This window comes from Euleptes europaea, chromosome 2 (assembly GCF_029931775.1).
Source record: "Euleptes europaea isolate rEulEur1 chromosome 2, rEulEur1.hap1, whole genome shotgun sequence".
In the NCBI taxonomy this organism is placed as follows: Eukaryota; Metazoa; Chordata; class Lepidosauria; order Squamata; family Sphaerodactylidae; genus Euleptes; species Euleptes europaea.
In genome coordinates this window covers 136,916,564-136,988,339 of record NC_079313.1, presented here as the reverse complement: position 1 = coordinate 136,988,339, position 71,776 = coordinate 136,916,564, and the positions used below count along the sequence as shown (strand labels likewise).

Here is a 71,776-nt window from a genome sequence, read left to right as displayed (position 1 = left end):
GGCCAAGGAAAATGGCAGTTATTAACGCTCACATCACTTCACGGCAGCAAGCCACCAAGTAAAATCAATTTTATTTAACAGGGCAAGGCGAAGGCGACATAATTACTGCTGCGACGCCAAACGAAGGACAAGGTGAGTGGTTGCACATTGACTCTAATGATGCCATGCTTTTTGGATCACAATTCAAGTTACAGAGAGAAAAGCACTGAACATTAACAGTTTAGTACGGCGGTTGCAGTCACCTTTGGATAAAATGTTTGATTAAAAAAAAGAAAAAAAACCCAAAGGTCAGAGTGAATGTTCAGTTGCAACTGGAGCAGTGCAACATTATTAATTAAAATCTGTTACTTGCTTTTCACAGTAACACTTGCACACACCCTGCGTGTCATGACTGAGATGCTCAGGAACACAGGTTGGCATGAATCACAAATGAATGAAATCGTTGATGGCATCAAAATTTCTGCCGGAAATCTTTCACTAATGGATTTATTTTATATTACAACAACTGCAGTAAACGAAGGTCAGAGTGAATGTTCAGTTGCAACTGGAGCAGTGCAACATTATTAATTAAAATCTGTTACTTGCTTTTCACAGAAATACTTGCACACACCCTGCGTGTCATGACTGAGATGCTCAGGAACACAGGTTGGCATGAATCACGAATGAAATCGTTGATGGCATCAAAATTTCTGCCGGAAATCTTTCACTAATGGATTTATTTTATATTACAGCAAACGATTTGTGTGTTATTGCTGAGAGTCTCAGGAACACAGGTGGGCATCATGTCATAATGAAATCAGTCTCTGTTGACTGATGGTTGCCTTCCACCGTTCCAACGGAAGATTAATTTGCTACGTTGAGTGTTAAGTAGATGGGGGAGTATTGATAACCTGTTATGCTAAGGCTTCAATAAATGCGCACCTCACTCTCAGTTTTTCCTTTCCACAGTTGAGGGTATCCAAAATCTGCAGGCACGCATGGAAGCACTGTTTTCAAGCTCCTGAGTTGGATTCTTTTTCAGATCAGCATTACTACTGAAGAGTTAAATGTTTTTCATTGCATGTTATATATGGTTTTTTTCCTGGTATTGAACAACTGTGGCTTCTTGTTATTCTGTTAATTCAATGTTACCATCATTGTGGTGGATAACAGCACAGTTCACCTTTCTATTGCACTTCTTACTTTTTCAGATAAAACACTACATTGAACATCTGAAAACCATTTTAATTGGTGCATGCAAACAAGTGATTGTCTCTATGATACAGGAAATAAGCAATGCTAAGATGTGCTCTAACGGTCGTCCTAAGATCTATGGTTATGTTGAAAACGGAGCCTTGGATACCTACCGTGAAGGCTCCTTCTCTCCTGAGGCGAAGGGCGTCTTGAGCAATGGGTTATTTTCCTTGATCCATCCGGGGAAGGCAGGACAAAAAAATCGAACTTCCTGTCTTCCTGGCGGGAAAATAGCCTGGAGCAGCCCAGTTCCCGACTAGCCTAGCTCATTGGAAAGTAATTATAACCGAAGACTGATAACATAAACAACCAGTACAGAAACATAACTAATTGGAACAGTATATACGGGATAGGAAAGGTAAGAAAAAAACCCCCACCATCCCTCAAAGAGAAAAACTTAAGCCAGTAACTAGAATCTGAACATTCTTTAATGTCGGTCTAGTGAAGCTTTATCCTATTTGACTGTGAACTACCTTTAATGCCTGATACTTCTAATGCCCGATATATTTTTGGGTGGGCAAGACGCCCTTCGCCTCAGGAGAGAAGGAGCCTTCACGGTAGGTATCCAAGGCTCCGTTCTCCTCTGAGGCTCCAGGCGTCTTGAGCAATGGGACCTTCAAGAGCTCCCAAACGGGTGGGAAATAAACTGCTTAAACCACCTGCTGTAACACCCTTCGTCCGAAGGATGCTTGTGCAGAAGACCATGTATTGATCTTGTAGTGCTTAATAAAGGTGGAAACTGTGGACCAGGTTGCTGCTTTGCAAATTTCTTCTAGTGGGGCCTGTTTGTTAAATGCAGCCGTGGTTGCCGCACTACGCAGGGAGTGAGCGGTTATGCCCTCTGGGACTGGCGTGCCAGTGGCTTTATAGGCTTCGACGATACAGAGTCTGAGAGTATAACTGATTGCCGCTGCTGACATGCGCTTACCTTTATTTGGGTTGGAAATACCTATAAACAGGTAATCAGATTCCCTGAATTCTTGTGTTCTATGGATAAATATTTTAAGCGCTCTCCTAAGATCTAAGGAGTGCCAGGCGCGTTCTTTTGCGCAGGAGGGCTTTGGGCAAAAAGAAGGCAAATTAATTTCTTGCGAAGAATGAAAGGGAGAATTTACTTTTGGGCGAAAAGTTGGATCTGGCCTTAAGACCACTTTGTCTCTGTGGAAAACACAAAGACCTTCCCTGATAGACAACGCCCTAATTTCCGAAATCCTTCTAGCGGAGGTGATGGCTACTAAAAACAGAACCTTCATGCGCAGGAACTTTAAGGGTACTGAATCTAAGGGTTCGAATGGGGCACAAGTCAGTGCGTTAAGAACCAGATTAAGGCTCCATGAGGGAAACCTGTGAGAGATCGGTGGTTGGATTTGTGACACTCCTTTTAGGAAGGCTACTATATGTTTGTGTCTGGATGTGGAACACCCCTCTAAGTTGGGGATTACCGTGGCAATTGCAGCTATTTGCCTCCTTAAGGTAGAAGCTGATAATTTAAGCCTTACTCCCTCCTGGAGGAACTCAAGGACCCCTTGCACGCCTGGGTTCAATGGGTCGATCTTTTTTCTCCATGCCCAGCGTACGTAAGCTTTCCAAGACGCATTGTATATGCGCTGGGTGCTTGGACGCCTCGCTTCCATAATGGTTTCTGTGACTTCTTGTGAGAAACCCTTATCTAAAAGCATTCCCCGCTCAATAGCCATGCGGTTAAGCAAAACCACTCGGGGTCTGGGTGAACTAGTGGCCCCTGTCGGAGAGTTCCCCATTGGGATGGAATTTTCCATGGTTCCTGTATTGACATTTGCAAGAGGGTTGCAAACCACGGTCTGCGTGGCCAAAAGGGGGCAATGAATATGACCTTGGCTCTTTCTTTTTGAATCTTTCTTAGCGTCTTTGGAATTATTGGTAGTGGGGGAAAGGCGTACATCAGTCCCGTTGGCCATGGACTGGTGAGTGCATCCGTTCCTTCCGCCATCTGGTGGAAGTAACGGGAGAAAAATCTTGGTACTCTTTTGTTTTCGCCTGAAGCAAATAAGTCTACTAACGGTACGCCGAATTTGGAAGTAACGAGCTGAAAGGCATCTGCTTCTAGGGACCACTCTCCCTCGTCTACAGTCTGACGGCTGAGCCAGTCCGCTTGGACGTTGAGGGCTCCCTTTATGTGTTCCGCTCTGATCGAGTGTATGTGTGATTGAGCCCAGGTGAACAGTGCCACTGCTTCCTGGTGTAGGGAGGATGATCTTGTCCCTCCCTGCTTGTTGATGTGTGCCTTTGTAGTGGTGTTGTCGGTCCTCACGAGGACATGATGACCTCGGAGAGACTCGGAGAATTCTAGCAGGGCTAGTCTGACCGCCCTTAGTTCCAGAATGTTTATGTGTAGTTTTGACTCGTGTGATGACCAACGTCCCTGGGCTATGCGTCTGTTGAATGTGGCTCCCCATCCCTCTAGACTGGCATCCGTGAACACCTGTAATGGTTCGTCGTGAATGTAATGACTGGGTCTCTGCAGATTTGTCTTGCGTGTCCACCAAACCAGACCCTGTTTGGTTTTGTGGGTAAGGGGAATCAATTTGTCCCTTTTTCTGGCTATATCCTTCTGAAAGGGCCTTAACAACCATTGCAGAGGCCTTGAATGGAAACGTGCCCATGGTACCACTGCTATGCACGAGATCATCAATCCCAGGAGTTTCGCCAGTCGCATTAGGCGAGCTGACTTTGATTTGATAAGAGCTGAGGTCAAGGTGGTAATCTTGGAAATTCGCTCTGATGGGAGAGATAAGGTGTTTGTCTGAGAGTCTATTCTGACCCCCAAGTGAATCAGAGATTGGGATGGTGTGATGGAACTCTTTCTTAAATTGATCAAGTACCCATGCTGTTGGAGAGATTGTATTACTATAGATGTATGTTGGATAGACAGGGTTCTGGATTGGGAACAGATCAGGATGTCGTCCAGATACGGATGTATCTGGATTCCATCCTGCCTGATGGCCACTACGATGGTGACGAGGATTTTCGTGAAGACCCTCGGGGCGGAAGCCAAACCGAAAGGCAGGGCTCTGAATTGAAAATGGGATTGTCCGATTGCAAATCTCAGAAAGCGTCTGTGGTGCGGATGGATAGGCACATGCAGATACGCTTCTGTTAAGTCTACCGCAGTCATAAATGTGTTTGGACGTAGGGATTCCACAATAGAACGGAGCGTTTCCATTCTGAAGTGTTTGCGAATTATCTTTTTGTTTACATATTTGAGGTCCAAAATAGCTCTCCAGTCCCCATTTTTCTTCGGGACGGTGAAAAATATAGAGTAGACTCCCTGATGTCTCTCCTGCATGGGTACTTGTTCTATGGCCTTGATCTGTTGGAGATGGTGAATGGCCCTGAGTGTCCGGTCTCTTTTCTCCCTTTTGATGGAGATCGGGGAATAAATGAATCGGTCCCGTGGTTTGCTTGAGAATTCCAGAAGATAACCATCGGTTATTATCCTGGAAACCCAGTTGTTGGGATTGGAGGCCAACCAGACCTGTCTGAAAAACTGAAGCCTCCCCCCTATGTCCATGGATTGGGCGTCACTGGGTGTTGGTTTTGGGAAACTTGTCCCCTTTGTCAGTTCTGTTAGATTGAGGTCTTTGGAACCGTCCACCTCTGCGGAATGACCGGAAATTCGTGGTCCATGATCCTCTCTTATATTCTGCCCTGCCCCTATTGAAGGGGCGAAAGGAACGAAAGGGCTGGTAACTAGCAGGCCTCTGCTCTTTACGCAACTGTCTGGGCATGACATGTTTTTTATCTTTTGTCTCAATTAGGATTTTTTTCTAATTTTTCTCCAAATAGTTTTCCCCCTTGAATAGGATAAGCCATAAGTGTGGTTTTAGCCCTAAAATCTGCTGGCCACGCTCTTAACCATAGGGCCCTTCTGACGGCGGTGATTGAGGCCATGGAGCGGGCAGAGAAGGAAATAGAGTCTAATGAGGCATCCGCCATTAGACTGACTGCGCTTAGGACCCTCTCTAGGCCGCCGATAACCCTGATGTTATCATCAGGAACCAGTTGGATCAATTTCTTGACCCAAAGAAAGGAGGCTCTCGCAAAAATAGACATGGTTGCGTTGGGCTGAATGGCCAAGGCAGCAGCCTCATGGGCTTTTCTGGTCAGGGAATCAGACTTTCTGTCAAGCTGATCCCTCAATGTACCCATACCATCTTCTGGCACCAGCCCCGGGTTCTGCAGATCGGCTACTGGTGCGTCTACAAGGGGTACTTTAAGTAAAGACATGGCATGTGGTGCCAAGGAATATAATTTCTTAATTGCCGGAGGCACCTGTTTTGTGGCTGAAGGATTATCCCATTCCTCCCTGACCGTTCTGGAGAATAGGTCAGGAAAGGGTACCAAATTGTGAGGGGCTTTCTTACGTGGAAAACATTCCTTAACCCCCTGTTTTAATTTAGGCCCCTTTTCCTCAGGAGAGGGGTCCTCTTCATTTAATTCTAAGGCTAAGATTGCCTTAGCCAGTAAGGATTGGTAGTCGTCCCCATTGAAAAGCCTATTAGTCTGTTCATCTGAGTGAGAGGACTCCTCATCGGAATCAAACTCGCCCTCTTCTAACTCTGGATCCGACTCAGTGGATAAGATAGAGTCCAATTGTGTAGATTGGGTTTCAGGGCCCCTAGATTTTAATGCCACTGCTTTGGAGCAGGAGGTTGAGTCTGAGTATGGTTCATCTGGGTAAGGTTCATCTGGGTAAGGTTCAACCTGGGTAAGGTTCATCTGACTAGGGCCTGGAAGTCCCCCTGGAAAGTCTCTGTAAGACTGAGCAGAGGGATTAGGAGGAGAGCCCATGGGGGGAGGGAGAGGGGGGGGAACAGCCCATGGAAAGGGGGGGAAATCCTGCATTGGTAAGCTTGGAAGGCTTGCCACTGTCTTTGTAATGCATAATTAATCATATCATCAGCTTCTTGCTGAGTAAAATGGCGAATTCCCGCCTCTTCAAGAGGGGGGGGGTACGTTACCAACTCCAGCCCTGGAGGGATCATCCACTGGAACAGGGGAGACAGCCGCTGGAGGAGTCGCGGGTGCTCTCAGAGGCGCAGATACGGGGGAAGAATGAAGCTTCTTTCCCCCTTTCACCTTGTGGCTGGTAGGTTTTGAAGAACCGGCAGGCTTGGGGCCGCGTTTCTTCTTCCCGGGACCGTATCTGGCTGGCGCGGACTTTCGCGCCTTTTTCGGCGCTGCTTGTAGTGGCTCGGGCTCCGCGCTTCCCAGCGCGTCCTCCGCTTCAATCCCTAAGGGCTCGCTATTGCGGCCGTTGGGAGAATCGTGAGGAGCTTTGCCTGATTGTACCAGACCTAGCTGGTAATCTTCCACAGACAATAGGTCGTCTTCCCGGGGCTTAATGGCGTCGGCCATCTTGGATCGCTCCCCCGATCCCCTCAGCTTACAAAAAACCCCAGAGAGAGGTAGAAAACACACACGGGGAAGGTTGGGAGGGTAAGAGAGGAGGATTAGAAAGATAGGAATAAAGTTTTAGACAGGAAGGAAGCGAATTAAAATAGTAAACTACGCTGACTAAGCAGAGAGGTAGGTCAGAGACCTACTTTCCCCATACGAAGGCAGGAGGAAACTGAGCTGCTCCAGGCTATTTTCCCGCCAGGAAGACAGGAAGTTCGATTTTTTGTCCTGCCTTCCCCGGATGGATCAAGGAAAATAACCCATTGCTCAAGACGCCTGGAGCCTCAGAGGAGAACAATATTTTGAGTACCGGTTTCAACACCAAGGAAAACACATTTAGAATAAAAACGCAAAATCTTTTGGCTATCGCAAACATAGAAGAACAGGCAACAAAAACAAGCAGAGATGTCTGTTAGTTAAACTTGTTTTCCCATGCAGGAGACCCCCACCCTTTCCCATGAGCGCCTCTGAATGAGTGTATTTTCATTTTTCAGACTCTGCCTACCTGCCCGTCTGTTTTAGTAATTGACAAAACGGTTTTTGTTTGGTCATTGTTGATAATCAAATGAGTAATGTAATGACTTCAGTTACTAAAACAAAAACCAACTCTCCATAATAACCAAAGAAAGACTAACATTAATATAACAAGAGGAGTATTCAAGTAACAGCAAACCATTTTTTATTTAACATAATTCAATATTAGCTGCGTAAGGAATGTATGTGGTTTTCAATTAAATCACTGAAGGTAACATGATTTGAGACACATCAATTTAATAATGCAAGTGTACCATGGTAATGGTTAGAGATGAACATCTGCTCTCATCAATTACTATTAGGAAAGCGGTAAACATCAGCCACGGTGGGAGCACAAACCTGATCACTTGATGATGGTTCTTTGTTAATTGCTGCCCAGGTCAAACTTCGGGAATGGTCTACGAGAGGTGTTCCCAAGGTGTACGATTACTAAAGGTGGAGTTGTCATTGAAGCTTGGAAGGCATCTCTATTGTGGAGTGGTGTGGTAACGTTGCTGAGTGGGCACATGGTGACGCATAATGTCCTTCAACTTTTAAAGAAGGATTTTTTTATCCAGTACAAATGTGTATTAAATGATGGTTGAGCAATGTGGCTCGATACTTAGGGTTTTTTCCTTAGAAGGTGACGCTACCCAGCATGCTAGGTGAGTCAATTATTAGCAGCGCGGGTTGCAATGTCGATGGGGATGCATAGACGGGTACTGCGCCATCTCTGCAATCACAGCAAGTGAAACATTTGTATTTATTTCCTGTTTTAACGGGGTAATGCAAAGTCACTATAGGATGGCTGACAATCAGACCAACCTCACATATGCACAGAAGGCTCAGCAATTATTCAAGTAGTGTAATGTGGCTAATTCTCACTTCATTAGAAAGATCTATACCAGCTGTATTATTAATGTGAATCATTAATAAAATGTAGAAGCAGCCGTTGTTTTATCGGGAGTTACCTGCACTCCATGGATTGTTGGTGGGGGGCTGCACATAATACAGGTCAACACTTACTCAATTTTCCAACGCATCATCGCGTCTATCATTTGCATTGTCATCCCTGTCTTTCCCATCCTTTGTTACGTGATTTTCCTCAGAAAATATGACTCAGTCAATTGCAAAACGTGCTGTAGTAAGCACGAGCGTGATAGAGACTCTGTTGTTTATACTGCTATGAAAGATTATGGGAGTTTGACCCTAGAAAGTCACCCACCAAAGCCAATACATGTAATTTAAATAAATAAGCGTGCACTCTTTTCTCAGCCTTGATTACATTCAAAATAACAGACCCTATAAAAAGGCAAGGGGGACAAGCGAGAAAGCTAAATTCAAGCTTTGTGTTAAGTATTGTCAAGTCACTTCCAACTCATGGTGACCCTATGAATGTCCTCTAAAACGTCCTATCCTTAACAGCCTTGCTCAGATCTTGCTCAGAGATCCGTGGCTTCCCCTATAGAGTCAATCCATCTCATGTTGGGTCTCCCTCTTTTCCTGCTGCCTTCAACTTTTCCTAGCATGACTGTCTTTTCTGGTGACTCTTGTCTTCTCAGCATGTGACCAAAGTACAATAGCATCAGTTTAGTCAATTTAGCTTCTAGGGACAGTTAAGGCTTGACTTGATCTATAACCCACTTATTTGTCTTTTTGGAGGTCCACAGTATCCATAACACTCTCCTCCAACACCCCATTTCAAAGGAATCTACTTTCTTCCTATCAGCTTTCTTCATTGTCCAACTTTCACACCCATACATAACAGGGAATACAATGGCATGAATTAACTTGATCTTGGTCGCCCAGTGACACATCCTTACACTTAAGGATCTTTTCTAGCTCCTTCGTGGCTGCCCTTCTCAGTCAGGCAGTGCAATCGGGGAGGGGGTGCAGCTGTGCCACAGCTGGGGATGGCCCAGCCGAGCTGCCCCCAAGCATCTTGCTGAGCTGTGGCCAGAAACTCGACAGAGATGTTCCCCCAATCCCTGTGGAACCGCTGTATGCAGCTCAATGAGCTGCGCCTACATTTTCACCAGCATTAGTTTGCGCCAGCAACTGTGGGTGTTCCGAAAGGGCTCAGGGAGCTAACACCAGTCCGGCCTCTGGGCATGTTTCTTTTGACTATGGCACAAGTCCCTGCGCTGGCGGTGCACCAATGTGTGTGGCTATGCCAGCAACCACAGGTGGCATTTACACTGGCACCAGGGTCACACCACCTCCTCAGTGCTTTTGCCCCTCCCCCCCTTGTGGATTGCACTGCCAATCTCCTTCTGATTTCCTGGTTGCAGATACCATGAAGAATAATTACTGATAATTTATCTAATACATTGCATGTGAAAATGCTTTAAGTGCCAAATCTTCACGGAGGAAAAGTTTCTTTGGTAGGCATCCAGGAAGTAGGAAGTCATTCATATGCCTACAAAATATGAAAACGACTAATATTACACAATCCAACTTTTTAATCAGAGTGACATCATAAAACTAGTTGGAGGCTGAACTACTAATGTCATGTAAGTCTGTTCTTGTTCTGAGGATTCCAGATTACAGACACTACAGTCAGATAAAAGGTTTACATGAACTAAAACCCTGTTTTCCGTAGCTGTGTTGGTGGCATGCTTATTTTTTTCCTATCAGGCTATACATGTACTCAGCTTCTCACATAGTAACATAGCAACACAAAAGTCTCTGCCCCAAGGATCTCACAAACTAAATTGTAAATGCCAAAGAGTCACTTACCATCGCTATCTTGTCAATAACCAAAATGCGTCTGTTTCAACTAGTACTTGTTATCTCCCAGTCCAAATTCTCACCATGGTTTAAACAGTTTAAAAGGGACCATGTCGGAACTTCATACCTAGTCAGTATCCCCTTCCATAACCTCAGAATAGCTTTTACCTCCCTCCGGTTTCAAACCATGCCTACGACTTGGATAGCTGGATGTTACTCCCGAACACCATGGGCCTCTTGCCTATGTATTTGTGGAGCCGCTCCAGAGAACCTAATTCATTACACTTTATTCTGTCCTTTTTACACAGAGCCCAGATCTAAATTTCTCGGAGCATTCTTAAAGGGCCTAAATCATTTTCCAGATCCAGCGAAGCTGCTCTTTCTCCTATCAGATAATTCACAGTGGGTAGCCGTGTTAGTCTGTCTGCTGTGGCTATGGCTCATGAAAGCTCATACCCTACCAGAAAATATTTTTGTTAGTCTTTAAGGTGCTACTGGACTCTTGCCCTTTTCTATTTCTATTTTCTATTTCTCCTATCAGACACCAATCCTGATGTTTCCTACAAAGTTTCACTATTTGCTTTAGCAGCCGAGAAAATCCGAGCTAAAGTTTTTTAATCAGGGAACTTAACAAACTTAATTACTAGCTTCTTGGGGATCAGACTGTTTTAAAGTTATTTCAGTGTTATTTTATGTTATTTTAATGATTTTAATGATCATACAAAATGATTTGTATGATAGATTGTGATGGCCTTTGGCCACAAACAATAAACTTTATCACTACTAGTACTTGTCTTTTTGTATCTTCTGCTTGATTTATTCCAAAATAGTTGCATGCCAAAAACAACAGAGTCCTAGGGTTATGTTAAAGACTAGAAAAATTAATTGTGAGTATGATGTAAGCTTTTGTGAAATAGGGCACTCCCTGAGGCCTCTGTTTGATAAGAGTATTCATTAGTTTCAAGTTTATGTTCCATCTCCCAATATGGGGCATCAAAGATACCAATGGGAACAGCTACCTGTTGCACATTTACTCTGCAAAAGGAACCACCATGGCTTGGATTCCGCTCAGATTTTTGTGTGAGCTATGCCTGTGTATGCGTGGGCAATTGGCAATTTTTGCCAGTTACTCCCATAGCAGCCCAAAATACCCCCTGAAACATTGCTCCTTGGGGTAGGTGGATCCCAAGAAGAGCTTGTGTGGGATTAGAGGTCTCCAGTGAGAAGAGAAGTTTAATAAAAATCAGTCCCCTCATTGTGCCCAAGGAAATCTAGGAGCGATCCGAGCCCATTGTTATTTTTTAAAATGCATTTTTATTCATTATCATATTTTCATCCCGCCCTTCCTGACTAAAGCCAGGCTCAGAGCAGCTGACAGCATAAAATTACAATTAAAATAATAAATACCGTATGAATAATTAAAACCTGAAAAAGTAACAAACAATAATGGCACCCGGATTAAAACTGGCTCTCAGCCAGTTTTATACACCAGATTTCTGCAGTTCCTACCAGGGCATCCAGCATCATCTCTCTGTGCTTCTCCATTATTCCAGCTACTGTCAAGTTCACGGACTCCCTCCTTCTCATTCCTCTCTAGCTTCCCACTGTTCTCCATCTCCTGCTTAGCACAGCAGGTCATTTTTCTTCCTCCCTCCGTCCCTGGCAAATACGTCACTGTCTGGGTGATATTTCTTTCTGCATCTCATACTGTGCTGACTTCCCTTTGACTTTTCTGATTTCCTCAAGTGGCTTTTCAACTCTGCAATATGCATATTCAAATATTGTGACTGGTAAAAGGAATAAATAACTCCATTGAGGCCTGTAATAACCAGCTTCCAAACAATGTGGTACTTGGGGTTCTGAAATAAATGTCTATATTCTGAAGGGCCTCTGATATTCTGATACCCTTTAAGAATAACTGTCTTTCCCCCAGCATCTTACAGTCAAACTTCTTCTGATATCTGCACATAAGTACATTTCCCACAACTAGGCATGCACATTAGAACACGTCTCGAGCTGGGATACAAATACTTTACAAAATCATTACCTATTAAAGGAAAGAGGGAAATAATGAAAGGTGGATTTCCCTCTTCCTTAATTTGCTCATGTCTCTAGCTAGGATACAAATCATTTACACAATAATTATCTGTTAAGGAAAGGAAGAAAAGATATATTCCCTCTTCTTTAATTTGCCCTTAGAAATTTCCTCTTCTTACAAATCAGGTAAGAACATAAGAAAAGCCATGTTGGATCAGACCAAGGTCCATCAAGCCCAGCAGTCTATTCACACAGCAGCCAACCAGGTGCCTCTAGGAAACTCAAATAAGACGACTGCAGCAGCATTATCCTGCTTGTTAGCCATGAAAATAGCTTGTTGTTAGCCAAGAAAATAGAGAGTTGCAGCGTTAGTCTGCAGTAGAACAGCTAGATTTGAGTCCAGTAGCACCTTAGAGACCAACAAGATTTTCAGAGTTTGAGCTTTCGAGAGTCAAAGCTCCCTTCATACTGATGAAGAGAGCTTTGACTCTTGAAACCTCATACCTCAAAATCTTGTTGATCTCTAAAAGATGCTACTGGACTCGAATCTGTTAGCCATGACCTTCTTCCATCCCTTTTTCTGTTCAGATAAAGCTTTTGGGTTTTTTTCTGAGAGCTTTTCTCTGTATACTTACCTGGTGATTATTCACAATTGCGGTGTCAGAGGCTTGTGACTTGATTCCAACCTTGGAATGGGACTCAAGTCATGTAACTAATCATACACTTACCAGTAATTTCAGGAGGACTCTTCAAAGCATCCAAGTGAATGAAGGATTTACCTGTTTGTAGATAAAAACCTTCTTGCTTCTAAGTAAGAAACAACATAATCCAGTGGGGGAAAAACACCAAAACTTTCTCCTGCCAAGTAAGCAAGTTATGGTTTGTAGAAACAATGGAAATAGGGCCTAGGGAGAAAGACAGGATTCCTGCTGACCTGAAAGCCTTCCCCTAGTAAGGGATTGTGGTTAAAGTACATCTCATTTTTAATGGGCTGAGGGCTCACCAGACATCTTGATTTCACTTTCTGAACCCAAATCTGAAGGACCATTTCCTCCCATATGCTCCTGCACGCCAGCTAAAGTTATGAGGCAATTATCTGCCGGCTAACTCACCACTTAGGGTGGCTTATCTGGCATCGCCCAGAGCCCGGGCCTTTTTCATTGTGGCCCTGGCTCTGTGGAATGGGCTCCCTGAAGAGGTGAGGGGGACCCCCTCCTTGGAGATCCTCAGGAGGTGATGTAAAGCCTGCCAATTTGCCGGTGTTTTTGAGGTGGTTTGAATGGCAGGCATCTTTTAAGATGGGGGCAGTGGGGAGAGGTTTGGGGTTTGCTATTTTATTTTTGGTTTTAGGCTAAAATGTTTTTAACCGTTATTGTAAGCCGTCTTGAACTATGAGGAAAGGCAGGATATAAACGTTTTGATAAATAAATAAAATTGTGGGGAACTGTAGATATTATCCTCTTAGTTTGCCATCTTTAGTTACACTTAAAGCTACTCCCCTGGGTTTGTATCATACTTGCCCTTGGCTCAGTCAGTAACTTAGAATCATGATTTTGGAAAATGTTATGAGCTGATACAAAAAGGTGCCCTGAATTTTATGAATGTGGTGGAGAGGAATGAAAAGAGAGGATCAGGCCACTGCAGGAATGCCTGGAGTGGGAAGGTGCTTTCCTGCAGACTCTAATCTGTCAGCAATGCTGATTCTATGACCTTAGGTAGATCATGAGAGGGAGGGCACCTTGGCCATCTACTGGGCATGGAGTAGGGGTCACTGTGTGTGTGTGTGTTTGTGTGTGTGTGTGAGATAGTATGGAATTTCATCTGCCTAAGGTCAAGAGCCCCATGGCGCAGAGTGGTAAGCTGCAGTACTGCAGTCCAAGCTCTGCTCACGACCTGAGTTCGATCCCAATGGAAGTTGATTTCAGGTAGCCGGCTCAAGGTTGACTCAGCCTTCCATCCTTCCGAGGTCGGTAAAATGAGTACCCAGCTTGCTGGGGTTAAAGGGAAGATGACTGGGGAAGGCACTGGCAAACCACCCCACAAACAAAGTCTGCCTTGGAAATGTCGGGATGTGATGTCACCCCATGGGTCAGGAATGACCCGGTGCTTGCACAGGGGACCTTTACCTTTTTAAGGTCATAGAATCAGCATTGCTGACAGATGGCCATCCAGCCTCTGCTTAAAAACCTCCAGGGAAGGAGAGCCCACCACCTCCCAAGGAAGCCTGTACCACTGAGGAACCGCTCTGTTAAAAGTTATTCCTAATGTCTCTAGATGGAAACTCTTTTGATTTAATTTCAACCTGTTCTGGTCCAACCCTCTGGGACAGCAGAAAACAACTTGGCACCATCCTCTATATGTACTTGAAGATGGTTATCATATCCCCTTTGTGGTGTAGTGGTTAAGAGCAGTGGACTCTAATCTGGAGAACCAGGTTTGATTCCCCAGTCCTCCACATGAAGCCAGCTGGGTGACCTTGGGCTAGTCACAGTTGTCTCAGAGCTCTCTCAGCCCCACCTCACAAGGTGTATGTTGTGGGGAAAGGAAGGGAAGGTGATTGTAAGCCGGTTTGATTCTCCTTAAAAAGTAGAGAAAATTGGCATATAAAAATAAACTCTTCTTCTGTCTGTATTTGTCCCCTAAACACGCCAACACCTCCTAAAATCTTCCCATGCACATTACACTGCGTTCTGCAATAATTTTCTCAAGTCCAACATTTATTTGTCTAAACAAATCAGAACATCTTAGAAAGAAGCAGTAAAAACACACATTTAACAATACACTTAAAATAGAACAATGCATAATTTAAATTAACTATAAAAAGGATCTTATAAGAATTTTAGGCTGGAAACAGATTACACCCTCACCCTAATTGGCATAATAGGTCCATCATTGCTGGCATAGTGCATATTGGGCATTTTATGTTCAAAAGGGTTTTGTAAGCTTTTGTAGCAAAAACCTGTTTGACCAGACAATTGCTGGACAACATAAATGAATGTCTCTACCCTACAATTTCAACTGACTTAAAAACATCATCTATCAGCAGGCTTAGGGGTGTCTGTACGGCAGCATGCTTTTCTTCTTGGTTCAAATGTTGGAACAGTTGCATGCAAAAAAGGTGCAGCTGCTCTTGCTGCCCTTATCTATTATGAAGGCAGGCTGGGAAGCCAACATGGACTGAAGCCCCTGGTAGTCATGTAGCTTGTAAGCCGTCAGAGGCACCGTGCAAGCACATCTAAGCTCTGAAATAAGCACCACGCGGACATGCCCTTGGAAAAACAATACCGCACATTCCAGGCAATATCGAAACTTCCAGTTTAAAAGCTCAGTAAGTGCACAGGCTGCAATCCAGAAGATCACAAGCGCAAAGGGTTCCCTGTCTTGTTATGAAAGCGTGCCCCAAATGCTAATGCCTGCCTTTCCATCCCTATGTGGGGGGAAAAGGCTACGAGAAGAACAAATACTAGCCAAACTGGTCTGTATCCTTTGTGAGAACAGAGATGAAACAGATAAAACCAACGCAAAAAATTCACAATTTAACAGTTTTTTTAAAACATAGGTTTGCAACCTGAAATCCAACTAGGTTCATTGAACAACTGCATGGATTCTTTCTCCCTTTAAAATAAAATATAAAATCCACACACTTTTGCTCATTTTCCTACAGATGCAGGTCTATTCAGGACTAGTCATTATCCCATTTGGGGGAAAGGTGCAGATGTGGTGTAAATGAGCTTTTTTAAATTAAAAAAAAAAGCAGAATTCTGCTTTCAATCTGACCAGCGGATTGTTCTGAAAGGAGAGACCATTCTGACCTTCAGGTCGCATGGAACTTTGGACCTGCAGTCACAATTATGTCAGCATAGGGAGCGGCTTGAGCCACCTGGATAGCTACTTGTTTCTTGAGGACAAGCAAGCTGTAGAACGTGGTTGCAACTTCTTCACGGTCCTTCTTCATACAGAGGGTCAGAAAACTGAACGACTTTGCTCCTGTCTGGTAGATGTGCTGCATGGGGGGGCGGGGGGGGGGGAAACAAGCAATGAGATGAAGCTAATCCTGCCAATCACACCTTTACTCTGTACAACTGATATTCTTTCACATGGAAGGATCCTATCCTGTTCATCATGGAAGGTTCCTCATGAATAAAGCTGCTTACAAAGAAACCACAAAACCAGCAGCTTTACACGAGCAGTTCTTACAGGAAACAGAGGCTGGGCTGCGTCTCCCTTTAGCAGAAGTGGGTCAGTATATTCTTTCACAGTGTTACCAGGATGAAGGGAAGAGGGTGGGACAAACAATCTTTCCAGTGGCCTGCAGTAAGAGGGCTGCTAACAGGGCTTTTGGTCACAACAGCTTGGATCCTATGCAGTGTTTTAATGAGCTAACAGTAGTTACGTTTGTGTACTATTTTTGTGCAAGAGTAATAATTTGTGTTAGCACTGCACAAGCATTATTTCTTGTGCTGCTTCCGCAATCTCTTGCACGTACTAAGACAGAAGACAAAAATACATTAAGTTCCTATGGGACACCTGCGATGAAAATCCGCCTGCGCAATGCCAAAAGCACAAGCAGAATGATGCCAAGGGGTCCAAACCAATGCTTTCCCTGCACATTCTATGCTTGGAGAAAAATCACCTGCATAATTGCTTGGTTCACACTTGTACTTCAAGCTGCCTTTGGCTCCTAAGGGACCGAAAGGCACTGTGCATGGGAAAAACAGTGATGGAAGATGGAATTATAAACGGGATATTCGCATCCAAAATACATGTATGTGGGATGCTTTAAATTTTTAATGGAGCTTGGATGTAACCTTTGATTTTATTTGACGTATAGCACCTCTCACACATAATCCTTTGCTAAATTGTACAGAGTAATAAAAAGATGTCTTGCCTGGAAAGTGCTTAATAATTCTGAAGTTATCTTATTCCTTCTCTTTTCTTCACAGTCTAGACTGCTCTGTTGAGGTTCCTGCATAGGAGATTGACACAGCTCTTAACTTGCAATGAGCTGCACACAAATATAAATGTCTGTCTTTTCTTCTGCTGCATCGTCCTCATTTTAAACACAAGATTACTGAATTAATTTGGGATATTTAAATTGGGGGGAAGGTTGGTCTTATCAGGATGAACCTTACAAAGAGCAATAATTCTATTTTAAAAGTTCATAAAGCCAAAGATAATTTGCATGAAAAAACTTTTTTTAAAGTCTGCAATTTTTCAAACACCTGAAATACTTGCAAACAATATGAACTTACACATTTTGACCTTTTGGAATTTAAAAAAAAAACAATTAAAAAACCAGCCAATTCTAGAAGTTAGCATAATAGTGCCATTAATGTACGCGGTGCTTTCTGAAGCCTCAGCCCCAAGGAGCTTGCAGTTTAAAATCTAGGAGTAACAGGTAACAGATAATGGGATGAATATGTGCAAACATACTTACAGCGCATTCCTGACTTCTGAGGACAAAAGTCTTCAGGAGGCCAGGAAGGAGCTGCACGGGTGCTGGGGCCCTCTACGCTGGCTACATATGCCGCAGTAAGTGGCCCCAACACTGGTGGGGCGGGCCGGACGCTAGTGTTTGCCCTGGAACACCAAAGGGGCTTTCCGCTGGCGTCCCATCAGCATAAAGGCCTGTGCTGGCGTTCCAGGAGGCATCCTGGCATCCCCAGGGGCAGTTCTGGGGCATTCCGGGGGGCAGGGCTTCTTGTAGACAGCCCCCTGTCCCCTTTCGCTCCGTAATGCTGGCACCGAGAACGGCATTGCTCCGCCTGCTTCTTAGCAGGTGCAGCCTCGCTGTTCTCTATGGGGCGAAAAGCCCCATTTAAACTTTTAAAAGCCTGCAAAAGGTTTTTTAAGGTTTTCGGCAGCCAAGAAACTGCCGCCTCCACACTGTCCCCAGCCGCCAGAGGCTCAGGAATGCACTGTTAGGCTTAGTTTAGGCAGTAGGTAAGGATAAACTCTGAGATACATTAGACCAGGGGTCCCCAACACACTAAGCCAACTAACTTTAACCATCTTACATGCTTCACTTAAACGTTTCGTTGGCCATTGCCTAAAATTTTGATAGTTCATCTTTCCAAGGAGTTGTAGACAAGAGACCACAGAGTCATGGATTTGGAAGAGGCCATATAGAATGGAGAATAAACTACCAGACTTACATTTTCCACCTCATTTTGCTGCTTCTCTGCCTCTTGTTGCCTTCCCGAGGAGTCAACTGAAAAACCATCGGACAAAGCAGACAGCATATCGACAGTTTCCCGATACTGTGCAAATAAAATTTAATTCTCATTACGTTTTTATAACCCATATGTTCATTGCAGAGAACAATTAAGGCTAGACTATGTGTGTTGAATTTTGTGGCCCCAAGGCTTTTATTCTATGGGAGATGCAGAGAGGGAGAAGCTTAATAAATGGATTCATTGCAGGCAAGTCTAAGAGTATGACACCCACTTTCTTCCTGTCAGCTTTCGTCATTGTCCAGCTGGAGAACTAAAACATCAGGAATGTTTTTAATAAAGTCCTAGAGTTAGAACAGACTTTACAGTTCAAACTCTAGAGAAGCTTTATCTCGCATCACGGAAATCTGAAATTCTATCAGAGACTTTCCCCATATGTTGGAGTTACTCCTGATTTTCTTGGGAGTCAATCCGCAAGCATTAGAATAGGTTTGGGCAGGGTTCTTCCGCAAGTCTGCGTTTCCTATGCATTTTTACAGTTGTAGTCCGTTTATTTTCTTCCGCACGTGGCTTAAATAATGAGGATTTACAAGGAAGTGTGCAGTGATCATCGGTGTTTTTACTGGTGGCATCACAGCATCCCTTTTATTTTTAAAAAACGGCCCTAAAATAATGATATAATGCTGTTGTAGTGTTGTACCCCTCCCTCACAGATATATGCCTTATCCCTCATATCTCTGCCAGAGAAAGGGATAGAAACTTACTTTATTTTTTAAATGAAAGCTGGTGATTTAGAGAATCTGCTTAAGCTATCAGAAGAAAAAGAGATGGTTTTTATATGCTGACTTTCTCTACCACTTAAGGGGGAATCAAACCGGCTTACAATCATCTTCCCTTTTCCTCCCCACAACAGACACCCAGTGAGGTAGGTGGGGCTGAGAGAGTTTGGAGAGAACTGTGACTTGCCCAAGGTCACCCAGCTGGTTTCGTGTGTAGGAGTGGGGAAACAAATCCAGTTCACCAGATTAGCATCCGCCGCTCATGTGGAGGAGTGGGGAATCAAACCCAGATCTCCAGATCAGACTCCATCACTCCAAACCACCGCTCTTAACCACTACGCCATGCTGGCACAACACTATAGCATTATATTAATAATTTAGGGCAGTTAAAAAAAACTGAAATCACTCATCTTGGGGGGAAGAGGGAGTGGTTTAATGACAGTCCAATAATTGAATAGTGGGCTGGAGGTGGCTGGAACAAAGAAAACAGAAAGAAACTTTATGCACTAGGAAAAAGCAGACTCAAAATCAGTTTCCCGAAAAACATTGGGGCAAAAGTGGTCTCAAAAGAGTCAGAAAACCCCGGGGGGGGGGGGAGCAAGCAACAAACTGAAGTGAAAACAAATGGCACAAAAATGTGTGAGGAAATCAGGGGATAAACTGTATGGGGCCAGAACTAAAAGAAAATGTGGAAAAGTCTACAGTCTTGTGAAAAACACCCATAATCATTATATTTCTAAGAATAGCACTTTGGACAGGAAATTCCTACCATAGCTTCAGCAGTTTTACTGTTATCCCCTTTGTCTTCATCCAAAAACTCAGATGGCTGTACGGAATGGCAAACTGTCCCCTGCACGTCACTTCGGCTTTCTACAATCGGCAATAATAAAACAACATTGTAACAACTTCCCTTCCTCATGGCAATTAATTGCTTATTGTGTGATTGTACCCTCTTTTAATTCCCCTAAATAAAACCAACCTGTTTTAGTTTGGAATTGCTTCCTGTTCAGTTTATTCCTCTGGTTTCTCATCCCCCGTCAACAAAGGTTCAAGATCCGCTTTAAATGAAACTTCTCATTAGTGCTCTCAAATCCCGTCTCCAATTAGCTAATTCCCCATTTAATTATGGAAGACCCCCAGAATTCACTGTAAAAACAGGATCTCTCCGAACTTTCTCCCTGCTAGGTTTGAGTCTTCAGCATCAGCACTGTTTGAGAGCCATCTTTGAGGCAGGAACCAGAGCACTTGGGCCTCTAACTTTCTGTCCAAGAACTAAATACAGCAGATTTACTCCACAAATATAAACCAAGTCACTGCTGTTCTTTATTCATTTAAAACATTTATTAGCTGCCTTTCTCATGTGTGGAACTCAAGGTGGCTTATAATATTCTTGGGAACACTGTTAATGACAAAAACTGTTGAGGGGGAAGGAGGAGGTCATCTGTGTTATTGACAGGGGAAATATCTTTTACCCACTTGACAAGCATCTTATTTCAGTTAACAGAAGCCATTTCGGCAGTAGATCTAGGACGAACAAAAGGAAATACTTCTATACACAATGAGTGATTAAAACGTGGAATTAAAATGTGGACGAACAAAAGGAAAGACTTGTTTACACAATGAGTGATTAAAATGTAGAGATGGCCATACGAATAGATGGCTTTAAAAGGAGATTGGACAGATTCATAGAGGATACTCTATCAGTGGCTACTAGCCAAGGAGCCTAAAGGGAACCTCCAAATTCAGAGGCAGTCAACCCGTGAATACCAACGCCAGAGGCGACATCAGGAGAAGGCTTCAGCTTCTATGCCCTGTTGTTGGCCTTCCAGAGGAACTGGTTGGCCACTATGAGAGACAGGACACTGGACTAGATGGACCACTGGTCTGGTCCAGCAGGGCTCTTCTTTTGTTCTTATGAAGGCCCTGTCCTCTATGCCCTGTTGTTGGATCTCCAGAGGATCTAGTTGGCCACTATGAGAGACAGGATTTGGGACTAGATGGACCCCTGGTCTGGTCCAGCAAGGATTTTCTTTTGTTCTTATGAAGGCCCCGTCTTCTACACCCTGTTGTTGGACATCCAGAGAATACTGTTGGCCACTATGAGAGACAGGATTCTGGACTAGACGGACCCCTGGTCTGGTCCAGCAGGGATTTTCTTTTGTTTTTCTTACTTCCAAGGACATTGCTGGGCAAACATATCTCCAGTCTGGGACAACAGTAACCTCAGGGGCTGCTCCCTGCCAAAGTCAGGGTTCCTAAAGACAGCACTTTATTCCCAAAACCTTCCACAGAGCACTACGCATACACAATGTAAGCATCTTTGCTTACACAATGTAAGCATCACAAAGTCAGGCATCTTTGAAATTTAAGCATCTGCTTCTTTACAACTGTACAGACCGAATCTGTAGGATTTGAACCCTGAAGTAAATATAGGGTTCTTATGTGGAAAATAACTGCAAATTGGTAAATTAATTAAATTAAAAGGATTAACTGGAAATGGGAAAATCTCACCTTGGGGACCCTGTTGCTGGTTTTTGACTTGTGCTTCAAGCTCTTCCTGCAACTTTTTTCTTCCATTCCTGAGACTTTTGGCAAACAGCTGTTAAAACACAGACTTTGCTTTTTCTCGGTAATTCCAGAATATGAATTTTGTATTAACTATTAAGCAATAACTCCTCAAGACAAACTTAGAAGATCTCCAACTGAGCTGATATGGCAAATGCTCTTACTGTAATGTATTAGTTTTATAATTTCATTTTCTGTGTTTGTTTATATCATGTGTAATACTTTTCTTTGTAATCTTTCTAAGTTTTGTAATCCTGGTCCAATTGCATTGTTTATTGAATGTCTTGTGCTATTTGATTGCATTGCTTTACATTGTGTAATCCGCCTTGAGACTCAGTGAGAAAGATGGGCTATAAGTAGAATCAATCAATCCGGCCTTGCCTAATCTATTTTTGCCACAAAAAGCTTCTGTGGAGCATGGCTTGCAGAATCCCAGCAGGAGAGGAAGACAGCTGAATGGGTGTTCATTGCTTTAATATGTAGACATACTATGCAAATTGTGAAGCCAGGATGAAATTTGGCTCATGCCACAGGCTCTGATCACTATCATGTTACATCCTTCTTTAGAAGAGAAGTAGATTTTTATACCTCACTTTTCTCTACAGTATGTGTAAGTGCCCTAAAGTTGCTTCCAACTCACGGTGACCCTAAGAATCAACATCCTCCCAAATGTCCTATCGTTACCAGCTTTGCTCAGGTCTTGCAAACTGAGGATCGTGGCTTCAATCCCTCTCATGTTGGGTCTTCCACTTTTCCTAGCATCATTGTCTTTTCCAATGACTGTCTTCTCAAAATGTGACCAAAGTACAATAGCCTCAGTTTAGTCATTTTAGCTTCTAGGGACAGTTGCTTGATTTGCTCTAGAATCTACTTATTTGTTGTTATTTTTGGCGGACCATGGTATCCATAACACTCTTCTCCAACACCACATTTCAAAGGAATCTACTTTCTTCCTGTCAGCTTTCTTCATTGTCCAACTTTCACACCCATACATAGTAATAGGGAATACTTCTCTACCTCAAGGAGTCATAAAGCGGCTTACAATCACATTTCATCATGTTCTTTGAACTGCAATGTAAACAGGTAATTTTGATCAACCTGTTCTCGAACTACAAATCCAAAACAGACTTTGCAATATAAGAACAGAGTGGGCGTCCAAGCACACCACATGAGGTTTGTTTTGGTTGTGCAGTATAGCATATTGAATCAACATACAAAATCACAAATAGTTACCTTTTGCAGATCCTTGTGAATCACAGGCTGTGTAGGTCTGATCATCAGCTTATCCACGCTACCCAACTCTTGCAAAACCATCAGCTTCCTTGTGGGGGGTGCAATGTCCAGCGCGGTCAGAGTGTCCTTGTAGCTCGCAAGCTGCTTTTGTACAGTCGACTTGCTCAGCTCCTTCACAGCATCAACAAGTAACTTCCTTTTACCTCTTTGCTTCCTTTTGAGAACTAGGTATTGGAAACATTTGCAAGTGTCACATTACAGGCCAGCCTGTGGAATCCTCAGCACACACAACGGCAGATTAGTTCTTCATCATGTTTGCAAAAGCACAACAGGGTGAAACTATTTTAGTATGGAAGGACATAAATATAAACATATGAGAGATTTAAAGAAGATGCCTCTTTTGAGGATGCACTGGGGGACCAAGTAATTTCTGATGGGAAAAGAATGAGGAAAGTAACAGTATTGTGACATTTTATTCCAGTATGTGCTTTTGTGAGCCAGAACTCACTTCTTCTAATACAGTAAGAAGAAAATCATTTTCTTAATTTTTACAGAAAATTATGGAAGAGGAGAGGAAGGAGGAAGGAATTGAACAGAGAGAGGGCTAGTACAGAACCGACGGGCTGAAATTAAATCAGAAGAGTTTCTGTCTAGACATTAGGAAGAATTTTCTAACAGAGCGGTTCCTCAGTGAAACAGGCTTCCTCGGGAGGTGGTAAGCTCTCCTTCCATGCAGGTTTTTAAGAAGAGGTTAGATGGCCATCTGTCAGCAATGCTGATTCTGTGACCTTAGGCTGATGATGAGAGAGAGGGCATCTTGGCCATCTTCTGGTCACTTGGGGTGTGTGTGTGTGCGGGGGAAGGTAGTTGTGAATTTCCTGCATTGTGCAGGGGGTTGGACTTGATGACCCTGGTGGTCTCTTCCAACTCTATGATTCTACAATAAATCAGGTGAGATTCTCTATGTGGGGACTTGAACGATGGGAAAGGTGAAATAAATATTTTTTTAGTCTAGTGATTTCTTATCTTGGAATGGTCTTTGAATTTCTATTGTCTCAGTTTGAACCAATTTTAATTGCTAGGGTTCATACAAGAGCAATAGTTCCAATTATTTTACTTCAAACATAAAGCAATGTGAAAGTCAGGGGTATTATATGCAGCTGCAAAGTTTTGATAGTTGTTTGTCCTTTGCTGCAAAGTGTTTTATACTTCAGGGAAATTACTGAGAAGTCTGAGGATGGAGTCAAGATACCTTACATTTCTGTAAGAATCTCTCATACATTGGGCAGCATTAAACACAGGATCTTAAATGTGACCTGTGTGAATTCAGTGGGACTTTTCACTTGTTATGGAGGTGGACAGTGATCCAGTGTGATAACGGATTCATTTCTTATAAACTTTCTAATCACTGGTTTTGTATGGTTATTTCTTATATTAGCACTTCCTTGCGTAAGTAAAAGAGTTAAAGTTTAATTCAATAAAGCAAATTAACTAAAAAAAATTCTGCTCGCTTGGCTGAGAGCTGTGCATCAGGACTCCAATAAATTACATTGTGCTGTCAGAATAAGCTACCTTTCATAGGGAGTCTAACTTAACAGACATGGTAGTAAAAAAGTTTTCTTGCTCTATGTTCAGTCAAAGAGGCACTTATGTTTCCATGTGGTTTCACACAGAGTAATCACTTATTTAGGAGCGAACTAAACAATTTGTTACAAGTTACAATTAAACAAAATGCTTTTCTTTGCCATTAGACATATATTTTACTTCAAAAGAGAAATTTGACAGATCTAACCTGTATTATCAATTGGTTCAAGTATGAATCCTTGTTCTTCACTGGACAATAATACGGTTTCATTAATTTGGCAGCTTTTTGCTTCCTGCTTAGATCTGGGGTAGTCTGTAAAACACCCATCTGTAGCCAGTCAGAATGTATGCTGCAATGTACTACGTAAAATCATTGTTAAAACACATTCAACCGTATAATTATAGCATAGTTAGATCCTATGTGATGTAAAGTGCCAGAATAGGACTGGGGAGACCTGGTTAAAGTCCTCATAAAATTACCTTGGACCAGTCACTACTCTCAGCCTAACTTATTTCACAGGGTTGTGGCGAGAATGAAATCTATATGGGGGTGGGTGGAGAGAAACCATGCACACTTGTCCTAAGCTCCTGGAGAAGATTAGGATAAAAATTAACAAATAAAATAAAATAAATCTGACAGGAAACAAAAATACTAAATGGTGGATCTTTTGGAAGAATACTGACTTTTAAAAAACATTGTACATAGTCAACAAGGTTCTGTTAAGCTGTACTTCAGTTTTAACATCTCATCTGAAATTTCACCAAACTGCACCTCTGATGAAAAGAACATGATTAAAAAATATGCAACATGCAGCAGAAAAGTAAACCGGTATTAAAGAAGAAAACAACTAGATTAGAGTTCAGTAGCTCCTTAGAGACCAACAAGATATTTGGGGTATAAGCTTTTGAGAACCAAAGCTCCCATTTTCAGATACGGGAGCTTTGGCTCCCAAAACCTTATATCCCCAAAACCTAGGGCTGCCAGCTCCAAGTTGGGAAAGAGCTGGAGATTTTGGGGAGGAGCCTGAGGAGGGCAGGGTTTGGGGAGGGGAAGGACTTCATTGGGGAATAATGCCATAGAGTCCATCTTCAATTCAGCCTAAAACACAAATATGCATGGACTTTTGAAACAGCATTTAAAAAAACACTGGCTTGAATATGCATTCCCTTATTTTTCCTTCACAAGTGACACAAATGGTGAAAGAGAGAATCCGAAACCCTTTCTTGGCTTCACATGTGAAAACAGTCTAATTCCTGTGTGACCAGCCTAGTGCAGTGGTTGGCAAAACGTGGCTCGCGAGCCGCATGCGGCTCTTTGGCCGGTTGAGTGCAGCTCTCGAGGAGGAGGAGGCGGCGGCGCACTGCGGCTCCTCCCTGCAGGTGGAGGCGGCTCGCGGCCGGCGAGCGGGTGGGTGGCTGTCACCTCTGCTCCCCCCTGGCTTGCGGCCCTCCGCCAGGGGGCTGTGCGGGGTCGCGGCCCGGGCAGGCCGGGCCGGCTGGCCAGAGGAAGGGCTGGGGAAGCACGCCCCCTGGAGCCAGAGGGCGAGGAGTTGGCTGTGGCCGAGGTTGGTGTGGGGCAGGGCGGGGACGCGGGGAAGAGCGGGCCGGGGGTGCTGCCTTCTGCCCCGCCCTCCACTTCAGAGTCTCCCTCGCTGCGGCCGGGCTGGCACTTAACACACACACACACACACATGCACATTTCTCCCCAACCAAATTCTCAAAACTCTGCAGGGGGGCTTAATTTTGAGTTTGGAGGATGCGCATGGGGGAAGATGTGCATCTACGGAGCGAAAGCCAAGGCAAAACCTCCCATGCACTCGGTGAATAATTTTGGGGCTGAAACTTGTCAAAGTGTTGCGGGGTGTTGCAACGGAAACGATCCGTGAACACATAAATGTGCCTTCTACTAAATCGGAAGTCAGTATTGTCTACTCAGACTGGCAGGATCTCAGGCTGAGGTCTTTCGCATCACCTACTTGCCTAATCCCTTTAACTGGGGATGCCGGGGATTGAACCTGGGACCTTCTGCATGCCAAGCAGATGCTCTACTGCTGAGCCACGGCCCCTCCCCTAAAAGGTCAGTGTTCAATGTTGAACATATAAACAATGTACCTACCTATATAAGTTTAAGAAATTTGGCTCTCAAAAGAAATCTCAGTCATTGTACTGTTGATATTTGGCTCTGTTGACTAATGAGTTTGCCGATCACTGGCCTAGTGGAAGGAGCTGGCTGAAAAGAATTCTGAAGGTGGAAAACAAACTCACCTTCTAGATCGTCACCAGGAAGCTCTTGGGGTAAAGGGATTACTTCCTCCGTGTCTATATTGAAGATACTCTGCTCAGCTCCTAGCACATCATCTTAAAAAAAAAAGATGGTTACATCGTACTCTGCTTATTATATACAAAAAGGAGGGTTTGCACAGGGGCTTAACAATGATTCCTGATGTATTTAAATTCCCAAAGCTGTGTTTTTTATCTTTATTTATTAATTACTAAAAAAAGCAGTTTGGGGAAGCTGAGGTTTTTGATTGGAAAAACAAAAGGGGGAGAAAAAATGATGCAATATCCGCTGGGGTACATAACACTCTCCCCACCCATTGTTTCTCTCATGTGCCCCCCTTCCCTTCCCTAGATGACATTTTCAGGAGGCAATTGGGATACAGCGCTACATGGCTTGGGGTCAGGGTATCCGAAGGAGTGTCTTCTCCCATACAGTCCTGCTCAGGAAATAAGATCACAGGGAGATGCCTTCCTGACAGTCCCACCAATCAAAGAAGCTTGTCTGGTGGGCACCCAAGCGAGGGCCTTTTCGGTGGCAGCCCCACAATTGCTAAGGTTGCCAACCTCCAGGTGGTGGCTGGAGATCTCCCGCTATTACAATAGGCAATAGAAATCAGTTCCCCTGGAGAAAATGGCCACTTTGGCAATTGGGCTCTATGGCATTGAAGTCCCTCCCCTCCCCAAACCACGCCCTTTTCAGGTTCCACCCCCAAAATCTCCAGGTATTTCCCAACCCAGAGCTGGCAACCCTATACTGAGGTAAACTTTAATGACATTGAACTCTTCAATAGTATATTATCATCATACATGTTACTGCATGTTGGTTGTGGGCAAAATTTATCATGCTTAAAAAACAAACCCACCACATACTTTCAAGCATATATGGTGTTTTTCATACGGGGACGGGCTTGTATGGTTTTCCCACTGCCAATATCGCATAGTGGTTTCCCTCTCTCCCCCGAGTGCCGATGAAGAGGAAGTGAAAAAGCTGCTCATCACTTCATCCCAAACTGAGGGAGTTTCATATCTGGAAAATCAGGATAATGGCTGGAATTCAAAACATTGTGTGACTAGTCTACATGCCCACATGGGCTTTGAGCTTGCACTTCTCAACCAGTTGGAAGGTGGAAATGTTAAGACAATAGTATGAGTTTATGTTTCCTTGTATTGTATTTACACAGTGATTTTTAAAATATTAAAGATGTGTACAGCTTTTTATTTTTTGTAAAATGAATGCTGTTTACTTTCATTTTTCCGGGGTGTGTGTCTATTTTTATATTGAAAACTGCCTTGAGATTTTGGGATAGCAGGATAAAAATAGAAAACAATAATGCTTTCAGCACAGATTTGAAAAGCAGATTTTAAATGGTGGGTCTTGCATAACGCTCATTTATTCCAGGAAGGTTGTTTCAGGATAAGCTCCCAGCTGCCTGTGGTCACTGAACAAGATCAACACTTACCAATCATGTCACCTGCGAGTCCTTCGTCTCCAAAGCCATCGTGCATTAAGGAGTAGGCACCTTCATCCAATATAGTTTTGTCTCCAGTGAGATTCGAAGAATTGTGATCAGCCAGGAGGCTGCTGAAACTAGCTTGGAAGCTGTCACTAAGAAAGCCATGATGCCTGGGCATTTCAGTTTCCTCCCCTGGGAAAATACAAGTGAAGGTGATTGATAAATCCTTATTAGTATAGACACGTGTAATGTATAGCAGCAGTGTAGTGGATAGATTGGTGGACTAGGACCCTGGGTTGACTGGGTTCGAATTCTCCCTTCTATCATGGAAGCTCGCTGGGTGATCCTGGGCATGTCACTCTCAGCCTAGCCTACCTCACAGGGCTGTTGTGAGAAAACGGAGGAGGGGAGAACAACGTTCTAAGCTGCTTGGAGTCCCAACTGGAGAAAAAAGAAGACGAGTTGGTTTGTATAACCTGATTTTCTCTACCTTTTAAGGAGACTTAAACCGGCTTACAATCGCCTTCCTCTCCCCACAACAGAGACCGAACAGAGTTCGGAGAGAACTGTGACTAGCCCAAGGTCACCCAGCTGGCTTCATGTGGAGGAGTGGGGAAACAAATCCGATTCTCCAGATTAGAGTCCGCTGCTCATGTGGAGGAATGGGGAATCAAACCCGGTTCTCCAGGTTAGAGTCTGTCGCTCTTAACCACTACACCACGCTGGCTCTCAGGATATAAATAAAAAGCAGGATATCAATAAATGCAAACACATTCATCTCTGAATTCTCATGAAAGCCATTGTTGAGGTTTCTTCATAAGTAATTCCTCTATACGGAAACTATTTTAATGCAGGGGAAAGTGCAACACTGTGTAGACAGTCATTTGTGATAATGATCACACATGTAGGTTTCTTGTTTCTCCTACACATATTTTCCATTTAGGAGTATAGTGTACAAAGCAGGGTTCCCCAATGTGGCACCCATGGGTGCCACAGAACCCACCAGTACTTCCCTAGGTAACTCCTGAACATTTTAGAATGTGAGCATGGCCATTGTAAGGCAGGGCTGGTTAATGATTGTGAACGGAACCTTGGCTTACCTGTGAAGGTTCCTTCTACACTGAGGGAGGAAGGTGAATGAAGATGAAGATGTACTCCGAACTCAGTGGGAGAATGTGCTTTCCATTGTAGCCACAACCACTGGAAGATCAGGAGGACTGGTAAACAATTGGACTGATGGTTCTATCCCCCCTTCCAGTTTTCTTTCATTTCATTCTTCCTTCTCTTTTCTTCCTTGCTCCCCCACTGGGCTTTCCTCTACTTCTTTTTATTCCCCTTCTGCAATTCTTTCAGCAAAGCAAGGAGAGAGGTATTGTGTTTGGCTCAGCCTCCTGTAGCAGCCATTCTGGGTTTGGCTCTGCCTCCTATGGCACACATTTTGGGCTGGTGCTCACCACCCGCTCTCAAAACTACAAAGGTGCCCACAGTCTCAAAAAGGTTGAGGACCCCTGGCACAAGAGAATTCAAATTTGAATATTCAGTCATGTTATTCCAATGTCAGTCTTGTCTAGTCTAGACAAACTCAACCAAAGGAAAGTGAAGTTTGGCAAGGGGAAAAAAGACAAGTATAACGGACCAGGATGAAGCAAGAGATGCTACTCAAAGGGAAGCAAGAATCCCCTGATGCTGCCAGCCTCAGTTGTTTAGGAGAGAAGGCAGCCAAAGGAAGTGTCTACAGAGACTACAGACAGTGTTCAAAAGTCACCAATCAGTATCCAACACTTTCCGCCAGTTAATATTCCAGCAGAAAAGATGATAGAAATCATTCCAAGAATTATGACAGAACAACTAACATTTCCTAGAAAGCAGCACAGCCTCAGGAATCAAGTTTCCTGGGATTGGAAGGGGCTGCATAGGGGAAGAGAAGCAGAGAAGGTCCATGATCTTGCTGGATCTTGGATCCAGTCCAATGTAGCTGAGCCCTTACTGAAGGGTCCCCAACATGGTGCCCGCTGACACCCTTCCTGGCGCCTGACAAGTGTTTTTAGAAAGTAGGTGGGGCTTTTGCCCAGCAGGATTTCTGACTGGCTTTTGTAGATTTGATTGGCTGTGTAATTTTTTTAAGTTACTTTGGCAGTAGCTACCATCACAGCAATAGAATCTTCATAGTGTGGCTGAAGGTAAGCTATGGCAGCCATTTGTGGTTGGCTCCACCTCCTGAGGCAGCCATTTTGTGGATTCATTGGCTCAGGGCATGGACACAGTGCTGAGATAGACAGACAGACAGACAGGACAGACAGACAGATAATCCTTCGGTGTAAAATCCTTAGGATCTGAAACACCGCTGATAATTTTATATTTATGAAGGAAAAGATGGCCACCTCACCAAAACTGTTGCCACGGAAAAATATATCCTGTCTATAATCCTCTTCTAACAAAGTGATGTCTTCAGCTCTGCTCTGGTTCAGCGTGAAATGCTGAGCAACATCGATGGCACTGAGGAGAAATAACATGGCTGTCTGGAACACACGGACAACACTAAACTGGAAAAAGGGTTCAGAGGCATGTGTCAATCATAGACGTGGGTAAGGCTCCACTGCCTCCTGGAGCCTGCTCCCACACTGCTGCTTTTAGAAAGCATTTTATAATGTTATCACTTTATGCTGCTGCAGCCATTATGGTTGCTTTTACAATGGCATGAGTACTTTTATAGATGAGAACGATACAGCGTAGGAATTCAGAAAGCTCCCTCCAAGTTTTCTAAAAGTTAAACATATTGCAAAGGGGTGGGTGTCTTGGTCTGTCCTAGCAAAATAAAATAAAGTCCAGTGGCACCTTAAAGACTAACCACATTTATTTCAAGTACAAGCTTTCGTGAGTCACGACCTGCTTCTTGACGAAGCAGGCTGTGAGTCACGAAAGCTCATGTTGAAATAAATGAAGTTAGTCTCTAAGGTGCTGGTGGACTTTCATTCTGCATTTTAAGGAAAGGAAAGAAATGCTCATTGATTTGGGACTGCTCTGGTCACTATTTTAATCTAATTCAAGAGCTGTAGACTACAATATATTCCCACAATGAAAATGGTAATATTGGATGATGGTTGCTTCCACGCATTTTGTGCTTCTGAAGGATTCCATAAATAGCTGGAAGTAGAATTGTAACTGTGGCTTCACACTGTAATACAGTTCTATACTGCCGTTAAAACCCCACAATGGCATTCCTGCAAAGCTAGATTCTAAATATGTTTATTTAAAAAAAATATTTAAATAAAGTAAAAAGATTTTTTAAAAATAAACACATTTAGAATCTAGCTTTGTGGGAATGGCATTGTGGGGTTTTAATGGAGGTATAGCACTATATTACAGTGTGAAGCCACAGTTATGGTCCACCTTTCTCACTGAGATTGAAGGCGATTATGCAGAGTAAGTCAATGCAACCAAAAGAAGTAAGCCCCGCTGGGAGCGATGGGACCGAATGCATGAACCTACATGAAAGCTGCCTTATCCTGAACCAGACCCTTGATTCACCAAGGTCAGTACTGTCTACTCTGACTGGCAGTGGCTCTCCAGAGTTCTTGGGCAGAGGTCTTTCACATCACCTAGTGCCAGGTCTTTTAAACCGGAAGTGCTGCTGGGAATTGAACCTGGGACCTTCTGCATACCAAGCAGATGCTCAACCACTGAGCCACAGCCCTTCCTTCCCTTCTTGTCCCTGGCAGTGTTGCAATATTGGTTCTTGTAGGTTATCCGGGCTGTGTAACCGTGGTCTTGGAATTTTCTTTCCTGACGTTTCGCCAGCAACTGTGGCAGGCATCTTCAGAGTAGTAACACTGAAGGACAGTGTCTCTCAGTGTCAAGGGTGTAGAAAGAGTAATATATAGTCAGAAAGGGGTTGGGTTTGAGCTGAGTATTGTCCTGCAAAAGTATTGTCCTGTAAGTATCAAGATAATGTGCTAATGAGGGTATGGTATGTTAATATGGAACCATTGTATCCTGAAGTGATCTGTTAATGTGTGTAATCCAAAACTAATCTGTATGGCTATTGTTGAATGTTGTCTTTGTCTGGAGGTTTTTCAGGGCAGGAAGCCAAGCCTTATTCATTCTTAAACTCTCCTCTTTTCTGTTAAAGTTGTGCTGATGTTTGTGAATTTCAATGGCTTCTCTGTGCAATCTGACAAAATAGTTGGTAGAATTGTCCAGTCTTTCAGTGTCTTGGAATAAGACCCTGTGTCCTGTTTGTGTCAGTCCATGTTCAGCCACTGCTGATTTCTCAGGTTGGCCAAGTCTGCAGTATCTTTCATGTTCTTTTATCCTTGTTTGTATGCTGCGTTTTGTGGTCCCGATGTAAACTTCTCCACAGCTGCAAGGTATACGATATACTCCTGCAGAGGTGAGGGGGTCTCTTTTGTCTTTTGCTGATCGTAGCATTTGTTGTATTTTCTTGGTGGGTTTAAACACTGTTTGTAGGTTATGTTTTTTCAAAAGTTTCTCCATCCTATTTCAGCCTTATTTCACCATTGTTTGACAACAAGTTATTTCCTATGGGATCAAGAATTTTATGAACAGATTGATGGAGTAGCTATGGGAAGTCCACTCAGTCCAGTAATAGCAAACTTTTACATGGAATATTTTGAAAAGACAGCATTAGAATCAACACCTTACAAACCTACAGTCTGGTTCAGGTTCGTAGATGATACATTTACCATTTGGAGCCATGGTGAAGAAAAATTAATGGACTTTCTAAACCATCTTAATAATATCCATCCAAACATTCAGTTTACCATGGAAAAGGAAATTGAGGGTAAACTCCCATTTCTTGATACCCTTGTCATCCGTAAATCAAACCTTCAGTTAGGTCACAAGGTCTACCAGAAACCAACTCACACAGATCGCTACTTACACAAAAACTCCAACCACCACCCCCGACAGAAAAGAGGAATAATCAAAACATTAATGGACCGTGCAAGACGGATCTGTGAACCACAGTTTCTCAAGGAAGAAACTAACCATCTAAATCACGCACTGCTAGCAAACGGCTACTCCAAGAATGAAATCAGAAGGGCCATTGAACCAAACAAAAATCAGAAAACTCAAGAAAAACAGTCTCCCATAGGAAAGGTATTCTTGCCATTTATTAAAGGAGTCACTGATAGGATGGAGAAACTTTTGAAAAAACATAACCTACAAACAGTGTTTAAACCCACCAAGAAAATACAACAAATGCTACGATCAGCAAAAGACAAAAGAGACCCCCTCACCTCTGCAGGAGTATATCGTATACCTTGCAGCTGTGGAGAAGTTTACATCGGGACCACAAAACGCAGCATACAAACAAGGATAAAAGAACATGAAAGATACTGCAGACTTGGCCAACCTGAGAAATCAGCAGTGGCTGAACATGGACTGACACAAACAGGACACAGGGTCTTATTCCAAGACACTGAAAGACTGGACAATTCTACCAACTATTTTGTCAGATTGCACAGAGAAGCCATTGAAATTCACAAACATCAGCACAACTTTAACAGAAAAGAGGAGAGTTTAAGAATGAATAAGGCTTGGCTTCCTGCCCTGAAAAACCTCCAGACAAAGACAACATTCAACAATAGCCATACAGATTAGTTTTGGATTACACACATTAACAGATCACTTCAGGATACAATGGTTCCATATTAACATACCATACCCTCATTAGCACATTATCTTGATACTTACAGGACAATACTTTTGCAGGACAATACTCAGCTCAAACCCAACCCCTTTCTGACTATATATTACTCTTTCTACACCCTTGACACTGAGAGACACTGTCCTTCAGTGTTACTACTCTGAAGATGCCTGCCACAGTTGCTGGCGAAACGTCAGGAAAGAAAATTCCAAGACCACGGTTACACAGCCCGGATAACCTACAAGAACCAATGAACTCTGACCGTGAAAGCCTTCGACAATAGTGTTGCAATAGTTTCACGGATAGGTTCAGGATGTTTGCCACCTACAATGATCACTTTCGAGCAAATTCACAGAATCCTTTGCATGTGTGTCACTTATTGGGTTTTTTCTGATATGTCCCAGCAGAACTGAAACACAGAAGCAAGTATTATAAAAATGTTTTTGGGTTGTAAATATCATAAGCACATGCCCCCTCTGTCCACTATTTTTTTTTGCCATCAAGTTGCAGCTGACTTATAGCGACCTGATAGGTTTTTCAAGGCAAGAGATGTTCAGAGGTGATCTTGGAAGCTAAGCAGGGTCGGCTCTGGTTAGTATTTGGATGGGAGACCCCCAAGGAAGACCAGGGTCGCTATGAAGAGGCAGGCAATGGCAAACCACCTCCCTTTACTCACGTACTTTAATAAGAAGTTTATTAAACAAAAGAAGTAGTTAAATTCCATAAAAACCTCCAACGGTTTTTGAGTTAGCTATCAGGAACCTTCCCTGGGTATGAAATGCCTCTGCTCTGCCTTCTGCTCTACAGAACAGCAGCACCAGCTCACCCTTCCCATTCCTTCTGGTGACAGGCAGGCCTCTGTACCCCTAGCAACCTTCTGCTGGTGTCTCATCTCCCAAGAAACTGTGTGAAGCTACTAGGACCTGATTTTCTGCCTAGAGGTGAAGAACAAGGTGGGGAGGGAATTTTGGAGGCCTGGATTGGGGCTCCTGCAGCAGCATGGCCAAGGCTGGGGCTACAATCACAGCCAGTGGGGTCTCACTGCCACAAAGAGGCAGAGAAGAGACATAAAAATTCACCCCTGTAAGGGGGGGGGGGAAGGTGTGTTAATGAAGGAGGGAGAGCCAGCATGGTGTAGGGATTAAAGTGTCAGACTGTGACCTGGGAAACCCAGGTTCAGATCCCAACTCCTACCTTGAAAGCTTGCTGGGTGACCATGGGCCAATCACATACTCTCAGCCCTGACCCTGGCTAGCATTTGGATGGGAGACCTCCAAGGATCTCTGAATGTCTCTTGCTTTGAAAACCCTATGGGGTCGCCATAAACAGCTGTGACTTGGCAAAAAAACAACGAAGGCGGAATTGTTGGCCAGGATCAAGGCTTCAATAGACCAATTGTGCATTTTTATAAAGGGACCTGGGTTGTAGATTTTAATATCCAAGGAAATTTTAGACAGTTCTGCATTATTTTATGTATTATGCTGTTTTATTGCTATTTTTAAAATGTAACTTGCCTTGAGTCTCCATGAGAAAGACAGATTATATATAAAGTAAGTAAATAATAAAAGTATGCATCTCCTTACTGTTGAGATTTTGTGCAAAACAGAAAAAGAGAAAGTGAGGAAGGAGTCCCACAAAATGAAACATATATGGTGGCAGACACAGGCATAGTTAAAATTGTGGAACTCCCTGCCCCAGGGTGTGGTGATGGCTGTCAACTTGGACGGCTTTAAGAGGGGAGTGGACATGTTTGTGGAGGAGAGGGCTATCCATGGCTACTAGTCAAAATGGCTACTAGTCATGGTGCATACCTATTATCTCCAGGATCAGAGGAGCATGCCTATTATATTGGATGCTGTGGAACACAGGCAGGACAATGCTGCTGCAGTCGTCTTGTTTGTGGGCTTCCTAGAGGCACCTGGTTGGCCACTGTGTGAACAGACTGCTGGACTTGATGGACCTTGGTCTGATCCTTGGTCTGAATGAGCATCTTATGTTCTTATGATGCTGTGGTGGATTTAACTTCTTGCTCACACAATATTAGTATAGTGTGGAAACACTGCTGTACATTAGTATAAGTGAAAAAATGCCAGTCTGGAAATCACTTACTTCACCTCTGGGAGCTGTGTGTCAAACTCATGAAATTCTTCAGGCAACGTAATGGTATCATACTTAGCCTCAGTGTTCCCTTTTGGGAGATCAAGGAGTCCTAAAAGGAAATAAGAAGAGCAGGATTAATTGTGACGTGCCCCAATAACCTATTCTGCAGGATATAAACTCACTAATCAATGTCTCAACACCCAAAACATAATAATAATCATACCCAAAACAAAACCGTAGCATTACAAGCAAATCAAATTTTACAAATAAATTGTAAATCTAATTGTAAATTCTAAATAAATTGTAAATATATATATATATATATATATATATATATATATATATATATATATATATATATATATATATATATATATATATATTTACAAATAAATACATTTTAAAGGAAAGGTAGTCCCCTGTGCAAGCACTGGGTCATTCCTGACCCGTGGGGTGACATCCTGACGTTTTCTAGGCAGACTTTGTTTACAGGGTGGTTTGCCATCACCTTCCCCAGTCATCTTCCCTTTACCCCCAGCAAGCTGGGTACTCATTTTACCGACCTCGGAAGGATGGAGGCTGAGCCAACCTTGAGCCGGCTACCTAAAACTAACTTCCACCGGGATCAAACTGAGGTCATGAGCAGAGCTTTGACTGCAGTACTGCAGCTTACCACTTTGCATCACTGAGCTCCTTAGATTTTATACATTGCTACTGTTATTATTGACTAATTACGGTACATTAACATGTATGTGCCATTTCCTCTCCAAGATAAGCTTTAACTGAGTCAGAAATATCCCTTTGTATGTATGGAATAACTGCTGCTATTAAAGTGAATAGGGAGGCCCAGGGAAATGTTGGAAATCTTAAAGCTAGTTGGTGCTAGTTTCCTGTTTCCTCAAGAACTTAAGAACAATTTTAAATGTATTTTAGACTACAATCTGTGGATTAAGTTAGCAATATGGTATTTCATGAACATGGCAAATGCCCAAATATACCTGAAGGGTACATTACATTAATCTTATTCTTTGATTAAAAAAAACAACAACCCAAAAGTATCTTGAGAAGCAATTTCAAGAATTACAAAGGGTGAAAGCAATTCACAATAGCATTTGTTTGCTTGTTTCCAATAACACAGAATTTTTAAAAATCCAAATTGCTTTTCAACCATGAGGGCTAGAAACATATATGTTATTTTAATTAGATATGTCATTTTCAAAATTTTGTGTGGGGAGGCTGCATGCCGCTTTAGGGTCATCTGCTACATTATTATTATTATTTTTTCAGAGGGAGACATTTATTTTCTGTTTTGTAAAAAAGCAGAGAAAATGATTTGAGTGACACAAATTGAGACAGTGGAAGTTTACATGGAATCATCAGCGTACACAGTTCTTTGCCCTCCCGCTTTATTTGATACAAAACTATATCACCTTTCTGCAGTCAAGGTGTCCACAATTCAAAACAACTGTTCAGAATATAATACACAGAACAACAAAGGATGAAATGGAACAGGAAAAAGGAAAACAAGCAAACTGAAATATAAACTCTCAGATAATTAAAAAAAACCTGTCCTAAGTTGGTCTAATGGAATGGCTGCTGTAAAAGACAATTCTGGGTGTGTGGGGGAGAGCCCCATACAAGATGATGGAGAAGGACATACTATCTGACTTTGCTAGAGGTGCCAGTTCTGGGTTGGAAAATTCCTGGAGCTTTGGGGGTGGAGCCTGGTTAGGGAAGAGTTTGTGGAGGAGAGTGACCTCAGTGGGGTATAATGCCATTGAGTCCACCCTCCAAAGCAGCTGTTTTCTCCAGGGGAACTGATCACTGTCACCTGCAGATCAGCTGTAATTCCAGGAAATCGCCAGATCCCACCTGGAGGTTGGTAACCCCAGACTCTGTCTTATAATACACCAACATGGAATGATCACTCATGAAAGCAGCTTGAGAGAGGAGGAGGTAAATGGTCCCAGACAAGCCAAAGTGTGTAAGCCCCATAATCTCATTTCTCCCTATATGTAAAGTTGACCCCCTAAAGCTACACCCTCTCATGAATCTGGGGTGCTGTACATGACTCCAGCTTCAACAGTCAAAAGAAAAGCTGTGAATCTGTATCCATAGTTTCCTTTAACATTCATAGTCATCTAGTTTGCTAGGATTTTCATGCCATACAGTAATCAACAAGAAAGCCTGAGTGAAGAATATATATTAAAGCATACCTGGACGAAAGGCTGACTGCATTTTAAGCAGAGCTTCAGTGCAATCTGACAAAAGATACTTGGCTTTTCTATGATAGATTCGCACCACTCCCAGTAACAGGTGTCCTGAGATACGCAGGGCAATTTTTAACTTAGGGAAATAGTAAAATTATTGCATTAATATTATATTCTTATTTATGCAAAACAGCACAATGCTAACAGTAATAGCCTCCACAGGTACTGATATATTGCAGGAAAGAAAAAGCGAAAAAGAAAGAGAGAGAGAGAAAGAGAAAGAGAAAAAGAGAGAAAACCCCAGGACAACTTGGTGAAGACTTTAACTTGCTTTAATCTAGCTTAAACATTTGTAAGCAAGAGCCTGTTTTATCAGATGCGTGAAGCCTACTGGAACAGTGATGAGCTCTCTGTCTCTCATCAAATCAAAAAGTATCACAACCACAAAGTATAACACATAAACAAAAAGAAGACCCTTCTTTAGAAGACCCAAGTTAACAAATAGAAACCCAGAAATAAAAAAGTACACCACACAACATGGGACCAAACCACATATAATGAGGGAGATTCATGATCACATGAACACATAAAGCTGCCTTATACTGAATCAGACCCTTGGTCTATCATAGAATCATAGAGTTGGAAGGGACCACTAGGGTCATCTAATCCAACCCCCTGCACAATGCAGGAATTTCACAGCTACCTCCCCCGCACATCCCCAGTGACCCCTACTCCATGCCCAGAAGATGGCCAAGATGCCCTCCCTCTCATGTACTGCCTAAGGTCATAGAATTAGCATTGCTGACAGAAGGCCATCTAGCCTCTGCTTAAAAACCTCCATGGAAGGGGTGCTTACCAGCTCCTGAGGAAGCCTGTTCCACTGAGGAACCGCTCTAACTGTTAGAAAATTCTTCCTAATGTCTAGATGGAAACTCTTTTGATCAAATTCAGTATTGTCTACTCAGATGGGCAGCAGCTCTCCAGAATATCAGGAAGAGGTCTTTCACATCACCTACTTGCCTAGTCCCTTTAACTGGAAATGCCAGGGATTGAACCTGGGACCTTCTGCATGCCAAGCAGAGGCTCTACAAACTGAGCCAAAGCTCCTCTTCAAATAAAAATGTTTTTAATAATAATAATATTTAATTTAGAAAAAAGTGCAACTGATCAGAGTAGTGGAGCTGGAGGATAGAATGTTAACCCTTCTCCCTCACACACAGTTTTCCTGATCTTTTTTTCTTTTTTGGCCGTCAAGTAACAGCTGATTCATGGCAACCCCTTGGGGTTTTCAAGGCAAGAGACATTGAGAGGTGGTCTGCCATTGCCTGCCTCCCTGTCACGCCCATGGTATTCCTTGGAGGTCTCCCATCCAAATACTGGCCAGGGTCGAGGCTGAGAGTACGTAACTGGCCCAAGGTCACCAGCAAGTTTCCATGGTAGAGTGGGGATTTGAACCTGGGTTTCCCAGATCCTAATCTGACACCTTAACCACTAAACCATGCTGGCTCTCACATTTCCCTGAGCCACAATAATCCCTGCAGGAGGAAAAAAACCCCAGATAAAGCAGCTCAGCTGTTCCCGCTCTATGGGCCTAATAGCAGCTGTTAGTAGACTTAGATAGCATGTTAAAAAACCCTCTCCCCAGCACCAATACTCTGATCCAATTCAGATCCCCTTTGCACCTGATTTAAAGTAAAACAGGATAAAAAAAGAGGTACACATGGAGAATTAACATACAGATGTCCCTCCTTTCCAGTAATCTCCCTGTGCTCTTTATACAATCTGCCAGTAAGAATTCATGCACCTGATGAAGCGGACTCTGGCTCATGACAAATAAACAGCATAAGCCAAAAAGGTGCAATGTTATGTATAAATCAAAAAGTATCATAATAACCCCAAAGTATATGTCAATAACACATATTCACAGACAGAGCAATACACAAATATACATCACATACTATAGAAATATTAAGACTGACACATAGTATTTTCTTAATCTCTTGCAGAAGATATGAACAATGAATACATCACAGAAGAAAGGTAAGTGGAAAAATAGTAGTCCGTATGGTTTGAAGCTTGTATTTTATTCTTTTCCTTTTTCCAAAGGAGACAAGACGGCCTGGTTGCCTCTTTTAAAGACCACTTCGCATTGCTCAGAATGAGCTAAGCTTTTTCAATTCAACATAATATAGATTCATCATATAGTCATAGTCAGCGTCATATCGCTATTGCTTCCATTTACTTCACCAGGGTGGAAGCAATAGCGATATGACGCTGACTATATGATGAATCTATATTGATAATTTTGACACTTTTTGATTTATAGATACATTGCACCTTTTTGGCTTAAGCTGTTTATTTGTACTTTGCTGATTTTGTAGCATAAGGGTATTCCAAATTTGTATCACGAAAGCAAATGCCTTTATTCTTAAGATGCCACATTTCTAAGTTCTAGTCATCCATGAGCAGTTTGGGACATTCTAAGGAAGCCCCATCAGCCACATACACAATGTTCCAAAGTCACTCTTGAATAACTTTTAATTTTCTAATCAGGACTCACTAACAGTAGGAGCCTCTCACCCCTTTTAATTGCTGTTTTATATCTCTACGAGCTAGTCTATAGATCTTCAGGGGCAAGATAGAAATGCAGTAAAATATACTCTCTCATATATAGCCCAACCTTCACATGCTAAGATTGCATTTACTAACAAAGAATGATTTTGTGTGTGTGTGTGGGAGATTAAAGAGTGTGCCACACTTTGAAAATAAAGCACTCCTATCAGCAATTCAAGTTAATGAAGGATACAATCACAGTACAGTGCCCACGGTGATGCCCTAGTAAACCCTTGGGGGAAATTTCTATTGCCACATTTCATGAGACATTTCAACTACATTCATACTTGCGGGGAAAGTATCTTCTCAACAGTTGTCTCTAAATTGCATTCAAATATATGAGCTTTTGTGACTTTCTTGTCCCAGTGAGCAGCCAACCATATTTTGGACAAAGGCCCACGCTTGTTCATAAGCAGCTGTGCGTAGAACATTTTGCCGGTGTAGTGTTCTTCAACTTGGCGAGCTAGAGGAATTTTTTAAAAAGCAAATAACACAAAATAAGGCATAACTTCAAATGTTTTATGTCTCATTTCTTCCTGATTTTCAAAGTCATTCAGTGAAAAATATCAACCATGACTTGCAATAAGGGATTTGTAGGAGTTGGATGAAGTTTTCGTTAGACTTCAAAGCTTTGTATGTTTATAAATTGGTTAAAACAAATTACATTAGTGTGTATATGCTCTAGGTAGCTTTGCATAAAAACAGGCTTATCTGGTTACTTATATACTAAGTCTTGGATAACATTACGGTATGTATATAGTAAGTAACAAAACAATTATACTGTGGTTTGAAACAATTACAGTACAGTCTAAAACAATGAGAGTTCACTGTTGCTATATTTCTGTTGAGAAGAAGAAAGTGCCTGAAGAGTAAAACTAGAACAGTATGCATAAGCATACTTACCATGATGTAGAGGGGGACAGGAGGGAAAGCCTGAGAAGCAAGCCTTCTCTTAAATGGATGCTTTATGGGTAGGGTTGCCAGGTCCCTCTTCACCACCAGCAGGAGGTTTTTGGGGGCAGAGCCTGAGGAGGGCTGGGGTTTGGGGAGGGACTTCAATGCCATAGAGCCCAATGGCCAAAGCTGCCATTTTCTCCAGGTGAATTGATCTCTATCAGCTGGAGATCAACTATAATAGCAGGAGATCTCCAGCTAGTACCTGGAGGATGGCAACCCTATTTATGGGAGACGTAAAAAAGATATAGGAAACCACTTCAAGCTGATATAAAACTCCTGCTGCCCCTCTTCACTGTGGCAATCAGGATACTTACCAGTGCAGTAACTGAAAATATTGACTGTAAACATGCAATTAAGAAGGTAATTCCTGCAGGTAAGTCTAGCTGTGGTTTAATAGGCCACATTTTTATTATGGAAAAGAATGTGTAAACATAATGTTGAGGAATTGAATGTTTTTCTGGATTAGCAAACAATTTTTAAAAACCTCCATTTACAGTCCATATTTGCCTAAGGCTCAACAAAGTGTATCTTTCACTGTTATTCTCATGATTGGACTGATAAGGAAGGGAAGCCAAGTTTACGCTGTATTTTGCTCTTTTGATTTTAAATTTGCTTGGCGTAACTCTGCATAGGATGGCAGTTACTGTCCGAATCATAAAACAAAAAAGGAATGTTAAGATTACCGTACCTGTAAAGGTTCTTTGTATTCTGGTGAAGATCTTGGAACAGACAATCCCTTCTATGCACCTCAAGAGAAGGACTCCTTAGGGTGGCTTTGGCTGGGAGGAATTATCCCTCAACTCCAAGCTGTGCTAGACAAGGGGACACAAAATCATATAAAAATCTTAGTCCTTAATATAAGAAATGACCGAGTAGATGCTGTACATATATATCATCATGATTTCAAAAAGCCTTCAACTCTCGGGGGGGGGGGGGCTCTTCTTCTGCCACCAGCTACAGTAGGGTTGTCAGGTCCCCCTTGGCTACTGGTGCGGGATGCGGGTAGGGCTGCCAGATCCAGGTTGGAAAACTGGAAATCTAGGGATGGAGCCTGGGGAGCCAGGACCTCAGTGGGGTACAATGCCACAGAGTGCACTCTACAAAGAACCCATTTTCTCCAGGGGAACGGATTTCTGTATTCAGGAGATCAGCTGTAATTCTGGGGAATCCCCAGGTCCCACCTGGAGGCTGGCATCCCTGACCCAGAGAGTATGATTCTCTGTACGTTTATTGAGAAGCAAGTCACCAATGAGATTTACAGTTCCACCCTAATGTGAGTTACACCCGTCTCTATGTCGACTGAAGTCAGTCGGCTTAGAAGGGAGTAACTCTCTTTAGGAGCAACCTATTACAGTTCACATGCAATTACTGCAGTCTAGCCCCACCAATTTCAGCGGGTTTCGGCTGAAACTGTGTGTGTGTTAAGTGCTGTCAAGTTGCATCCAACTCATGGCGACCCTATGAATCTATGTCCTCCACAACGTCCTATCTTTAACAGCCTTGCTCAGATCTTGCAAACTGAGGGCTCCCTTTATAGAGTCAATCCATCTCTTGTTGGGTCTTCCTCCTTTCCTGCTGCCCTCAACTTTTCCTAGCATGATTGTCTTTTCCAGTGACTCTTTGTCTTCTCATAATGTGGCCAAAGTATGACAGCCTCATTTTAGCCATTTTAGCTTCTAGGATCAGTTCAGGCTTGATTTGATCTATAACCCACTGATTTGTTTTTTTGGCAGTCCGTGATATCCGTTAACACTCTCCTCCAACACCACATTTCCAAGGTGAAACTAGATCTCTATTCATTATAGAGACCTTCCAATGAAATTACTTTTATTTTGGAACAAGGACCAGTGACTGGGTACCAAAGTCGGGCTTTGTTATTTAGGTCTGTATAATTCACAGACTAAACTGAGGCTATCGTATTTTGGTCACATTATGAGGACAAGAGTCACTGGAAAAGATAGTCATGACTGGAAATGTTCAGGGCATCAGGAAAAGAGGAATACCCAACAAGAGATGGATTGAGTCAATAAAGGGGCTTGTTGTTGAGTTTTGAGAATTCAGATGGGAAAAACGTGCATCAAGAGGGCGGCAAATCCAAGGCGAAACCTCCCATGCATAAATGGCCTCTGCCTGTGAGGAAGGGTCAGGCTGAGAGAAAGTGAACAGAACAGCCCTGTTGATAGTATGAGAAATATATCTTAGAATTGGTTGCGTGGATGGAAAGGAATGGAGTAGGATGAGGTAGCTGAGAGAGGGGCCAAGAAGAAATGAGTGCCAGTTACTGTACTGGGTACTTCAAGGAGAATGTGCCAACAAGACAGGTAACAGGTGAGAGATTGCAGGTACTTGAGAACAGGTATTAAATGGGAAATAGCGGCCAATTATGGATTAAGACAAAGCTTCTTAAACGGTGAGCCGCAACCCCATATGAGGCCGCGTAACTGAATGTGCCGCAAAAAATTTGGCAATATAAAATAGATGTACAAATCAAACATTTATTGATATATATACCTATATACCCAGGATCACGTAAAAATTGGGCGAAAAAGGGTTGTGAGTGGAAAAAGTTTAAGCCCAGGATTAAGAGGTGTGTTATAAAATGTATTGTCAAACCAACGAAATGGCAAATTAATCGAGGTATAAAATGTAATGCACATCTTATGAAAAATGGAAACCATTTCATCAATATGCTAAGGATTTAATAATAGTAACATTAAACGGTAGAAAAGTTCATGGTAGTTGATGATAATAATGATGGCAGTGGTAGTTGATGATAAAATTAATAAGGCAATGAAACTTATATTTATTATCATCAACTAGGAAAGCAATCTTGGTTTTATAACCATGCAAAGTGTATATGATATAGTAACAGACTTTTTGATGTTTTTATGATTTGTAGTCAAATTTTTCTTTTTCCCCTTGCTTTTCCCTTTCTTTATCTCTGTATCTCCTTTTTTTTTTTTTACAAAATCATTTTTTTATTAAATGTAATGCACATCTATTGTCTCTTTACGGAAGCTTTGGAGATGGCTCCCTCGCATCAGTCTGTTCGTGGCCGTGAATAAACTGTATTTTTTCCTTCCAGCACTAAAGTGTGTGTTGTAATTGGTCTCAACGCAGCACCAGGGAAATGAATCCCATTTTGAGTATCCCTGCGACAGAACAGCCAACAATTAAAAGGCAGATCAGGGGCATTGAAAACAGGCAAAGGTTCCTGTTTTAGGGCGACCGCCCCCTTTTACGAGGGAGCCATAAGCAGCGCCTGGCAGGGTCAGAGCCTCAAAGACCAGGGTCCTAATAGCGGCCATCGCCTTCTGGTAGACCCTCAAAGAAGACACGCACGAGGGTGAAGATCAGAAACTTCAGAACACGTCTCGATCCGCTGTTCGTTCTACCAAGAAGTCCGCACAAGGGTTCTTCTGTTCCCCCTTTGCTTTAACACTTTCCCCAAACAACCGGATGAGTTTCTGGCTGAGAAGCTCCTAAGTGATGAAAAAAATCAGTTTACACTCTTGACTGCTAAATTTTGCGCTGCAGCTATTAAAATACGTCGTACCCTGACAGGATAAGAGCAACAGAAAGACTTTATTACTCAAAATATTAAGGGGAGGGGTGACATATGTAATTAATATGTAATTTTTAGGCTTAGATTATTTGTAGTAGTAGTAGCTGTTGTAGTGGTGTTCTTATTATCTGTTGTAGTAGAAAAGGGCAAGAGTCCAGTAGCACCTCAAAAAATATTTTCTGGTAGGGTATGAGCTTTCGTGAGCCACAGCTCACTTCTTCAGATACTGTGGCTCACGAAAGCTCATACCCTACCAGAAAATACTTTTGTTAGTCTTTAAGGTGCTACTGGACTCTTGCCCTTTTCTACTACTGCAGACAGACGAACACGGCGACCCACTGTGAATTATTATCTGTTGTGGCTGTTGTTTTTTCTGCTGGTCAGTGACCGTATTAATAAATTATTATTATGAGGGAGCAGTCCTCCTCAGCAACTGCCATTCTGAGGTAGACTGCCTCTGGACATGGGGGCTCCCATGATGATTCAGCCCTCATGGCCAAACAGCCCCATGAGGGAGAACTGCATGAGGTCGTTGCTATGAGAGGAACTGACCCTGGTGCGTCTCTGGATTTTTGTAGGGTGTGTGCGTTGGTTTGTGGGGAAAGAGTCAAAACACGTCAACAGGCCAAAAGAGAGGCCATTATTGTAAAGATTGGTGCATGGGGGGGGGGAAGGGCGCGCCGAGTTTCCCGCCAAAAGCAGCGCGCTCGACGCGCCTCAGCCACTCCGCCCCTCCCCCTCAGGGTGCCCTCTCGCCTCAGGAAAGCGAGCCCGGCCGTCTGCGCAGGCGCGCTGCAAAGCCCCCTCCCCCGCCCCTTCATTGGCGTCACGCGAGAGAAAGAAAAGAGGAGGGGACGAGAGACTTCTTAACGGAAGAGCGCGCGCAGACACAGGCGCTTGCGCTCTAGCTGTCAGCAAACGGCGAGAGCCGCGCATGCGCACAAGCGCACATTTTTAAAAAAGAAGCGGGAGAATCCATTATTAGGGAAGGGGACGAGACGGAGTGGGATGAATCCAAGTGTGTGGGTGGGGGGGGAGGGAGTAAGATTCTGGGTTTTGTTGCTCATTATTACCCAACAAAATTATTATTATTGTTGTTATACATATTGGAAACATTTAACTTTTTAAAAAAATTATTGCCACCCTTTACAGGAAAAGTGTTAAATAATGGTAAAAATAAACCCGGAATGACATACTAAAAACTAAGCTAACCCACCTTAAACACTCACACACACCAAATAACGCAACCTGAGATGTTTCCTTACCGATCTTACTGGGGGGGGGGCGCTCGGTGCCTCTGTACATGCACAGAGTGCAAGGCATGTATTTAGGGTTGCCAGGTCCCTCTTCGCCACCGGCGGGAGGTTTTTGGGGCGGAGCCTGAGGAGGGCGGGGTTTGGGGAGGGGAGGGACTAAGGTTGCCAGGTCCCTCTTTGCCACTGGCGGGAGGTTTTTGGGGCGGAGCCTGAGGAGGGCGGGGTTTGGGGAGGGGAGGGACTAAGGTTGCCAGGTCCCTCTTTGCCACTGGCGGGAGGTTTTTGGGGCGGAGCCTGAGGAGGGCGGGGTTTGGGGAGGGGAGGGACTAAGGTTGCCCGGTCCCTCTTTGCCACTGGCGGGAGGTTTTTGGGGCGGAGCCTGAGGAGAGCGGGGTTTGGGGAGGGACTAAGGTTGCCAGGTCCCTCTTTGCCACTGGCGGGAGGTTTTGGGGGCGGAGCCAGAGGAGGGCGGGGTTTGGGGAGGGGAGGGACTAAGGTTGCTCGGTCCCTCTTTGCCACTGGCGGGAGGTTTTTGGGGCGGAGCCTGAGGAGGGCGGGGTTTGGGGAGGGGAGGGACTAAGGTTGCCAGGTCCCTCTTTGCCACTGGCGGGAGGTTTTTGGGGCGGAGCCAGAGGAGGGCGGGGTTTGGGGAGGGGAGGGACTAAGGTTGCCAGGTCCCTCTTTGCCACTGGCGGGAGGTTTTTTGGGGTGGAGCCTGAGGAGGGCGGGGTTTGGGGAGGGGCTTTAGTGACATAGGGTTGCCAACCTCCAGGTAGTGAAGGAGAAAAAAGACACCTCTGTACGATTATCAGGAGGATGAGAAAACCAGTACAGGAGCAATGCTGATAACAATGCCAATATATTGTAGCTACATATACACTTTAGAGCCGTGTTGGCGAACCTATGGCACGCGTGCCGACACTGGCACGCGTAGCCCTCTCTGCCGGCACGCGCCCGGTCGCCTCCACTCAGCCCCCGGGGAAGCAGCCTTCCTTCCCCTTCCCTTCCCGGGCTGGAGGCGAGGGGTCGAGGCGCGGCTTTGCCTGGCCCCGCGCCACGGGCGGTCCACAGCGACTACGGATTGGGGGCGGGGACAGCGGGCGAGCCGGCAGCAGTCGCCCTCAGGGCCCGCCTGCCCGCCCGCCCGCTGCAAAAGGCCCCTGAAGGCCGGGCCGCCACCTGCGGCGCCTCCCCCTCTCGGCCAAGAGGAGCCGCCGCCGCCCTGGTTCTGCCCAGCGCGCAACCCAGCCGAGGGCCTGTGAAGCGGAGCCGGGGAGCGGGAGCGGCTCGTGCGGTGGGGGGGGGGGGCGTGCTGCGGTGGCGGCCGGCGGGACTTGCGCCCAAGCAGCCCCCGGAGCCTCTGGGAGGAGGAGTAAGAAGGCTCCTGGCCCAGACTGGGCTCCGCTGCAGCTGCCAGAAAAACACAGCGCAGCACGGCCCTTTCTGAAGCCGCAGCGTGCAGGAACGCTGCGGCCCCTTTAAACCCCCTCTCGCCATCGGCAAGAGGAGGCGGGAGGCGGGAGGGAGGAAGACGCTTCCCCCAAGCCGGGAAGGCGAAGCGTCCCTGCACGCTGCGCGGCACAGGGGTTGAAACCTCTCTCGGCCGCCGCAGAGGGAGGGAGGGAGGGAGAAGAGGAAAGAGCCAATCGCTCCCTCCCGGGGCCGGAGCATCCGCGTGGGAGCCGATCAGGTGGAGGACTTTTGTGGACTTGGGGGTGGGAAGGCTGAAGCCCGGTCGCAGGGAGCCGGCTGTGTGTGTGTGTGTGAAGGCTTTTCTCTCTTTTCTTCCTTTTTCAGTCACTCTCCTATTCTTTCTCTCCTCTTTCCCCTTCTCTTTCCCCTTCTCTTTCCCCTTCCCCTTCTCTTTCTCTTTCCCCTTCCCCTTCTCTTTCTCTTTCCCCTTCTCTTTCTCTTTCTCTTTTCCCTTCCCCTTCTCTTTCCCCTTCCCCTTCCCCTTCCCCTTCTCTTTCCCCTTCCCCTTCTCTTTCTCTTTCCCCTTCCCCTTCTCTTTCTCTTTCCCCTTCCCCTTCTCTTTCTCTTTCCCCTTCTCTTTCCCCTTCCCCTTCCCCTTCTCTTTCCCCTTCCCCTTCTCTTTCTCTTTCCCCTTCCCCTTCTCTTTCTCTTTCCCCTTCCCCTTCTCTTTCTCTTTCCCCTTCTCTTTCTCCTTCCCCTTCCCCTTCTCTTTCTCTTTCCCCTTCTCTTTCTCTTTCCCCTTCCCCTTCTCTTTCTCTTTCCCCTTCTCTTTCTTTTCCCCTTCTCTTTCTCTTTCCCCTTCTCTCTTTCCCTCTCTCTCCCTCCCTCGCCCCTCTCCCTCCCTCCCCCCTCTCCCTCCCCCCCTTCCCCCCCTCTCTCCTTTCCATGCTTCCTTTCTGCCTTCTTTCTGTCCTTCATTCTTTCCTTCCTTCCTTCTTTCTGTCCTTCCTTCCTTCCTTCTATCTGTCCTTCTTTCTTCCCTTCCTTCCTCCTTTCCGTCCTTCTTTCCTTCCTTCTTTCTGTCCTTCATTCCTTCCTTCTTTCTGTCCTTCATTCCTTCCTTCTTTCTGTCCTTTCTTCCCTTCCTTCCTCCTTTCCTTCTTTCTGTCCTTCATTCCTTCCTTCCTTCTTTCTGTCCTTCATTCCTTCCTTCCTTCTTTCTGTCCTTCATTCTTTCCTTCCTTCCTTCTTTCCTTGCTTCTTTCCTTCCTTCCTTCTTCCCTTTCTTTCCTTCTTTCTGTCCTTCCTTCCTTCCTTCTTTCTTTCCTTCCTTCCTTCTTTCCTTCCTTGCAGATCGACCGCAGGCTGCAAGCTGCGCCCCCCTGGCACCTTGGTTGCCTGGGCCCACCGCTGGCTGCCTTCCCACCTGGGAGGAGGGGGAAGACCTGGGGGAGCTGAGACACCCTCCAAGCCTTCTCTGCATTGCCTCCCCTAAGGTTGCCAACCTCCAGGTGGTGGCTGGAGATCTCCTGCTATTACAACTGATCTCCAGCCAATAGAGATCAGTTCCCCTGGAGAAAATGGCCACTTTGGCCATTGGGCTCTATGGCTGTGCAGTCTTCCTCCCCAAACCCCGCCTTCCTCAGGCTTCACCCCCAAAACCTCCCGCCAGTGGTGAAGAGGACCTGTCAACCCTAGCTTCCCCCCCCACACACACACAAGGAGATCTACGCCCGGTATGGCCCCCGAACGATGTTATAAATATGCAAATGGCCCTTGGCAGAAAAAAGGTTCCCCACCCCTGTTCTAAACTAAAACCTCAGTATTCAGGTTAAATTGCCGCATTGGCACTCGGCGATAAATAAGTGGGTTTTGGGTTGCAGTTTGGGCACTCGGTCTCTAAAAGGTTCGCCATCACTGCTTTAGAGTATGTGGTAATGTAACCACCACCAACACATACATTCAGTACAACAGTGGATGTACAAAATTTGACTGGGGAAGGCACTGGCAAACCACCCCGTAAAACAAAGTCTGCCTTGGAAACACGTCGGGATGTGACGTCACCCCATGGGTCAGGAATGACCCGGTGCTTGCACAGGGGACCTTAACCTTAAATTCACACACATTTTCTTGCTTAGAATCACATTCCATGAGTGTAAGGATGTAGAAAATGCAAGCCGTGTGCCAGAGAAAGTCCTCAGAACTGGGAATCAGACAGCCGTAATACAGAAGGCTTGAATTTTTGAACTGACAAATATTCCCTGCACAATATTGTCGAAGGCTTTCACGGTCAGAGTTCATTGCTTCTTGTGGGTTATCCGGGCTGTGTAACCGTGGTCTTGGTATTTTCTTTCCTGACGTTTCGCCAGCAGCTGTGGCCGGCATCTTCAGAGGAGGAACACTGAAGGACGGTGTCTCTCCTGCACATTTTAATCTGCATGTTTTAAAAGTCCTGATCCTCCATCAGTTCTATAAATTTCCTCTTACATCTTTCTTTTTTTGCTTCTCCACGCACATTTACACGACAGCACATAGTTTCAGAGGGTAGCTGTGTTGATCTCCAGTAGAACAGCTAGAAGTTTTATTAAACTTTCTGTGTTTTTAAATTTGAAATTGTAAGCCACCTACAGACACAAAGGAAATAAATAAATATTGAACAAATGAATGAATGAATAACAACCTTCCCGCTTTTCATGATGCAAAGAGGATTTCATCAGTTTACACTGTGTGTATTTAATTTATTTATCTTAAACCTTTATTAGCTGCCTTTCTGCCTTACAGGAACTCAAGGTGGTTTACAATGACAACAACAATAATAAAATACATAAAAACCACTAATTAAAACCAATAATCTATCCATAGAGGAAGAAAAATTCTTCTCTGGGAATATAGAAAATTGCAGTTGACCACGATTCTGTAAGTGTGCGGTGTGGCATTGCTATAAAAATATGCTGGGAAAAGCTTGTTTCTCCACTCCTGCACACAAAGCCAGCTGGGTGACCTTGGGCTAGTCACAGCTCTCTCAGCCTCACCTCACAGGATGCCTGTTGTGGGGAGGGGGAGGGAAGGTGATTGTAAGCCGGTTTGATTCTGCCTTCAGTGGTAGAGAAAGTCGGCATATAAAAACCAGCTCTTCTTCTTCTGTTTGGCTGTCTGCTTCCTGCCCCCCCCATCCCCCTTGTTTGATAAGACATTTCCTGAACCATTCCAATTTCACCTTACCTTTTCTTCCACAGCTGCTTTATTTTCTTCCCCAACAAGCCATTCACACTGTCTGTTGCTGTCATAGAATAGAATCAGAAACATAGAGTTGGAAGGGGCCTCCAGGGTCATCTAGTCCAACCCCCTGCACAATGCAGGAAATTCACAACTCCCTCCCTCCCACACTCATCAAGTGACCCCTGCTCCATGCCCAGAAGATGGTAAAAAAATAAAATAAAAAATAAAAAACACCCTCCAGGATCCCTGGCCAATCTCTCTCTCTGCCTTATCTATCCCCCATCTTCCAATCAGCATCCTCCTCCAATCTGTCTGCATCCTTCATCCATCTATTTATCTCTCCATCTGTCATCTACTTGTCAGAGAAAATTGGCTCCCAGGAATAAACTGGGTTTGGTGCCGAGGTTGGATTGTTTGTAGGAGTCCAAAGAACCGTGCACTCCTCTGGGAAGGTTTGTGTGTCTCTGATGGGCAGAGCGTGGCAGGCTTTCAAAATAACACCTGCTTGTTTATCGACTGCCAGAGCATGCAGGATGTGTACCGTCCCATGGGAAAGGATTAAAGACTTCCCAGGTTGTGATAGTGAAGAGAGGGAGATCAGTGAGCACCCACATATCTTCAGTGGGCAAAGTGGATTCAACACAGCTTCTTCCAAAGTTCTTGTAATAATGGTGGTGGTAGAAAGTACCGTCAAGTCGCAGGAGGCTTATGGAAACCCTGCAGGTTTTTCCCCAGACATTCAGAGGTGGTTTGTCATTGCCTGACTCTGCGTAGTGACCCTAGTCTTCCTCAGTAGTCTCCCATCCAAGTACTAACCAAGGCTGACTTTGCTTAGCTTCCAAGATCTGATGAGATTGAGCTAACCTAGACCATCTGGGTCAGGACAGACAAACCCAGGTGGTTTGCCATTGCCTAACTCGGCATAGCCACCCTGGACTTCCTCAGTGGTCTCCCATCCAGGTCCTAACCACGGCCAACCCTGCTTAGCTTCTGAGATCTGATGAGATCGGGTTAGCCTGGGCCATCCAAATCAGGGCTGTATTTTAACAGTGGTAGTTTATTCCACTGTTCATGTGTTTAGTCCTGTTAGAACAGTGGTTCCAAAACTTTTGAGGCCACCGCCCCCTTGGTTCCACAAACTCAACCCCAGCGCCCCCTACCCTACCCTATAATTCACGTTGCATGACTCACTAAAGATGATAACAATAAAATTTCAGAACAGTAATAATTAATTGCACATCTATTCAAAATAGAATTAAAACTTTTTAGTTGAAATTTATTCAACAAAACTGATAAACTTGATCCAGTGGTACCAGCTCTTCAAAGTCTGGTGTGTGTGTGTGTGGGGGGGAATCTGATAGTTTCCACCAAATTTGCCAGCATGGTGCCATAGTTTGATCTATTGTAAATTAGTGAACACAGTTGAAGGGGACCACCTCTAGCACCCCCTGCCGCCTTCTTACCTATTAGTGCAGCCCTAGGTAATCCCACTGCTTCCAGGGGATGGTACTGCCCACTTTGGGAACCACTGTGTTAGAAAGTCGTAGTCTGTTTCAGGGAAGATGGGACCCCTGATTACTACTGAAAGAAAAAGTAGGAATGTGGTGAGGGAGAAGACCAGATGGAGGAGAAATGATGCATTCTAAATCCTGCCTTGGGTAGTCTACCTGTCATCATCCAGACACATAAGCTCTCTCTGGGATGCTTTGCAGAAAATCAGAATTGGAGATGTTGAATGGCAGTTGTGGGAAAACGGACCCTCATAGAATCATAGAGTTGGAAAGGACCACCAGGATCATCTAGTCCAACCCTATGCACAATGCAGCAAATTCACAACTACCTCCCCCCCACACCGCAAGTGACCCCTACTCTATGGCCAGAAGATGGCAAAAAACAAAAAAACAAAAAAAAACCTCCAACCCTTCAGGATCCCTAGTCAATCTGGCCTGGAGGAAAATTGCTTGCTGGCCCTCTTCCACAGAAGCAAACTGCCCTCTTGACTGTGAGTCTCATCACAAGCACAGTAACTGTGTGAGTGTGGGCCCACATGAGGCTGCAAACTATGTTGTCTTTAGGAGGCTCCATGATATTAGAGCCACTGTTGTATAGTTAGGGTTGCCAACCTCCAGGTGGTTGAGCTGAGATAAAGATAGTACAGACTCTCAATTGATTGCAAAAAGCATATATTGACAAATAAAGAAGTGCAAGTGCTCTAAATGTGATAAAGGAAACTTATCAATTCTAAAAGTAAATTCTGTACAAAGGTAGCTGTAGCTGCTGCAAGCAACAACGAGGATATAAATATGGAAATAAATATTCTCTTTTGCATATAAAGGTGAAATAACTCTTATAGTCTTAATCAAAGTCCAACAGCTATATAGCTTAGTCTCTTATTCCATAGCATGAGGCAGAAGAGGGAGATTAAGGTCGGAACGCCGTCCGGATGCCGTGCGTTTTCACCGCCACAGAGGGCGGCTTCTTCAGCTCTCCGTGTGCTGGGAGACGGAACTCCTTAAGTTGTTCAAGCAATGCTTAAATTCTAGAAAATAAATTCAATTCAATTCTCAGCTTGTCACTGTTTGCTCCCTGTGGGATGCTCAGTGCTCTATCTTTTGATAGAGCACTGAGCATCCCACAGGGAGCAAACAGTGACAAGCTGAGAATTGAATTGAATTTATTTTCTAGAATTTAAGCATTGCTTGAACAACTTAAGGAGTTCCGTCTCCCAGCACACGGAGAGCTGAAGAAGCCGCCCTCTGTGGCGGTGAAAACGCACGGCATCCGGACGGCGTTCCGACCTTAATCTCCCTCTTCTGCCTCATGCTATGGAATAAGAGACTAAGCTATATAGCTGTTGGACTTTGATTAAGACTATAAGAGTTATTTCACCTTTATATGCAAAAGAGAATATTTATTTCCATATTTATATCCTCGTTGTTGCTTGCAGCAGCTACAGCTACCTTTGTACAGAATTTACTTTTAGAATTGATAAGTTTCCTTTATCACATTTAGAGCACTTGCACTTCTTTATTTGTCAATATATGCTTTTTGCAATCAATTGAGAGTCTGTACTATCTTTATCTCAGCTAGACTTTTTTTAGTACTTGTGTATATTTATCTTAACCTCCAGGTGGTGGCTGGAGATCTCCCACTATTACAACTGATCTCCAGGCGAGAGAGATCAGTTCACCTGGAGAAAATAGCTGCTTTGGGAGGCAGACTCTATGGCATTATATCCACTGAAGTCCTATCCCTCCCCAAACCTCACCCTCCTGAGGCTCCACCCCCAAAATCTCCAGGTATTTCCCAACTCGGTGTTGGCAACCCTAGGTGTAGTGGTTAGAGTGTCTGGCCTGGGAGACCCAGGTTTGAATCCCCACTCTGCCATGGAAGCTTGCTGGGTGACTTTGGGCCAGTAGCACACTCTTGGCCTACCTCACAGGGTTGTTGTGAAGATACAATAGAGAATAGAGAATAACGTAAGCAGCCTTGGGTGCTCATTAGGGAGATTCAGTAATTTTTTTGATATTGAGAGGCTCTTCATAACCCAAGGCCTTAAACTGTAGCTTTCTTAGCTTGTTCATAACTGGTGAGAGTAGCTTTTCAGAAACTGGTGGTATAACACTGTGGAATAGATGCTTTAATTCCACCACCATCCCATCTCTGGTTTTACATTTTTTTGTTTTGCTTCATACTCTGCCACCCTCTCTAATCCCAAATGTTTTCAGAAAGACGGCTTTTCTTTATGGCCGTTAGTGGAAAGAACTGCAACCTGGGGAGAGGAGTGACAGAGAGGCGGGAGGCCTTTTCTTTCCCTGGAGAGGGAACCCACTTAACAGTCCCGGCAGGTGTCTGTGTTGTTCTCAGCCTCCTCTTTCCGCTCGGCAGTTCGAGGCTCCAGGCAAAACCTGACATTTTCCTGGCAGATGCAGCGATCCCAGATCGCGCTGCCAAGCTGAACTTCTGCCTGACAAATCTCACTCGTTGCAAGGGTGCCTCTCACACGCTGCAGAGCTCTTGCTTCCATTTTCAGAGGGTGAGAAAGGGGGGCAAATATGGAAAAGGGGTGGGCCAAGTTTGTAGTTGACTGAAGCTGTGGTTGAGGCAGGAAGGCAGGATCTACATTCCTAAACAGATTCTCAGTGAAAGTTGCAATGTTAAGAAAGGGACATATTTCATAAGAACATACGAACATAAGAAAGGCCCTGCTGCATCAGACCAAGGCCCATCAAGTCCAGCAGTCTGTTCACACAGTGGCCAACTAGTTGGCTCCAGGAAACCCATAAACCAGGCGACTGCAGCAGCATTTATCCTGCCTGTGTTCCACAGCACCTAATATATTTGGCATGCTCCTCTACTGGAGAGAATAGATATGCGTCATGACTAGTATCCATTTTGACTAACAGCCATCAATAGCCCTCACCATCATGAACATGTCCACCCCCTCTTAAAGCCTTCCAAGTTGGCAGCCATCACCATATCCTGGGGCAGGGAGTTCCATAATTTAACTATACCATATGTACTTATCTGCTGAGATGGTGGGATGGAATTTTATTTATTTATTTAAAATATTTCTATGCCACCTTTCCACCCAATTCAGGGTTCTCCAAGTGGTAAACATTCAAGGCATTAAAGTGTTAAAAAACATTTGAAACCCAAACACACATATAAAATATTTAAAACAATTACATAACACACAAAAGATATAAGCACATAAAAACACACAAACAGGGAGGAGGGCTCGTAAGAGTTAGGGGCCATGATGGAGAAGGCCCTTTCTTAGGTTGCCACCCATCTGGCCTCAGATGGTGGGGGCACCCGAAGCAGGGTCCTGACCGATGACTGGAGTAGACAGTGAGGTTCATCTGGGAGTAGGTGGTCCTCCGGGTATGCTGGCTCCAAGCAATATAGGGCTTTAAAGGTCCATACCAGCACCTTCGACTGGCCTGGCAGCAGCCAGTCTAGACAGAACAAAATGCTCCTCACAACCTGCTCTAATCAAGGTTCTGGCTGCAGCATTCTGTACCAACAGTAGCTTCCAGACAGCCTTCAAGGGCAGCCCCACATAGAAAGCCTTGCAGTAATCTAATCCAGATATTAGAGACAACCTTGCTGAATGTTCTTCTTGTGCTTTGCATTTGAAGTCTATATTACCAACTGAAGGGAACCCTCAACCCAAGAAGGCCAGAACCTAAAGTCACCTAATTGCACCATGGAGCGAGACAGAAATGGCCTCCTCTGGCCTGCTGTGTAGCTCAGACCTTTCCCTCAGCTTGGAGCTCCCTTCTTGCTCAATTATAGATAGTCATGAGGCTGCTGGCTCAGAACTGTCTTTTTTAAAGAAAAAAAGTACCGTGCAACCCCTAGTAACTGCAGATGCTTTCTAATTAAAATATGTTGCTGTTGGTGGTGCTGATTCTTTACCTAATGCTGTGGATCAGCGGTAGTGCATCTGCATGACATGCAGAAGGTCCCAGGTTCAATCCCCGGCATCTCCAGATATAAGGATTAGGTAGTAGATGATGTGAAAGACCTCTGCCTGAGACCCTGGAGAACAGCTGCCAGTCTGAGTAGACAAGACTGGCCTTGATGGACTCAGCGGAAAGAAGAAGAGTTGTTTTTTATATGCCGACTTTCTCTACCACTTAAGGGAGAATCAAACCGGCTTACCACTTAAGGGAGAATCAAACCGCCTTCCCTTCCCCTCAACAGACACCCTGACAGGTATGTGGGGCTGAGAGAGCTGTGACTAGCCCAAGGTCACCCAGCTGGCTTCGTGTGTAGGAGTGGGGAAACAAATCCAGTTCACCAGATTAGCCTCTGCCACTCATGTGGAGGAGCGGGGAATCAAACCCGGTTCTCCAGATCAGAGTCCACCGCTCCAAATCACCACTCTTAACCACTACACCATGCTGGCTCTCTTCCTGAAGAAACTTCATGTGCTCACTTTGGGACTTTATCCCTATTTGTTTGGACTGGAAACATTCCCTGGCCCTTTCTCCTCTCCTCCTGCATACAAATATAAAAGAAAGAAAAGGAGACCAAATTATTTGAAAAAGTTTGCTGGATGACTTTAGCCTATCTTGCAGGGTTGTTGTGAGGATACGCTGGGGAAAGGAGAATGATGTTTGCCAACAGGCATGCCTCCCTTTGGAAAACAGATGGGATAAAAGCGTACAAGAAAGATATACACAATCACGGGAATTGAATATATTATCCATCCATATGTGAATTATGCAAACCTTTGATTTGTTCGGGTTGCCGAACTTGGGATAGCTGATCGCGATATTTTGACGGATGGGATAGTATTCACACACCTTGGGGATCCTAAGTTGGGTGGAAAGGAAGCAAACAAATGTTTTGAACAGATCAAATAAAGAAATATAATGAACAACTCTGAAGGGCTCCCTGTGTTAGTTGCAGGAAAAATAAGCAGGAGTTCTGTGGTCCCTCGAAGACTGAATCCAGCGCCATGTTACACACGAGGTTATAGGAAAATGACTTGAGTTATTTAAAGGGTCAGATGACTGCCCCACAGACTCCAGAGGTTTGTTAAGGGAGGGAATTTCTCCTGCTCGCCCCACATTTCAAGGAGCTTCTCGGTAGGAGCGGAGCACCCATGTCTTCCGAACTGGAGCGGGCTCTCGTGGCGAACCCATCGCGGCTCGGATCAGAACCCTCCCAATCGGTGCATTCCACTTTCAGCTCCCGCAGGGCAGTGTGCAGTTTCAACAGCTTCTCTAGCAGCTGCTGGTCTTGAAGTTGCATTTCTTGCTGGAAAGAAGCAAAAGAGAACATGATGATCGCTTGTATCCCTGTTGACCAGTTTTGATTAAGAAGAAGAGTTGGGTTTTTATATGGCGATTTTCTCTACCACTTAAGGGAGACTCAAACCGGCTTACGATCACCTTCCCTTCCCCTCCCCACAGTAGGTTGGGCTGAGAGAGTGTGACTAGCTCAAGGTCACCCAGCTGGCTTCATGTGTAGGAGTGGGGAAACAAATCCAGTTCACCAGATTAGCCTCCGCCGCTCATGTGGAGGAGTGGGGAATCGAACCCGGTTCCCCAGATCAGAGCCCACTCTCAACCACTACACCTGGCTGGCTTAACTGTTATTAACTGTCAGCTGCAGTGCAGAATTCGATCTCGGGGCAAAGATCTGACAGCAGGTGATGTGAAAGACCTTTCTTTGCCTGAAACTCTGGAGACTCACTGCCAGTCTGAGTAGACAAGGCTGAGATGGACCAAGGGTCTGATTCAGTTTAAGGAAGCTTCAGGTGTTAGGATGAGCAAATGTGATTGGACCATGGTCACCTAGCAAACCATGCAAAGCAGGGATTTGAACACAGCTCAGATTTAGTCCATCTAACAACTACACCACACCATCACTCACACGGTTTTAATAGCTGCAACTGATTCCTCCCCACCTGCCACCATGCTGCTACAGCCCTTTAAAGAAAACAGAGGGGTAAAAAATACAAAGAGCCAGCGTGGTGTAGTGGTTAGGAGCGAAGGACTCTGATCTGGTGAACCAGGTTGGTTTCCCCGCTCCTCCACATGAAGCCTGCTGGGTGACCTTGGGCCAGTCACAGTTCTCTCCAAACTATCTCAGCCCCACTGACCTCACAAGGTGCCTATTGTGGGGAGAGGAAGGGAAGGTGATTGTAAGCTGGTTTGATTCTCCTTAAAAAAAAGTAGAGAAAGTCGGCATACAAAAACAAACACCTCTTCCTCTTGCTAAGAGGTTCACAGTGTCGCACATCCCCCACTCCCCTATTTCTATTTGCAAAGTTATGCAGGAGTGGAAGAGATCACAACCCTGAATCTGGGCCATGATTCAGAGCCATGATCTTTGGGCTAATCAGTTTGACCCCCATCCACCTACCCTCCAGGTGTGACGGCCAAAGAATCTCGAGCCCTGGCACCTATTTCCCAGAGGAAGCACCCTCGTGCTCCTGGCCTCTGCGCTAGCTGCACAAACTGTTCAAACGCTGCCCCTCTCCCTTCAGTCATCCAGGGTGACCCTCTGAGTCACCTTCAGCCACAGCAGCTCTCCCGGTGTTCAGGCTGTTGAGCAAATCTATGAATACTAATGAGGAAGGAGGGAAATCTGACCCTCCCTCCCCGGCTCAGCTGGGCACATTCCGGCTGGCTGCAGCCCGATAATCAGACCTCTGGAATCAGTGGCATGCCAGCAGTGCCCAAGTCTCTCCCTTCTCTGATTTTCTTTGCAATTCCATTTTCCCTCCTCCTCGCCTTTCAAAACGAGCATCTTTTCCTCCACCATCATGACTTTATTGCCTGGCACTCCTATTTCAGTCTTCCATATCCTATAAGTTTATTTCTTTTGTTTTCTTTATTTATATCTCGTCTTTCTCACCAATAGAGCCCCATGGCATAGAGCGGTAAGCTGCAGTCCTGCAGTCCAAGCTCTGCTCACGACCTGAGTTCGATCCCGACGGAAGTCAGTTTCAGGTGGCCGGCTCAAGGTCGGCTCAGCCTTCCATCCTTCTGAGGTCGGTCAAATGAGTACCCAGCTTGCTGGGGGTAAAGGGAAGATGACTGGGGAAGGCAATGGCAAACCACCCCGTAAAACAAAGTCTGCCTAGTAAATGTCGGGATGTGACGTCACCCCATGGGTCAGGAATGACCCGGTGCTTGCACAGGGGACCTTTACCTTTACCTTTTTTCTCCCCAATAGGAACCCAAAGCAGCTAGCATTGTCCTCCTCTCCTCTTTTTCATCCTCACAACAACCTTGCAAGGTTGAGAGTGTACAACCTGCCCAAGGTCACCCAGCAGGCTTCCATGGCACCAGCAGGGATTTGAACCTGGTTTCCCAGATCCTAGTCTGACATTTTAACCGCTATACCACACCGGCTTGTATGAATGAATTTTTATTTGTGGTCAAAGACCAATAAATACACACTATATGTTACAATCTTACAGCATTTCAAATAAAATAGGATATAAAAAACTTATCAAAATTAAAATCAGATTACCACATAGTAATTTGACAATTATCTCTTCCCTATAAACAAAACAGCCATCAGGTTTCTCCGCTTTTGAAATCCAGTGGTTAAAGCTCAACTTTATCTACACCCTTGCTTTTAAAGCACTTTAATCTCAGCAACACAAAATTTGGCAAACTGTCTTGTGGTCGAAGGGTTTTCGTCCGCCAGTAGTTTTCCAAGTTTATATTTGTTAGAATAACCAGATAGATTTTCCAACAGTGGGGATAATATGGCGAGTCGAATTTGATTATAAATAGGGCGACCACGCCGGCTCTCCAAATGCGTTCAGCCCATTTGTTAGGGGTTTTTCTTTTTTTGGGGGGGGGAGGCATTGCCTTCCTCTGCAGCTTGGTGGTCTCCCTTCCAAGTACTGACCCTGCTTAGCTTCTGAGATCTGACAAGATCGGGCTATATCCCGCTGCCTCCCCTATAAAGATCTACTGGTCTAGAATCTTGCTGTTCTACTACAGATGGACACGACTACACACCTGAAACGTATTGGCCATTTATGCATGGGAGATTTTGCCTTGGATTTCCCCACCCAAATTCTTAAAACTCAAAAATAAGCCCCCAAGTAGAGTTTTGAGAATTCGGATGGGGAACATGTGCATCTAGAGAGTGGCAAATCCAAGGCAAAACCTCCCAAGCGTACATGGTCATTAAGTGGCAGAGAACCTATGCAGTGTGCACATCATGCGATGCGCATGGTGTTGTGGTCAAAGCGTCGGACTAGGATGTGGAAAGCCCAGGTTTGAAACTCGACTCTGCCCTGAAATCTTGCTGGGTGATTTTGGGCCCGCCCATTCGCATGCCTTCGGCCCAACCTACCTCACAGGGTTGTTGTGAGGATAAAATGGAGGAGAGGAGAACAGTGTAAGCTGTTTTGGGTCCCTGGAGAGGAAGAAAGGAGGGCTATGAATAAAGTAAAATAAATAAATAAATCATACACATATGGTATGAGAAAGATATAGGGGGGCAGCTAGAAAGCTCAGCGTCCCCAGATTGGAGTCAGTTCCCCACGTTTGCTTCGGATAGGCCCTTGAAGAAGAAGAAGAGTTGGTTTTTATATGCTGACTTTCTCTACCACTTAAGGGAGAATCAAATCAGCTTACAATGGCCTTCCCTTCCCCTCCCCACAACCGACACCCTGTGAGGTAGGTGGGGCTGAGAGAGCTGTGACTAGCCCAAGGCCACCCAGCTGGTATCATGTGGAGGAGTGGGGAAACCAACCCGGTCCACCAGATTAGCCTCCACCGCTCACGTGGAGGAGTGGGGAACCGAACCCGGTCCTCCAGATCAGAGTCCACCGCTCCATACCACAGCTCTTAACCGCTACACCACGCCAGCTCTCTGCCACCGCTCTTAAGCACGACACCACTCTAGCCTTGGCTTTGGGGACGGGCAGAAACCCAACAGCCGAGCCCTTCCCCCTTAACATAAGAACATAAGAAAGGCCCTGCTGGATCAGACCCAGGCCCATCAAGTCCAGCAGTCTGCTCACACAGTGCCCAAACAGGGGCCTCTAGGAAGCCCCCAAACAAGACTTTGACTGCAGCAGCACCATCCTGCCTGTGTTCCCCCGCACCCAAAATAATAGGCATGCTCCTCTGATACTAGAGAGAATAGGTATGCAGCATGACTAGTATCCATTCCAACTAACAGCCATGAATACCCCTCTCCTCCATGAACATGTCCACTCCCCTCTTAAAACCCTCCAAGCTGGCAGCCATCCCCACATCCTGGGGCAGGGAGTTCCACAATTTCCCTATGCGTTGTGCGGAAAAATACTTCCTTTTATCTGTTTTGAACCTCTCCCCCTCCAGCTTCAGCACATGACCCCGCCTTCTAGTATTATGGCAGCCTGCCAGAAAAAAGCCTCCCCGGCTGAACTTCTGCCTGCCGCGCCGCCGCCGCCCCGCACAAAGGGCTCCCCCCCCCCGGGAGAGGGGGGAGGCGGGCTGCCTTACCAGCTCCCTCCTGAGCCAGGCCAGCGCTTCCTCGATGGGGGGCAGCGCCGCCTCCCCCCGCGCCCCCTCCAGCTGCATGGGCCCCGGGGACGGCGGACCGGCTGGCCTCTGTCTCTCCTGCAGCAGCCTCCTCCTCCTCCTCCTCCTCCGGCGGGCGGGCAGGCAGCTACGCAGTTTCCATGGCGCAGCTGCTGGCGGAGGAGAAGCAACCGGTGGCTCTGGGCAAGGGGGGGGGACCCGCCTGCTTCTCGCCCCCCGCCCCCGCCAGGCAGAGCAGGGCAGGCCCGAGCCGAGCGGACGGCCGCCGCCGGAGACTGCCCTCGTGGGGAAGCCCCAACCCCTTGCCGGACGGGGGCCAACTCCGGGTGCGGAAAAACCCGGGAATTTTTTTTGGGGGGTGGGATGGAGCCGGGGGGGGGGAGCTCAGCAGTGTAGAGTCCATCCAAGGGGTCATTTTGGCCCCAGGAACGGATCTCTGGAGATCCTTTGTCAATCTGGGAGATCTCCAGGCCCCACCTGGAGGTTGGCAACTCTATAGAGATTCCGCCCTCCAAAGATGCCCTTTGCTCCAGGCTAACTGATAGAAGCTAAAATGACTAAACTGAGGCTGTCGTATTTTGGTCACATTATGAGAAGACAAGAGTCACTGGAAAGAACAGTCATGCTAGGAAAAGTTGAGGGCAGCAGGAAAAGAGGAAGACCCAACAAGAGATGGATTGACTCCATAAAGGAAGCCACAGCCTTCAATTTGCAAGATCTGAGCAAGGCTGTCAAAGTTAGGACATTTTGGAGGACTTTCATTCATAGGGTAGCATGAGTCGGAAGCGACTTGACGGCACTTAACACATACACAACTGATCCCTGGAGATCCTTTGGCAATCTGGGAGATCTCCAGGCCCCACCTGGAGGTTGGCAACTCTATATAGATTCCACCCTCCAAAGATGCCCTTTGCTCCAGGTTAACTGATCCCTGGAGATCCTTTGTCATTCAGAGAGATCTCCAGACCCCACCTGGAAGTTGGCAACCCTCTATAGATTCCACCCTCCAAAGATGCCCTTTTCTCCAGGCTAACTGATACCTGTAGCCTGGAGATCCTTTGTCATGCTGGGAGATCTCTAGGCCCCACCTGGAGGTTGGCAGCCCTCTCTAGAAAAAGTGGACTGTATGGCATTATACCATGCCTCCTGTCCCCAAACCCCACCTTCCCCAGGCTCCACCCCCCAAATCTCCAGGTATTTCCCAGCCCAGAGCTGGCAACCCTAATTGCCATAGAGCCACCCTCCGAGGCAGCCATTTCCTCCAGGGGAATGGATCTCTGCACTCTGGAGATCAGTTGTAATTCTCCAGGCCCCACCTGGAGGTTGGCAAGCAGTTGGTGGGCTCATTTTCATGCCCGGGTGCCTGCAGACAGCGGACGGGTTTTCTGAACATTATCAGCTGTTCCCGGACTCACTGTGCCCGTGGACAGAGACATTCAGATCTGAAAGATATACGAACAAAGGCAGGGGCTTTTTGGAGCAGAGCAAAAGACGGTTGCCATCTGACCAGAGGAAAGACCCCTCCTGTGCTTTTGACAGCCGGAGAGAGTCCCTCAACGTCTGCCCTCCAAGGAGGCCTGCTATTAAAGGCACAGCTACACAGTCTGGTTAGAAAGTTGGCAACTAAAGCCAATGCCCCAGCACTCCAGCTCTCTGTCTCTTCCAGAAAACTCACAAAGAGGGCATTGTGGAGACAGGTACTCCCTGTTGTTTATTCCTAGCATCTGGTACTCAAGGGTACACTGCCTCTGAACATGGAAGCTCCATTGCACTATTAAGGATAATTGCTGGTGGCAGACAACCTCCCTGAATCATAGAGTTGGAAGGGGCCATAGAGGCCATCTAGTCCAACCACCTGCTCCATGCAGGATCAGTCTGGACTCTAGACTGATCCTGCATTGAGCAGGGGGTTGGACTAGATGACCTCTATGCCCCCTTCCAACTCTATGATTCTATGACAGACCCACCAACAATTATCCCTGACAAGTGTTTGTCTAGCCTCTGCTCAAAGACTGCCAGTGAAGAGGAGCTCACCACCTCCCTAGGCAGCTGATTCCACTGTTGAACAACTCTTACTGTAAACAATTTTTCCCTTAATTTCCTTAATATACCTTTCCGCCTGCAATTTAAACCCATTATTGTGAGTCTTGACCTCTGCTGCCAACAGGTACAGTTCCCTGCTCTCCTCTAAGCAGCAGCCCTTAGTGGACCTCAATAGAGCCTTGGAACACTGAGTTGGTTGGAGGCTGAGTGCCAAGCAAAGACGAAGTTGAAAGGGGAGAGGCAGAAGTTGGCAGAAGCTGGGGGCAGGCCTGCCAGATCGGGCAATCCAATGGTACCGTGGCATAGCAGCTGATACCTTACAATCAAATCTCCTCTGCTAGTGTGCATGGAATCTAACAAGCTCCATGCCCTACAGATAGGTTTGCCAGCTCCAGGTTGGGAAATGCCTGAAGATTTTGGGGGTGGAGCCTGAGGAAGGTGGGGTTTGGAGAGGGGAGGGGCTTTGATGCCTTAGAGCTCAATTGTCAAAGCGGCCATTTTCTCCAGGTGAACTGAACGCTGTCGGCTGGAGATCAGTTGTAATAGTGGGAGATCTCCAGACACCACCTGGAGGTTGGCAACCCTACCTACAAAGCATGCCCTGATCACCTGTTATTTGGGCTCCAGTGATGCACTTTTTGTGGAGTGATCCAGCTCCTGAACACCATGCAGAACACACATGAAGCCTCCTTCTGCTGAATCAGACCATTGATCCAGCAGAGTCAGTATTGTCTACTCAGACTGGCAGCAGCTCTCCAGGGTCTCAGGCAGAGAAAGGACTTTCACATCCCCTGCTATCTGGTCCTTTTGGCTGGAGATGCTGCTGGGGATTGAACCTGGGACCTTTAGGATGCCAAGCAGGGGCTCTGCCACTGAGCCACGGCCCCTCCGTGAAGCTACAGTTGGTTCCCAAACACAGCAGCCAAATGAATCCCTAGCATCAGACACCAGTTTTGCATAAGCTTCGCTGCTTGCCAATTTGCTTCTCGGCCAAATTCACGGTCCCATAAAGCTCTTTATAGTATTGGCCTGAGCTATAATATAGGAGGGGTTGTCTTCTCCCATGTGTGGTGTAATGGTTAAGAGCGGTGGACTCTAATCTAGTGAACTGGGTTGGTTTCCCCACTCCTCCCCTTGAAGTCTGCTGGGTGATCTTGAGCCAGTCACAGTTCTCTTCGAACTCTCTCAGCCTCACCTACCTCACAAGGTGCCTGCTGTGGGGAGGGGAAGGGAACAAGATTGTAAGCCACTTTGAGACTCCTTAAAGGTAGAGAAAAGATGGGGTATAAAAGCCAACTCCTCCTCCTCCTCCTTCTATTCCTTCTCGCTCACAAATCTGTAGGAAATAATTTGCTAGTGGTTCCATTTAGTATCAGGCAGGTAGCCATTCCTGAGTGGACTGTTTTTTTTGTCAGGAGTCCTAGAAATTGGAACTAACAGACTGCTGGGATTTATGTGATCAGGGAGCTTATTTTTAAGACTGCCCTGAAGATCTTTCTGTTTAGAGTTGATCATTTGTCCAGTCCAAGAAGATCTGATCCACTGACCAGTCAATTCCCCTCTCCCCAAACTATCACTAGCAAGTTGTAATTGGGATGCTTGCAGCAGTAAATAAATTCCAAATCAATTCATAGGGTTGCTTTTTCACTAATCTGGGCAAGGGACCAAGGAAAACATGGCACAGATCTAGATACGTTTAATAACTATCCGTCAGTTCAACAGAATGCAGAATTTATCTTCCAGAACTTTTGTATAGGCAGACATGTCTGCCAGACATGAATTAAATCAGCTCTTAAGCGTCTCAGATGTTTATCTTTCAAGATGTGATCAGTTTTACTTCATTGGTAAATTTTCAAATGCCACTCATATAAGAGTTTATAATTGCATTTATTTATTTAAAATATTTATTAGCTGCCTTTCTCCCATGTGGCACTTAGGGCAGCTTACAATATAAAAAGGTTATTAAAAACCCAATAAAACAATATGAATAAAACAACTGTTATAAAACACACAAAAGCCCACAATTAAAAAATCTCCAATGAGGACTGCCAGTAAATAAAAGTAAATCAGTAAAATGCAGTCCTAAAAAATAAAACTGTCTTCAACTGCCTCCTGAAGATCTACAGTGAGGGGCCAGGTACACTACCCTGGGGAGGTTGTTCCATAATCATGGGGCTGCCACCAAAAAGGCCCCCTTGTGTCCACCAGATAAACTTCTTTGATTGGTTGGATAGCCCGGAGGGCCTCCCCTTGTGATGTTAATTTTTGGGCAGGAATGTATTTTTTCTGTCTCTCAAATTAATACATAATGATGATGCAGGCCCATGTACAAATATAGCCAGTGTGGTGTATTGGTTAAGAGCGGAGAACCGGGTTGGTTTCCCCACTCCTCCACATGAAGCCTGCTGGGTGACCTTGGGCTAGTCACAGTTCTCTCTGAACTATCTCAGCCTCACCTACCTCACAAGGTGCCTGTTATGGGGAGGGGAGGGGAAGGGAAGGTGATTGTAAGGGGTTTGAGACCCCTTAAGGTAGAGAAGTTCGGGGTATAAAAACCAGCTCTTCTTCTTTCCCACTTGGAATCGTTCACATCTACTTTCAACATCTTATCTCATCTCACGTGAAATTTCCTCTCTAGGAAGTCCTTCAATCGCAGCCCGATGAGATGCTGTTTTCATAGCGTACCTTTTCAGCCTGCATATGGACTCCTCTTGTGCCCAGCCTTTTTATTGAAAAGCATGCCATACATTTTCAAAATCACAAATAAAACTCACATTTCCACCACCATCAGCGTACAGTCTCTGCTCTGACAGCCTGGCGTGGGCCTTGGAGATGAGTTGCCTAGGCAACGTCACCATATGTGGTTGGCATGATGTACTCATGTGGTGCCTTTTTGCCAATGTGCCTTTTCAGACTCCGGCACAGCAAGTACCGAATGTCTTTGAATGAAAGGTGCCAGAATAAGCCGGCAACAGCAAAATATGTTTCCATGTTGTGGCGGAACGCGGCCCAGGATGGAAGCAGAGTCTTGCCCCCAGGTTTGCATCTCTTATCTCAGGGATGCTGAAAGAACATAACATAAGAAAGGCCATGCTGGATCAGGCCAAGGCCCATCAAGTCTAGCAGTCTATTCACACAGTGGCCAACCAGGTGCCTCTGGGAAGCCCACAAGCAAGATGACTGCAGCAGCGTTGTCCTGCCTGTGTTCCACAGCACCTATTACAATAGGCCTGCTCCTCTGATCCTGGAGAGAATAGGGATGCATCATGACTAGTATCCATTTTGTAGCCATGGATAGCCCTCTCCTCCATGAACAGGTCCACTCCCCTCTTGAAGCCTTCCAAGTTGGCAGCCATCACCACATCCTGGGGCAGGGAATTCCACAATTTAACTATACCATATGTACTTATCTGCTGAGATGTTCTGTCAACTCATTTTATGAAGGCCTTAGTAATATAATAGGATACCAAAGATATGGGTGAAAGCCGGTGTGGTGTAGCGGTCAGAGTGTTGGACTAGGAAACTGGGAGACCCAGGTTCGAATCCCTGCTCCTCCATGAAAGCCTGCTGGGTGACCTTGGGCCAGTCGCAAACTCTCAGCCTACCGTATCTCACAGGGGTGTTGTGAGGATAAAATGGAACAATGTAAGCTGCTTCGGGTTTCCTTTGGCGAGAAGGCAGGGTAGAAATGAAGGAAGCAAATAATTAAATGGATGGGTAGTCAGAACTTTACTAATCAACAGCTCATCTGAAGTGATTCTCATCTGTAAATGTAGTCAGTAGTCTGAGCCCAAATACATTTATCCACCTTGAGTAAGTTGGATTATAAATCAAATAAACAAAACAAATTATTTATTTCGTTGTATTCTTTAATCGCTTAATTCGTACTTTATTTTATTCACTGTAAAACACATTGACCCCCTTTCTCCCGCAAAGCAACTGCCAAGGTGTGTGTGTCTGTTATGTGCCACCAAGTTGCTTCTGATTTATGGGGACCGTATGAATTAATGACCTCCAAAATGTTCTTTCGTTCACAGCCTTGCTCAGGTCTTGCAAACATATTCAACCACCTGTTATAACTTTTGAGATGCAAAATGGAATTATTTAAGAGGGCGTTTTGGACAGGTAAATAGGACTGTACTGTAATGAAATGGTCAGAAAGTTGCATCCGAGAAGGAGGAGGAGGAGGAGAGTTGGTTCTTATGTCCCGACTTTATCTACCTTTTAAGGAGTCTCATACTGGCTTACAATCACTTTCCCTTCCCCACAACAAGACACCTTGTGAAGTAGGTGGGGCTGAGAGAGTTCAGAGAAAACTGTGAATAGCCCAAGGTCACACATCAGGCTTCATGGGGAGGAGTGGGGAAACTTACTTGGTTCACCAGATTAGAGTCTGCTGCTCTTGTGGAGGAGCAGGGAAACCAACCTAGTTCACCAAATTAGAGTCTGATGCTCTTAACCACTACACCTCGCTGGGACAGGGACTGCGGCCTACAATTCTGCATTTGCTGCCTTTCACTGTCAGTATGTTCCAGACGAAGCAGTTTCTACACCACTGAATGCACCAGGTTTAAAAGTTCACGCTTTGTTTTCAGCTCTTTTGGAGATTTCTGTTTGTTTTCAGATTTCTGTCACCCAGACCCTCTTGCACTATTCATTGGATGTCCCAGCCGGTGGATTGATCTTGCTTCCACTGCATAATCCACCTTGAACCTCAGGGAGAAAGGCAGACTATAAATAACCAAATAAAATGAAATAAATTTCAATAGGTGTTTTCCTGCCCTTTCAAGTTTGCTACCTTGAGGTCTGCAAACCATTTTGTTCTTTTAAGATAACGGGGATTCTCAGGAAGCAGAACCTCGACCCCCCCAGTCCCACACTCTGTGCCAGCATGGTGTAGTGGACTCTAATCTGGAGAACCAGGATGGTTTCCCAACTCGTCCCCTTGAAATCTGCTAAGTGACCTTGAGCCAGTCACAGTCCTCTCCGAACTCTCTCAGCCCCACCTACCTCACAAGGTGCCTGTTGTAGGGAGAGGAAGTGAAGGCAATTGTGAGCCGCTTTGAGGCTCCTCAAAAGTAGAGAAAGTGGGGCATAAAAACCAACTTTTCTTCTTCTGATGTACTGGTGGGGTGGTTAAGAGTGGTGGTTTGGAGCAGCGGAGAGCGGACTTTAATCTGGAGAGCCAAGCTTGATTCCCCGCTCCTCCACATGAGCAGCAGAGGCTAATCTGGTGAACCAGGTTGGTTTCCCCACTCCTACACACGAAGCCAGCTGGGTGACCTTGGGCTGGTCACAGCTCTCTTAGAGCTCTCTCAGCCCCACCTACCTCACAGGGTGTCTGTTGTGGGGAGGGGGAGGGAAGGTGATTGTAAGCCAGTTCGATTCTTCCTTAAGTGGTAGAGAAAGTTGGCATGTAAAAACCAACTCTCCTTCTCCTTGAATTTTGGGTGGAGATAGATACCGCAGCTTTTCTTCACTCTGGGCCTTCCTTCGCAGGCCCCCCCTTATCTGGGAGCATCTCCCTTCCCCCCCAGCCTCTCCTCTACGCCCCCCCCCCAATAGCTGGCCATTCTGCAGTTGCCATGCCCGGCGTGCGTCTTTGCACCCGCTCCCTGCCATTCTCCCGTTGGCTGAACCCCTCCCCGCAAATCCCCAGGTACAACGATGCGCCTTCAAATCACCTCTCTGGCTCTGCCCGTCTCGGCTCAGCGCCTTCCTCGACCTGGGGGGGGGGGGAAATGCTGTGCCAGCGTCTTCTTTCCGCGCTGGGGGGCGGCGGAGGGGAGGAGACCCCGCCTTTGCCCGCGGCTGGCAAGCAGGACTGCCAGGGGAGAAGAGGTAAGCAGCCAGCCGCGCCTTGCCGCCCTGCCTTCCCGGGAGACGGCTGGCGGGGAGGCCGAGCGCGGCGGGTCCGCCCCCCCTCTCCCTCCCTCCTTCCTTCCCCGCCCCCTCCCCTGCCTTGACGGTGGTCTGTGGGGCAGGCAAAGGGGTCGTTCCTTGCGGGAGCGGCAGGTACCTTCGCCGCTGGACTGGGCGACCGCACTGCAGCCCGGGGGGCGGGGAAGGAGGGGGGGTAGAGTTAGAGCGCAAGCGGAGCGTTGGGGGGGGGGCAGAGAGTTCCCCGCCTCCCAGAGAAGGAGGCTGGGTCGCCAGAGGGCTCATACGGAAGATCTGCTGGCGGTGGAGGAAGGAGAAACAAGAGCAATCCTTAATCTCCCCCCACCCCACGCCTGGCTCGTTTCCTTGAAACCCCCCCCCCTCCAATCTTGCTGGGGCCTCATCTTTATTTTAGGAGAGGAGCCGTAGCTCAGTTTGTAGAGCCTCTGCTTGGCAGGCAGGTTCAATCCCCGGCATCTCCAGTTAAAGGGACTAGGCAGGTAGGTGATGTGAAAGACCTCCACCTGAGACCCTGGAGAGCCATAGGGAGGGGCTGTGGCTCAGTGGTAGAACATCTGCTTGGCACACAGAAGGTCCCACGTTCAATCCCCGGCATCTCCAGTTAAAGGGACCAGGCAGGTAGGTGATGGGAAAGACCCCTGCCTGAGACCCTGGAGATCCATAGGGAGGGGCTGTGGCTCAGTGGTAGAACATCTGCTTGGCACACAGAAGGTCCCACGTTCAATCCCCGGCATCTCCAGTTAAAGGGACCAGGCAGGTAGGTGATGGGAAAGACCTCAGCCGGAGACCCTGGAGAGCCACTGCCGGTCTGAGTAGACAATACTGACTTTGCTGGACCAAGGGTCTGATTCAGTATAAGACAGCTCCATGGGGATAGGCCATGGCTCAGTGGTAGAGCCTCTGCTTGGCATGCAGAATGTCCCAGGTTCCATCCCTGCCATCTCCCGTTAAAGGGACCAGGCAGGTAGGTGATGCGAAAGACCTCTGCCGGAGACCCTGGAGAGCCGCTGCCGGTCTGAGTAGACAATACTGACTCTGCTGGACCCAGGGTCTGACTCAGTATAAGGCAGCTTCATGCATTCAATGCCTATAGAAGAGCCGCCGGCTGCCCGCCGCGCCGTGGTGCTGAACGGACAGCGACGCCTCGCCCGCTCGCCATCCTCCCGGCGGCCGCCAGGGGCGCACCTGAGCGCCCTACCTTTGTCTCCCCTTAGAAAGCGCCGCCAGCAGCAGCCGCCCCCCCCCAGCTCCGCCTATTCCCCCCCCGTCCTTCCCCAGGCCGCCCAAGCCGCGACCATCGCAGGAGGAGGAGGAGGAGTCCGCGACAGAGCATCCATGGTGGCTGGAGGCGGGGAGCCCGGGCTAGGGGGACCTGCTGGATGCACCCCCCCTGGCAGCATGCGCCCCGAGGCAGCCAGGCAGCAGGGCCGGGGAAACACAGGTACTGGAGGAGCAGAGGGAGGGGCCGCTGCTGAGCTGGGGGGGGGAGGACCCCCCCTCCAGCTGCTCACTGCCGCTCCGCAGTCCTGGGGGCGGGGGGAAAGTTGGAGGGTCTCATACTGACAAGCAGGCGTCAGGGGGCTGGGGAGTGGGACGCGGCGGGCACCGGGAAAGGGAAGAGGGAAAGACGGCGGCGGAGCCATCCTTCAATACACGCGGGAACGGGACTGCGCGCGTGCACGCGCGTGATGCAATAAGCCAATGGCCATTTGTGCACGGGAGGTTTTTGCCTTGGGGTTGCCGCTCTCTAGGTCAACGTTTTCGCCATCCAGATTCTCACAACTCAAAAATAA

The 71,776-nt window shown here is 45.6% G+C and overlaps 2 protein-coding genes across 2 annotated transcripts in view; one reads left to right on the top strand and one right to left on the bottom strand.

Moving 5' to 3' along the window:
* Positions 1-15,766: 15,766 nt before the first annotated feature.
* On the bottom strand, positions 15,767-41,042 carry RAD21L1 (RAD21 cohesin complex component like 1). The gene is made up of 13 exons (XM_056844919.1): positions 40,899-41,042; positions 38,005-38,134; positions 35,798-35,897; positions 30,407-30,516; positions 28,027-28,212; positions 26,552-26,644; positions 24,495-24,599; positions 22,703-22,926; positions 21,416-21,503; positions 19,674-19,774; positions 18,108-18,212; positions 16,841-16,918; positions 15,767-15,955 (listed from the first exon to the last, which is right to left on the bottom strand). Exons 1-13 carry the CDS (start codon positions 41,040-41,042, stop codon positions 15,767-15,769), a joined length of 1,653 nt encoding a protein of 550 aa, XP_056700897.1.
* A 30,252-nt stretch (positions 41,043-71,294) lies between these two features.
* The window catches only part of TMEM74B (transmembrane protein 74B), a 5,427-nt gene continuing 4,945 nt past the window's right edge, over positions 71,295-71,776 (top strand). Inside the window, exon 1 of the mRNA XM_056845442.1 lies at positions 71,295-71,424. The gene's annotated coding sequence lies outside the window, so the exon portion shown is untranslated. The remainder of the gene's footprint in view (positions 71,425-71,776) is intronic.

What these genes read in the sequence shown, in the direction of transcription:
- RAD21L1 (XM_056844919.1), bottom strand. Translation starts at nt 41,042, where the DNA reads ATGTTCTACGCACAGCTGCTTATGAACAAGCGTGGGCCTTTGTCCAAA. An exon ending in TTCACAAGGATCTGCAAAAG is followed by an intron (nt 21,504 to 22,702) that starts GTAACTATTTGT and finishes GTGTTTTAACAG; the next exon opens with CTGTTTGCCAAAAGTCTCAG. An exon ending in GTAAAACTGCTGAAGCTATG is followed by an intron (nt 18,213 to 19,673) that starts GTAGGAATTTCC and finishes TTATTTGCACAG; the next exon opens with TATCGGGAAACTGTCGATAT.